Genomic DNA, 72089 nt, shown 5'->3' with positions numbered 1-72089 from the left:
GTTGTCTTGTATAGGTGACTTCCAAGTCAGCCATATTGCATGGGGGACATTGTGCTGGTTGTGTTGTATAGGTGACTTCCAAATCAGCCATATTGCATGGGGGACATTGTGCTGGTTGTATTGTATAGGTGACTTCCAAGTCAGCCATATTGCATGGGGGACATTGTGCTGGTTGTATTGTATAGGTGACTTCCAAGTCAGCCATATTGCATGGGGGACATTGTGCTGGTGGCCATGTCCTATAGGTGACTTCCAAGTCAGCCATATTGCATTTGGGACATTGTGCTGGTTGCCATGTTCTGTAGGTGACTTCCAAGTCAGCCATATTGCTTGGGGGACATTGTGCTGGTGGCCATGTTCTATAGGTGACTTCCAAGTCAGCCATATTGCTTGGGGGACATTGTGCTGGTTACCATGTTGTATAGGTGACTTCCAAGTCAGCCATATTGCATGGGGGACATTGTGCTGGTGGCCATGTTCTATAGGTGACTTCCAAGTCAGCCATATTGCATTTGGGACATTGTGCTGGTTGTCTTGTATAGGTGACTTCCAAGTCAGCCATATTGCTTGGGGGACATTGTGCTGGTTGCCATGTCCTATAGGTGACTTCCAAGTCAGCCATATTGCATGGGGGACATTGTGCTGGTGGCCATGTTGTATAGGTGACTTCCAAGTCAGCCATATTGCATGGGGGACATTGTGCTGGTTGCCATGTTGTATAGGTGACTTCCAAGTCAGCCATCTTGCATGGGGGACATTGTGCTGGTTGCCATGTTGTATAGGTGACTTCCAAGTGAGCCATATTGCATGGGGGACATTGTGCTGGTTGCCATGTTGTATAGGTGACTTCCAAGTCAGCCATATTGCTTGGGGGACATTGTGCTGGTTGCCATGTTGTATAGGTGACTTCCAAGTCAGCCATATTGCCTGGGGGACATTGTGCTGGTTGTATTGTATAGGTGACTTCCAAGTCAGCCATATTGCAAGGGGGACATTGTGCTGGTTGCCATGTTGTATAGGTGACTTCCAAGTCAGCCATATTGCTGCTGGTGGCCATGTTCTATTGGTGACTTCCAAGTCAGCCATATTGCTTGGGGGACATTGTGCTGGTTGTATTGTATAGGTGACTTCCAAGTCAGCCATATTGCATGGGGGACATTGTGCTGGTTGTATTGTATAGGTGACGTCCAAGTCAGCCATATTGCATGGGGGACATTGTGCTGGTTGTATTGTATAGGTGACTTCCAAGTCAGCCATATTGCATGGGGTCATTGTTCTGGTTGCCATGTTCTATAGGTGACTTCCAAGTCAGCCATATTGCATGGGGGACATTGTGCTGGTGGCCATGTTCTATAGGTGACTTCCAAGTGAGCCATATTGCATGGGGGACATTGTGCTGGTTGCCATATTGTATAGGTGACTTCCAAGTCAGCCATATTGCATGGGGGACATTGTGCTGGTTGTGTTGTATAGGTGACTTCCAAGTCAGCCATATTGCATGGGGGACATTGTGCTGGTTGTGTTGTATAGGTAACTTCCAAGTCAGCCATATTGCATGGGGGACATTGTGCTGGTTGTATTGTATAGGTGACTTCCAATTCAGCCATATTGCATGGGGGACATTGTGCTGTTTGTATTGTATAGGTGCCTTCCAAGTGAGCCATATTGCTTGGGGGACATTGTGCTGGTGGCCATGTTCTATAGGTGACTTCCAAGTCAGCCATATTGCATGGGGGACATTGTGCTGGTTGCCATGTCCTATAGGTGACTTCCAAGTCAGCCATATTGCATGGGGGACATTGTGCTGGTTGCCATGTTGTATAGGTGACTTCCAAGTGAGCCATATTGCTTGGGGGACATTGTGCTGGTTGTGTTGTATCGGTGACTTCCAAGTCAGCCATATTGCATGGGGGACATTGTGCTGGTTGTCTTGTATAGGTGACTTCCAAGTCAGCCGGGTTGCATGGGGGACATTGTGCTGGTTGTATTGTATAGGTGACTTCCAAGTCATCCATATTGCATGGGGGACATTGTGCTGGTGGCCATGTTGTAAAGGTGACTTCCAAGTCAGCCATATTGCATGGGGGACATTGTGCTGGTTGCCATGTTGTATAGGTGACTTCCAAGTCAGCCATATTGCATGGGGGACATTGTGCTGGTTGCCATGTTGTATAGGTGTCTTACAAGTCAGCCATATTGCATGGGGGACATTGTGCTGGTTGCCATGTCCTATAGGTGACTTCCAAGTCAGCCATATTGCATGGGGGAAATTGTGCTGGTTGTCTTGTATAGGTGACTTTTAAGTCAGCCATATTGCTTGGGGGACATTGTGCTGGTTGCCATGTTCTATAGGTGACTTCCAAGTCAGCCATATTGCTTGGGGGACATTGTGCTGGTTGCCATGTTGTATAGGTGACTTCCAAGTCAGCCATATTGCATGGGGGACATTGTGCTGGTGGCCATGTTCTATAGGTGACTTCCAAGTCAGCCATATTGCATGGGGGACATTGTGCTGGTTGTCTTGTATAGGTGACTTCCAAGTCAGCCATATTGCATGGGGGACATTGTGCTGGTTGTGTTGTATAGGTGACTTCCAAATCAGCCATATTGCATGGGGGACATTGTGCTGGTTGTATTGTATAGGTGACTTCCAAGTCAGCCATATTGCATGGGGGACATTGTGCTGGTTGTATTGTATAGGTGACTTCCAAGTCAGCCATATTGCATGGGGGACATTGTGCTGGTGGCCATGTCCTATAGGTGACTTCCAAGTCAGCCATATTGCATGGGGGACATTGTGCTGGTTGTGTTGTATAGGTGACTTCCAAGTCAGCCATATTGCTTGGGGGACATTGTGCTGGTTGTCTTGTATAGGTGACTTCCAAGTCAGCCGTGTTGCATGGGGGACATTGTGCTGGTGGCAATGTTCTATAGGTGACTTCCAAGTCAGCCATATTGCATGGGGGACATTGTGCTGGTTGCCATGTTGTATAGGTGACTTCCAAGTCAGCCATATTGCTTGGGGGACATTGTGCTGGTTGCCATGTTCTATAGGTGACTTCCAAGTGAGCCATATTGCTTGGGGGACATTGTGCTGGTTGCAATGTTGTATAGGTGACTTCCAAGTCAGCCATATTGCATGGGGGACATTGTGCTGGTGGCCATGTTCTATAGGTGACTTCCAAGTCAGCCACATTGCATGGGGGACATTGTGCTGGTTTCTTGTATAGGTGACTTCCAAGTCAGCCATATTGCATGGGGGACATTGTGCTGGTTGCCATGTTGTATAGGTGACTTCCAAGTCAGCCATATTGCATGGGGGACATTGTGCTGGTTGCCATGTTGTATAGGTGACTTCCAAGTCAGCCATATTGCATGGGGGACATTGTGCTGGTGGCCATGTTCTATAGGTGACTTCCAAGTCAGCCATATTGCATGGGGGACATTGTGCTGGTTGCCATGTTGTATAGGTGACTTCCATGTCAGCCATATTGCATGGGGGACATTGTGCTGGTGGCCATGTTCTATAGGTGACTTCCAAGTCAGCCATATTGCTTGGGGGACATTGTGCTGGTTGTCTTGTATAGGTGACTTCCAAGTCAGCCGTGTTGCATGGGGGACATTGTGCTGGTGGCCATGTTCTATAGGTGACTTCCAAGTAAGCCATATTGCATGGGGGACATTGTGCTGGTTGCCATGTTGTATAGGTGACTTCCAAGTCAGCCATATTGCTTGGGGGACATTGTGCTGGTTGCCATTTTCTATAGGTGACTTCCAAGTGAGCCATATTGCTTGTGGGACATTGTGCTGGTTGCAATGTTGTATAGGTGACTTCCAAGTCAGCCATATTGCATGGGGGACATTGTGCTGGTGGCCATGTTCTATAGGTGACTTCCAAGACAGCCACATTGCATGGGGGACATTGTGCTAGTTTCTTGTATAGGTGACTTCCAAGTCAGCCATATTGCATGGGGACATTGTGCTGGTTGCCATGTTGTATAGGTGACTTCCAAGTCAGCCATATTGCATGGGGGACATTGTGCTGGTTGCCATGTTGTATAGGTGACTTCCAAGTCAGCCATATTGCATGGGGGACATTGTGCTGGATGCCATGTTGTATAGGTGACTTCCAAGTGAGCCATATTGCATGGGGGACATTGTGCTGGTTGTGTTGTATAGGTGACTTCCAAGTCAGCCATATTGCATGGGGGACATTGTGCTGGTTGTGTTGTATAGGTGACTTCCAAGTCAGCCATATTGCATGGGGGACATTGTGCTGGTTGTATTGTATAGGTGACTTCCAAGTCAGCCATATTGCATGGGGGACATTGTGCTGTTTGTATTGTATAGGTGCCTTCCAAGTGAGCCATATTGCTTGGGGGACATTGTGCTGGTGTCCATGTTCTATAGGTGACTTCCAAGTCAGCCATATTGCATGGGGGACATTGTGCTGGTTGCCATGTTGTATAGGTGACTTCCAAGTCAGCCATATTGCTTGGGGGACATTGTGCTGGTTGCCATGTTCTATAGGTGACTTCCAAGTCAGCCATATTGCTTGGGGGACATTGTGCTGGTTGCCATGTTGTATAGGTGACTTCCAAGTCAGCCATATTGCTTGGGGGACATTGTGCTGGTTTCCATGTTGTATAGGTGACTTCCAAGTCAGCCATATTGCATGGGGGACATTGTGCTGGTGGCCATGTTCTATAGGTGACTTCCAAGTCAGCCATATTGCATGGGGGACATTGTGCTGGTTGTCTTGTATAGGTGACTTTCAAGTCAGCCATATTGCATGGGGGACATTGTGCTGGTTGTGTTGTATAGGTGACTTTCAAATCAGCCATATTGCATGGGGGACATTGTGCTGGTTGTACTGTATAAATGACTTCCAAGTCAGCCATATTGCATGGGGGACATTGTGCTGGTGGCCATGTTCTATAGGTGACTTCCAAGTAAGCCATATTGCATGGGGGACATTGTGCTGGTTGCCATGTTGTATAGGTGACTTCCAAGTCACCCATATTGCATGGGGGACATTGTGCTGGTGGCCATGTTCCATAGGTGACTTCCAAGACAGCCACATTGCATGGGGGACATTGTGCTGGTTTCTTGTATAGGTGACTTCCAAGTCAGCCATATTGCATGGGGGACATTGTGCTGGTTGCCATGTTGTATAGGTGACTTCCAAGTCAGCCATATTGCATGGGGGACATTGTGCTGGTTGCCATGTTGTATAGGTGACTTCCAAGTCAGCCATATTGCATGGGGGACATTGTGCTGGATGCCATGTTGTATAGGTGACTTCCAAGTGAGCCATATTGCATGGGGGACATTGTGCTGGTTGTGTTGTATAGGTGACTTCCAAGTCAGCCATATTGCATGGGGGACATTGTGCTGGTTGTGTTGTATAGGTGACTTCCAAGTCAGCCATATTGCATGGGGGACATTGTGCTGGTTGTATTGTATAGGTGACTTCCAAGTCAGCCATATTGCATGGGGGACATTGTGCTGTTTGTATTGTATAGGTGCCTTCCAAGTGAGCCATATTGCTTGGGGGACATTGTGCTGGTGTCCATGTTCTATAGGTGACTTCCAAGTCAGCCATATTGGATGGGGGACATTGTGCTGGTTGCCATGTTGTATAGGTGACTTCCAAGTCAGCCATATTGCTTGGGGGACATTGTGCTGGTTGCCATGTTCTATAGGTGACTTCCAAGTCAGCCATATTGCTTGGGGGACATTGTGCTGGTTGCCATGTTGTATAGGTGACTTCCAAGTCAGCCATATTGCTTGGGGGACATTGTGCTGGTTGCCATGTTGTATAGGTGACTTCCAAGTCAGCCATATTGCATGGGGGACATTGTGCTGGTGGCCATGTTCTATAGGTGACTTCCAAGTCAGCCATATTGCATGGGGGACATTGTGCTGGTTGTCTTGTATAGGTGACTTCCAAGTCAGCCAAATTGCATGGGGGACATTGTGCTGGTTGTGTTGTATAGGTGACTTCCAAATCAGCCATATTGCATGGGGGACATTGTGCTGGTTGTATTGTATAAATGACTTCCAAGTCAGCCATATTGCATGGGGGACATTGTGCTGGTGGCCATGTCCTATAGGTGACTTCCAAGTCAGCCATATTGCATGGGGGACATTGTGCTGGTTGTCTTGTATAGGTGACTTCCAAGTCAGCCATATTGCTTGGGGGACATTGTGCTGGTTGTATTGTATAGGTGACTTCCAAGTCAGCCATATTGCATGGGGGACATTGTTCTGGTTGCCATGTTGTATAGGTGACTTCCAAGTCAGCCATATTGCATGGGGGACATTGTGCTGGTGGCCATGTTCTATAGGTGACTTCCAAGTCAGCCATATTGCATTTGGGACATTGTGCTGGTTGTCTTGTATAGGTGACTTCCAAGTCAGCCATATTGCATGGGGGACATTGTGCTGGTTGTGTTGTATAGGTGACTTCCAAATCAGCCATATTGCATGGGGGACATTGTGCTGGTTGTATTGTATAGGTGACTTCCAAGTCAGCCATATTGCATGGGGGACATTGTGCTGGTTGTATTGTATAGGTGACTTCCAAGTCAGCCATATTGCATGGGGGACATTGTGCTGGTGGCCATGTCCTATAGGTGACTTAAAAGTCAGCCATATTGCATGGGGGACATTGTGCTGGTTGTCTTGTATAGGTGACTTCCAAGTCAGCCATATTGCTTGGGGGACATTGTGCTGGTTGTATTGTATAGGTGACTTCCAAGTCAGCCATATTGCATGGGGGACATTGTGCTGGTTGCCATGTTGTATAGGTGACTTCCAAGTCAGCCATATTGCATGGGGGACATTGTGCTGGTGGCCATGTTCTATAGGTGACTTCTAAGTCAGCCATATTGCATTTGAGACATTGTGCTGGTTGCCTTGTATAGGTGACTTCCAAGTCAGCCATATTGATTGGGGGACATTGTGCTGGTTGCCATGTCCTATAGGTGACTTCCAAGTCAGCCATATTGCATGGGGGACATTGTGCTGGTTGTCTTGTATAGGTGACTTCCAAGTCAGCCATATTGCATGGGGGACATTGTGCTGGTTGCCATGTTGTATAGGTGACTTCCAAGTCAGCCATATTGCATGGGGGACATTGTGCTGGTTGCCATGTTGTATAGGTGACTTCCAAGTGAGCCATATTGCTTGGGGGACATTGTGCTGGTTGTGTTGTATAGGTGACGTCCAAGTCAGCCATATTGCATGGGGGACATTGTGCTGGTTGTCTTGTATAGGTGACTTCCAAGTCAGCCGTGTTGCATGGGGGACATTGTGCTGGTGGCCATGTTCTATAGGTGACTTCCAAGTCAGCCATATTGCATGGGGGACATTGTGCTGGTTGTCTTGTATAGGTGACTTCCAAGTCAGCCATATTGCTTGGGGGACATTGTGCTGGTTGTGTTGTATAGGTGACTTCCAAATCAGCCATATTGCATGGGGGACATTGTGCTGGTTGTATTGTATAGGTGACTTCCAAGTCAGCCATATTGCATGGGGGACATTGTGCTGGTTGTATTGTATAGGTGACTTCCAAGTCAGCCATATTGCATGGGGGACATTGTGCTGGTGGCCATGTCCTATAGGTGACTTCCAAGTCAGCCATATTGCATGGGGGACATTGTGCTGGTTGTCTTGTATAGGTGACTTCCAAGTCAGCCATATTGCTTGGGGGACATTGTGCTGGTTGTATTGTATAGGTGACTTCCAAGTCAGCCATATTGCATGGGGGACATTGTGCTGGTTGCCATGTTGTATAGGTGACTTCCAAGTCAGCCATATTGCATGGGGGACATTGTGCTGGTGGCCATGTTCTATAGGTGACTTCTAAGTCAGCCATATTGCATTTGGGACATTGTGCTGGTTGCCTTGTATAGGTGACTTCCAAGTCAGCCATATTGATTGGGGGACATTGTGCTGGTTGCCATGTCCTATAGGTGACTTCCAAGTCAGCCATATTGCATGGGGGACATTGTGATGGTTGTCTTGTATAGGTGACTTCCAAGTCAGCCATATTGCATGGGGGACATTGTGCTGGTTGCCATGTTGTATAGGTGACTTCCAAGTCAGCCATATTGCATGGGGGACATTGTGCTGGTTGCCATGTTGTATAGGTGACTTCCAAGTGAGCCATATTGCTTGGGGGACATTGTGCTGGTTGTGTTGTATAGGTGATGTCCAAGTCAGCCATATTGCATGGGGGACATTGTGCTGGTTGTCTTGTATAGGTGACTTCCAAGTCAGCCGTGTTGCATGGGGGACATTGTGCTGGTGGCCATGTTCTATAGGTGACTTCCAAGTCAGCCATATTGCATGGGGGACATTGTGCTGGTTGCCATGTTGTATAGGTGACTTCCAAGTCAGCCATATTGCTTGGGGGACATTGTGCTGGTTGCCATGTTCTATAGGTGACTTCCAAGTGAGCCATATTGCTTGGGGGACATTGTGCTGGTTGCCATGTTGTATAGGTGACTTCCAAGTCAGCCATATTGCATGGGGGACATTGTGCTGGTGGCCATGTTCTATAGGTGACTTTCAAGTCAGCCACATTGCATGGGGACATTGTGCTGGTTTCTTGTATAGGTGACTTCCAAGTCAGCCATATTGCATGGGGGACATTGTGCTGGTTGCCATGTTGTATAGGTGACTTCCAAGTCAGCCATATTGCATAGGGGACATTATGCTGGTTGCCATGTTGTATAGGTGACTTCCAAGTCAGCCATATTGCATGGGGGACATTGTGCTGGATGCCATGTTGTATAGGTGACTTCCAAGTGAGCCATATTGCAGGGGGGACATTGTGCTGGTTGTGTTGTATAGGTGACTTCCAAGTCAGCCATATTGCATGGGGGACATTGTGCTGGTTGTATTGTATAGGTGACTTCCAAGTCAGCCATATTGCATGGGGGACATTGTGCTGTTTGTATTGTATAGGTGCCTTCCAAGTGAGCCATATTGCTTGGGGGACATTGTGCTGGTGGCCATGTTCTATAGGTGACTTCCAAGTCAGCCATATTGCATGGGGGACATTGTGCTGGTTGCCATGTCCTATAGGTGACTTCCAAGTCAGCCATATTGCATGGGGGACATTGTGCTGGTTGCCATGTTGTATAGGTGACTTCCAAGTGAGCCATATTGCTTGGGGGACATTGTGCTGGTTGTGTTGTATATGTGACTTCCAAGTCAGCCATATTGCATGGGGGACATTGTGCTGGTTGTCTTGTATAGGTGACTTCCAAGTCAGCCGTGTTGCATGGGGGACATTGTGCTGGTTGTATTGTATAGGTGACTTCCAAGTCAGCCATATTGCATGGGGGACATTGTGCTGGTGGCCATGTTCTATAGGTGACTTCCAAGTCAGCCATATTGCATTTGGGACATTGTGCTGGTTGTCTTGTATAGGTGACTTCCAAGTCAGCCATATTGCATGGGGGACATTGTGCTGGTTGTGTTGTATAGGTGACTTCCAAATCAGCCATATTGCATGGGGGACATTGTGCTGGTTGTATTGTATAGGTGACTTCCAAGTCAGCCATATTGCATGGGGGACATTGTGCTGGTTGTATTGTATAGGTGACTTCCAAGTCAGCCATATTGCATGGGGGACATTGTGCTGGTGGCCATGTCCTATAGGTGACTTCCAAGTCAGCCATATTGCATGGGGGACATTGTGCTGGTTGTCTTGTATAGGTGACTTCCAAGTCAGCCATATTGCTTGGGGGACATTGTGCTGGTTGTATTGTATAGGTGACTTCCAAGTCAGCCATATTGCATGGGGGACATTGTGCTGGTTGCCATGTTGTATAGGTGACTTCCAAGTCAGCCATATTGCATGGGGGACATTGTGCTGGTGGCCATGTTCTATAGGTGACTTCTAAGTCAGCCATATTGCATTTGGGACATTGTGCAGGTTGCCTTGTATTGGTGACTTCCAAGTCAGCCATATTGATCGCGGGACATTGTGCTGGTTGCCATGTCCTATAGGTGACTTCCAAGTCAGCCATATTGCATGGGGGACATTGTGCTGGTTGTCTTGTATAGGTGACTTCCAAGTCAGCCATATTGCATGGGGGACATTGTGCTGGTTGCCATGTTGTATAGGTGACTTCCAAGTCAGCCATATTGCATGGGGGACATTGTGCTGGTTGCCATGTTGTATAGGTGACTTCCAAGTGAGCCATATTGCTTGGGGGACATTGTGCTGGTTGTGTTGTATAGGTGACGTCCAAGTCAGCCATATTGCATGGGGGACATTGTGCTGGTTGTCTTGTATAGGTGACTTCCAAGTCAGCCGTGTTGCATGGGGGACATTGTGCTGGTGGCCATGTTCTATAGGTGACTTCCAAGTCAGCCATATTGCATGGGGGACATTGTGCTGGTTGCCATGTTGTATAGGTGACTTCCAAGTCAGCCATATTGCTTGGGGGACATTGTGCTGGTTGCCATGTTCTATAGGTGACTTCCAAGTGAGCCATATTGCTTGGGGGACATTGTGCTGGTTGCCATGTTGTATAGGTGACTTCCAAGTCAGCCATATTGCATGGGGGACATTGTGCTGGTGGCCATGTTCTATAGGTGACTTTCAAGTCAGCCACATTGCATGGGGACATTGTGCTGGTTTCTTGTATAGGTGACTTCCAAGTCAGCCATATTGCATGGGGGACATTGTGCTGGTTGCCATGTTGTATAGGTGACTTCCAAGTCAGCCATATTGCATGGAGGACATTATGCTGGTTGCCATGTTGTATAGGTGACTTCCAAGTCAGCCATATTGCATGGGGGACATTGTGCTGGATGCCATGTTGTATAGGTGACTTCCAAGTGAGCCATATTGCAGGGGGGACATTGTGCTGGTTGTGTTGTATAGGTGACTTCCAAGTCAGCCATATTGCATGGGGGACATTGTGCTGGTTGTATTGTATAGGTGACTTCCAAGTCAGCCATATTGCATGGGGGACATTGTGCTGTTTGTATTGTATAGGTGCCTTCCAAGTGAGCCATATTGCTTGGGGGACATTGTGCTGGTGGCCATGTTCTATAGGTGACTTCCAAGTCAGCCATATTGCATGGGGGACATTGTGCTGGTTGCCATGTCCTATAGGTGACTTCCAAGTCAGCCATATTGCATGGGGGACATTGTGCTGGTTGCCATGTTGTATAGGTGACTTCCAAGTGAGCCATATTGCTTGGGGGACATTGTGCTGGTTGTGTTGTATAGTTGACTTCCAAGTCAGCCATATTGCATGGGGGACATTGTGCTGGTTGTCTTGTATAGGTGACTTCCAAGTCAGCCGTGTTGCATGGGGGACATTGTGCTGGTTGTATTGTATAGGTGACTTCCAAGTCAGCCATATTGCATGGGGGACATTGTGCTGGTGGCCATTTTGTAAAGGTGACTTCCAAGTCAGCCATATTGCATGGGGGACATTGTGCTGGTTGCCATGTTGTATAGGTGACTTCCAAGTCAGCCATATTGCATGGGGGACATTGTGCTGGTTGCCATGTTGTATAGGTGACTTACAAGTCAGCCATATTGCATGGGGGACATTGTGCTGGTTGCCATGTCCTATAGGTGACTTCCAAGTCAGCCATATTGCATGGGGGAAATTGTGCTGGGTGTCTTGTATAGGTGACTTTTAAGTCAGCCATATTGCTGGGGGACATTGTGCTGGTTGCCATGTTCTATAGGTGACTTCCAAGTCAGCCATATTGCTTGGGGGACATTGTGCTGGTTGCCATGTTGTATAGGTGACTTCCAAGTCAGCCATATTGCTTGGGGGACATTGTGCTGGTTGCCGTGTTGTGTAGGTGACTTCCAAGTCAGCCATATTGCATGGGGGACATTGTGCTGGTGGCCATGTTCTATAGGTGACTTCCAAGTCAGCCATATTGCATGGGGGACATTGTGCTGGTTGTCTTGTATAGGTGACTTCCAAGTCAGCCATATTGCATGGGGGACATTGTGCTGGTTGTGTTGTATAGGTGACTTCCAAGTCAGCCATATTGCTTGGGGGACATTGTGCTGGTTGCCATGTTGTATAGGTGACTTCCAAGTCAGCCATATTGCTTGGGGGACATTGTGCTGGTTGCCGTGTTGTATAGGTGACTTCCAAGTCAGCCATATTGCATGGGGGACATTGTGCTGGTGGCCATGTTCTATAGGTGACTTCCAAGTCAGCCATATTGCATGGGGGACATTGTGCTGGTTGTCTTGTATAGGTGACTTCCAAGTCAGCCATATTGCATGGGGGACATTGTGCTGGTTGTGTTGTATAGGTGACTTCCAAATCAGCCATATTGCATGGGGGACATTGTGCTGGTTGAATTGTATAGGTGACTTCCAAGTCAGCCATATTGCATGGGGGACATTGTGCTGGTGGCCATGTCCTATAGGTGACTTCCAAGTCAGCCATATTGCATGGGGGACATTGAGCTGGTTGTCTTGTATAGGTGACTTCCAAGTCAGCCATATTGCTTGGGGGACAATGTGCTGGTTGTATTGTATAGGTGACTTCCAAGTCAGCCATATTGCATGGGGGACATTGTGCTGGTGGCCATTTTGTAAAGGTGACTTCCAAGTCAGCCATATTGCATGGGGGACATTGTGCTGGTGGCCATGTTCTATAGGTGACTTCCAAGTCAGCCATATTGCATGGGGGACATTGTGCTGGTTGTCTTGTATAGGTGACTTCCAAGTAAGCCATATTGCATGGGGGACATTGTGCTGGTTGTGTTGTATAGGTGACTTCCAAATCAGCCATATTGCATGGGGGACATTGTGCTGGTTGTATTGTATAGGTGACTTCCAAGTCAGCCATATTGCATGGGGGACATTATGCTGGTGGCCATGTCCTATAGGTGACTTCCAAGTCAGCCATATTGCATGGGGGACATTGTGCTGGTTGTCTTGTATAGGTGACTTCCAAGTCAGCCATATTGCTTGGGGGACATTGTGCTGGTTGTATTGTATAGGTGACTTCCAAGTCAGCCATATTGCATGGGGGACATTGTGCTGGTTGCCATGTTGTATAGGTGACTTAGTCAGCCATATTGCATGGGGGATATTGTGCTGGTTGCCATGTTGTATAGGTGACTTCCAAGTGAGCCATATTGCTTGGGGGACATTGTGCTGGTTGTGTTGTATAGGTGACTTCCAAGTCAGCCATATTGCATGGGGGACATTGTGCAGGTTGTCTTGTATAGGTGACTTCCAAGTCAGCCGTGTTGCATGGGGGACATTGTGCTGGTGGCCATGTTCTATAGGTGACTTCCAAGTCAGCCATATTGCATGGGGGACATTGTGCTGGTTGCCATGTTGTATAGGTGACTTCCAAGTCAGCCATATTGCTTGGGGGACATTGTGCTGGTTGCCATGTTCTATAGGTGACTTCCAAGTCAGCCATATTGCTTGGGGGACATTGTGCTGGTTGCCATGTTGTATAGGTGACTTCCAAGTCAGCCATATTGCGTGGGGGACATTGTGCTGGTTGCCATGTTGTATAGGTGACTTCCAAGTCAGCCATATTGCATGGGGGACATTGTGCTGGTGGCCATGTTCTATAGGTGACTTCCAAGTCAGCCATATTGCATGGGGGACATTGTGCTGGTTGTCTTGTATAGGTGACTTCCAAGGCAGCCATATTGCATGGGGGACATTGTGCTGGTTGTGTTGTATAGGTGACTTCCAAATCAGCCATATTGCATGGGGGACATTGTGCTGGTTGTATTGTATAGGTGACTTCCAAGTCAGCCATATTGCATGGGGGACATTGTGCTGGTGGCCATGTCTATAGGTGACTTCCAAGTCAGCCATATTGCATGGGGGACATTGTGCTGGTTGTCTTGTATAGGTGACTTCCAAGTCAGCCATATTGCTTGGGGGACATTGTGCTGGTTGTATTGTATAGGTGACTTCCAAGTCAGCCATATTGCATGGGGGACATTGTGCTGGTTGCCATGTTGTATAGGTGACTTCCAAGTCAGCCATATTGCATGGGGGAAATTGTGCTGGTGGCCATGTTCTATAGGTGACTTCCAAGTCAGCCATATTGCATTTGGGACATTGTGCTGGTTTTCTTGTATAGGTGACTTCCAAGTCAGCTATATTGCATGGGGGACATTGTGCTGGTTGTGTTGTATAGGTGACTTCCAAATCAGCCATATTGCATGGGGGACATTGTGCTGGTTGTCTTGTATAGGTGACTTCCAAGTCAGCCATATTGCTTGGGGGACATTGTGCTGGTTGTATTGGATAGGTGACTTCCAAGTCAGCCATATTGCATGGGGGACATTGTGCTGGTGGCCATTTTGTAAAGGTGACTTCCAAGTCAGCCATATTGCATGGGGGACATTGTGCTGGTTGCCATGTTGTATAGGTGACTTCCAAGTCAGCCATATTGCATGGGGGACATTGTGCTGGTTGCCATGTTGTATAGGTGACTTACAAGTCAGCCATATTGCATGGGGGACATTGTGCTGGTTGCCATGTCCTATAGGTGACTTCCAAGTCTGCCATATTGCATGGGGGAAATTGTGCTGGTTGTCTTGTATAGGTGACTTTTAAGTCAGCCATATTGCTGGGGGACATTGTGCTGGTTGCCATGTTCTATAGGTGACTTCCAAGTCAGCCATATTGCTTGGGGGACATTGTGCTGGTTGCCATGTTGTATAGGTGACTTCCAAGTCAGCCATATTGCTTGGGGGACATTGTGCTGGTTGCCATGTTGTATAGGTGACTTCCAAGTCAGCCATATTGCATGGGGGACATTGTGCTGGTGGCCATGTTCTATAGGTGACTTCCAAGTCAGCCATATTGCATGGGGGACATTGTGCTGGTTGTCTTGTATAGGTGACTTCCAAGGCAGCCATATTGCATGGGGGACATTGTGCTGGTTGTGTTGTATAGGTGACTTCCAAATCAGCCATATTGCATGGGGGACATTGTGCTGGTTGTATTGTATAGGTGACTTCCAAGTCAGCCATATTGCATGGGGGACATTGTGCTGGTGGCCATGTCTATAGGTGACTTCCAAGTCAGCCATATTGCATGGGGGACATTGTGCTGGTTGTCTTGTATAGGTGACTTCCAAGTCAGCCATATTGCTTGGGGGACATTGTGCTGGTTGTATTGTATAGGTGACTTCCAAGTCAGCCATATTGCATGGGGGACATTGTGCTGGTTGCCATGTTGTATAGGTGACTTCCAAGTCAGCCATATTGCATGGGGGAAATTGTGCTGGTGGCCATGTTCTATAGGTGACTTCCAAGTCAGCCATATTGCATTTGGGACATTGTGCTGGTTGTCTTGTATAGGTGACTTCCAAGTCAGCTATATTGCATGGGGGACATTGTGCTGGTTGTGTTGTATAGGTGACTTCCAAATCAGCCATATTGCATGGGGGACATTGTGCTGGTTGTCTTGTATAGGTGACTTCCAAGTCAGCCATATTGCTTGGGGGACATTGTGCTGGTTGTATTGGATAGGTGACTTCCAAGTCAGCCATATTGCATGGGGGACATTGTGCTGGTGGCCATTTTGTAAAGGTGACTTCCAAGTCAGCCATATTGCATGGGGGACATTGTGCTGGTTGCCATGTTGTATAGGTGACTTCCAAGTCAGCCATATTGCATGGGGGACATTGTGCTGGTTGCCATGTTGTATAGGTGACTTACAAGTCAGCCATATTGCATGGGGGACATTGTGCTGGTTGCCATGTCCTATAGGTGACTTCCAAGTCTGCCATATTGCATGGGGGAAATTGTGCTGGTTGTCTTGTATAGGTGACTTTTAAGTCAGCCATATTGCTGGGGGACATTGTGCTGGTTGCCATGTTCTATAGGTGACTTCCAAGTCAGCCATATTGCTTGGGGGACATTGTGCTGGTTGCCATGTTGTATAGGTGACTTCCAAGTCAGCCATATTGCTTGGGGGACATTGTGCTGGTTGCCGTGTTGTATAGGTGACTTCCAAGTCAGCCATATTCCATGGGGGACATTGTGCTGGTGGCCATGTTCTATAGGTGACTTCCAAGTCATCCATATTGCATGGGGGACATTGTGCTGGTTGTCTTGTATAGGTGACTTCCAAGTCAGCCATATTGCATGGGGGACATTGTGCTGGTTGTGTTGTATAGGTGACTTCCAAATCAGCCATATTGCATAGGGGACATTGTGCTGGTTGTATTGTATAGGTGACTTCCAAGTCAGCCATATTGCATGGGGGACATTGTGCTGGTGGCCATGTCCTATAGGTGACTTCCAAGTCAGCCATATTGCATGGGGGACATTGTGCCGGTTGTCTTGTATAGGTGACTTCCAAGTCAGCCATATTGCTTGGGGGACATTGTGCTGGTTGTATTGTATAGGTGACTTCCAAGTCAGCCATATTGCATGGGGGACATTGTGCTGGTTGCCATGTTGTATAGGTGACTTAGTCAGCCATATTGCATGGGGGACATTGTGCTGGTTGCCATGTTGTATAGGTGACTTCCAAGTTAGCCATATTGCTTGGGGGACATTGTGCTGGTTGTGTTGTATAGGTGACTTCCAAGTCAGCCATATTGCATGGGGGACATTGTGCAGGTTGTCTTGTATAGGTGACTTCCAAGTCAGCCGTGTTGCATGGGGGACATTGTGCTGGTGGCCATGTTCTATAGGTGACTTCCAAGTCAGCCATATTGCATGGGGGACATTGTGCTGGTTGCCATGTTGTATAGGTGACTTCCAAGTCAGCCATATTGCTTGGGGGACATTGTGCTGGTTGCCATGTTCTATAGGTGACTTCCAAGTCAGCCATATTGCTTGGGGGACATTGTGCTGGTTGCCATGTTGTATAGGTGACTTCCAAGTCAGCCATATTGCTTGGGGGACATTGTGCTGGTTGCCATGTTGTATAGGTGACTTCCAAGTCAGCCATATTGCATGGGGGACATTGTGCTGGTGGCCATGTTCTATAGGTGACTTCCAAGTCAGCCATATTGCATGGGGGACATTGTGCTGGTTGTCTTGTATAGGTGACTTCCAAGGCAGCCATATTGCATGGGGGACATTGTGCTGGTTGTGTTGTATAGGTGACTTCCAAATCAGCCATATTGCATGGGGGACATTGTGCTGGTTGTATTGTATAGGTGACTTCCAAGTCAGCCATATTGCATGGGGGACATTGTGCTGGTGGCCATGTCCTATAGGTGACTTCCAAGTCAGCCATATTGCATGGGGGACATTGTGCTGGTTGTCTTGTATAGGTGACTTCCAAGTCAGCCATATTGCTTGGGGGACATTGTGCTGGTTGTATTGTATAGGTGACTTCCAAGTCAGCCATATTGCATGGGGGACATTGTGCTGGTTGCCATGTTGTATAGGTGACTTCCAAGTCAGCCATATTGCATGGGGGACATTGTGCTGGTGGCCATGTTCTATAGGTGACTTCCAAGTCAGCCATATTGCATTTGGGACATTGTGCTGGTTGTCTTGTATAGGTGACTTCCAAGTCAGCCATATTGCATGGGGGACATTGTGTTGGTTGTGTTGTATAGGTGACTTCCAAATCAGCCATATTGCATGGGGGACATTGTGCTGGTTGTATTGTATAGGTGACTTCCAAGTCAGCCATATTGCATGGGGGACATTGTGCTGGTTGTATTGTATAGGTGACTTCCAAGTCAGCCATATTGCATGGGGGACATTGTGCTGGTTGTCATGTTGTATAGGTGACTTCCAAGTCAGCCATATTGCATGGGGGACATTGTGCTGGTGGCCATGTTCTATAGGTGACTTCCAAGTCAGCCATATTGCTTGGGGGACATTGTGCTGGTTGCCATGTTGTATAGGTGACTTCCAAGTCAGCCATATTGCTTGGGGGACATTGTGCTGGGTGCCGTGTTGTATAGGTGACTTCCAAATCAGCCATATTGCATGGGGGACATTGTGCTGGTGGCCATGTTCTATAGGTGACTTCCAAGTCAGCCATATTGCATGGGGGACATTGTGCTGGTTGTCTTGTATAGGTGACTTCCAAGTCAGCCATATTGCATGGGGGACATTGTGCTGGTTGTCTTGTATAGGTGACTTCCAAGTCAGCCATATTGCTTGGGGGACATTGTGCTGGTTGTATTGGATAGGTGACTTCCAAGTCAGCCATATTGCATGGGGGACATTGTGCTGGTGGCCATTTTGTAAAGGTGACTTCCAAGTCAGCCATATTGCATGGGGGACATTGTGCTGGTTGCCATGTTGTATAGGTGACTTCCAAGTCAGCCATATTGCATGGGGGACATTGTGCTGGTTGCCATGTTGTATAGGTGACTTACAAGTCAGCCATATTGCATGGGGGACATTGTGCTGGTTGCCATGTCCTATAGGTGACTTCCAAGTCTGCCATATTGCATGGGGGAAATTGTGCTGGTTGTCTTGTATAGGTGACTTTTAAGTCAGCCATATTGCTGGGGGACATTGTGCTGGTTGCCATGTTCTATAGGTGACTTCCAAGTCAGCCATATTGCTTGGGGGACATTGTGCTGGTTGCCATGTTGTATAGGTGACTTCCAAGTCAGCCATATTGCTTGGGGGACATTGTGCTGGTTGCCATGTTGTATAGGTGACTTCCAAGTCAGCCATATTGCATGGGGGACATTGTGCTGGTGGCCATGTTCTATAGGTGACTTCCAAGTCAGCCATATTGCATGGGGGACATTGTGCTGGTTGTCTTGTATAGGTGACTTCCAAGGCAGCCATATTGCATGGGGGACATTGTGCTGGTTGTGTTGTATAGGTGACTTCCAAATCAGCCATATTGCATGGGGGACATTGTGCTGGTTGTATTGTATAGGTGACTTCCAAGTCAGCCATATTGCATGGGGGACATTGTGCTGGTGGCCATGTCTATAGGTGACTTCCAAGTCAGCCATATTGCATGGGGGACATTGTGCTGGTTGTCTTGTATAGGTGACTTCCAAGTCAGCCATATTGCTTGGGGGACATTGTGCTGGTTGTATTGTATAGGTGACTTCCAAGTCAGCCATATTGCATGGGGGACATTGTGCTGGTTGCCATGTTGTATAGGTGACTTCCAAGTCAGCCATATTGCATGGGGGAAATTGTGCTGGTGGCCATGTTCTATAGGTGACTTCCAAGTCAGCCATATTGCATTTGGGACATTGTGCTGGTTGTCTTGTATAGGTGACTTCCAAGTCAGCTATATTGCATGGGGGACATTGTGCTGGTTGTGTTGTATAGGTGACTTCCAAATCAGCCATATTGCATGGGGGACATTGTGCTGGTTGTCTTGTATAGGTGACTTCCAAGTCAGCCATATTGCTTGGGGGACATTGTGCTGGTTGTATTGGATAGGTGACTTCCAAGTCAGCCATATTGCATGGGGGACATTGTGCTGGTGGCCATTTTGTAAAGGTGACTTCCAAGTCAGCCATATTGCATGGGGGACATTGTGCTGGTTGCCATGTTGTATAGGTGACTTCCAAGTCAGCCATATTGCATGGGGGACATTGTGCTGGTTGCCATGTTGTATAGGTGACTTACAAGTCAGCCATATTGCATGGGGGACATTGTGCTGGTTGCCATGTCCTATAGGTGACTTCCAAGTCTGCCATATTGCATGGGGGAAATTGTGCTGGTTGTCTTGTATAGGTGACTTTTAAGTCAGCCATATTGCTGGGGGACATTGTGCTGGTTGCCATGTTCTATAGGTGACTTCCAAGTCAGCCATATTGCTTGGGGGACATTGTGCTGGTTGCCATGTTGTATAGGTGACTTCCAAGTCAGCCATATTGCTTGGGGGACATTGTGCTGGTTGCCGTGTTGTATAGGTGACTTCCAAGTCAGCCATATTCCATGGGGGACATTGTGCTGGTGGCCATGTTCTATAGGTGACTTCCAAGTCATCCATATTGCATGGGGGACATTGTGCTGGTTGTCTTGTATAGGTGACTTCCAAGTCAGCCATATTGCATGGGGGACATTGTGCTGGTTGTGTTGTATAGGTGACTTCCAAATCAGCCATATTGCATAGGGGACATTGTGCTGGTTGTATTGTATAGGTGACTTCCAAGTCAGCCATATTGCATGGGGGACATTGTGCTGGTGGCCATGTCCTATAGGTGACTTCCAAGTCAGCCATATTGCATGGGGGACATTGTGCCGGTTGTCTTGTATAGGTGACTTCCAAGTCAGCCATATTGCTTGGGGGACATTGTGCTGGTTGTATTGTATAGGTGACTTCCAAGTCAGCCATATTGCATGGGGGACATTGTGCTGGTTGCCATGTTGTATAGGTGACTTAGTCAGCCATATTGCATGGGGGACATTGTGCTGGTTGCCATGTTGTATAGGTGACTTCCAAGTTAGCCATATTGCTTGGGGGACATTGTGCTGGTTGTGTTGTATAGGTGACTTCCAAGTCAGCCATATTGCATGGGGGACATTGTGCAGGTTGTCTTGTATAGGTGACTTCCAAGTCAGCCGTGTTGCATGGGGGACATTGTGCTGGTGGCCATGTTCTATAGGTGACTTCCAAGTCAGCCATATTGCATGGGGGACATTGTGCTGGTTGCCATGTTGTATAGGTGACTTCCAAGTCAGCCATATTGCTTGGGGGACATTGTGCTGGTTGCCATGTTCTATAGGTGACTTCCAAGTCAGCCATATTGCTTGGGGGACATTGTGCTGGTTGCCATGTTGTATAGGTGACTTCCAAGTCAGCCATATTGCTTGGGGGACATTGTGCTGGTTGCCATGTTGTATAGGTGACTTCCAAGTCAGCCATATTGCATGGGGGACATTGTGCTGGTGGCCATGTTCTATAGGTGACTTCCAAGTCAGCCATATTGCATGGGGGACATTGTGCTGGTTGTCTTGTATAGGTGACTTCCAAGGCAGCCATATTGCATGGGGGACATTGTGCTGGTTGTGTTGTATAGGTGACTTCCAAATCAGCCATATTGCATGGGGGACATTGTGCTGGTTGTATTGTATAGGTGACTTCCAAGTCAGCCATATTGCATGGGGGACATTGTGCTGGTGGCCATGTCCTATAGGTGACTTCCAAGTCAGCCATATTGCATGGGGGACATTGTGCTGGTTGTCTTGTATAGGTGACTTCCAAGTCAGCCATATTGCTTGGGGGACATTGTGCTGGTTGTATTGTATAGGTGACTTCCAAGTCAGCCATATTGCATGGGGGACATTGTGCTGGTTGCCATGTTGTATAGGTGACTTCCAAGTCAGCCATATTGCATGGGGGACATTGTGCTGGTGGCCATGTTCTATAGGTGACTTCCAAGTCAGCCATATTGCATTTGGGACATTGTGCTGGTTGTCTTGTATAGGTGACTTCCAAGTCAGCCATATTGCATGGGGGACATTGTGTTGGTTGTGTTGTATAGGTGACTTCCAAATCAGCCATATTGCATGGGGGACATTGTGCTGGTTGTATTGTATAGGTGACTTCCAAGTCAGCCATATTGCATGGGGGACATTGTGCTGGTTGTATTGTATAGGTGACTTCCAAGTCAGCCATATTGCATGGGGGACATTGTGCTGGTTGTCATGTTGTATAGGTGACTTCCAAGTCAGCCATATTGCATGGGGGACATTGTGCTGGTGGCCATGTTCTATAGGTGACTTCCAAGTCAGCCATATTGCTTGGGGGACATTGTGCTGGTTGCCATGTTGTATAGGTGACTTCCAAGTCAGCCATATTGCTTGGGGGAAATTGTGCTGGGTGCCGTGTTGTATAGGTGACTTCCAAATCAGCCATATTGCATGGGGGACATTGTGCTGGTGGCCATGTTCTATAGGTGACTTCCAAGTCAGCCATATTGCATGGGGGACATTGTGCTGGTTGTCTTGTATAGGTGACTTCCAAGTCAGCCATATTGCATGGGGGACATTGTGCTGGTTGTGTTGTATAGGTGACTTCCAAATCAGCCATATTGCATTTGGGACATTGTGCTGGTTGTATTGTATAGGTGACTTCCAAGTCAGCCATATTGCATGGGGGACATTGTGCTGGTGGCCATGTCCTATAGGTGACTTCCAAGTCAGCCATATTGTATGGGGGACATTGTGCTGGTTGTCTTGTATAGGTGACTTCAAAGTCAGCCATATTGCTTGGGGGACATTGTGCTGGTTGTATTGTATAGGTGACTTTCAAGTCAGCCATATTGCATGGGGGACATTGTGCTGGTTGTATTGTATAGGTGACTTCCAAGTCAGCCATATTGCATGGGGGACATTGTGCTGGTTGCCATGTTGTATAGGTGACTTCCAAGTCAGCCATATTGCATGGGGGACATTGTGCTGGTGGCCATGTTCTATAGGTGACTTCCAAGTCAGCCATATTGCTTGGGGGACATTGTGCTGGTTGCCATGTTGTATAGGTGACTTCCAAATCAGCCATATTGCTTGGGGGACATTGTGCTGGGTGCCGTGTTGTATAGGTGACTTCCAAATCAGCCATATTGCATGGGGGACATTGTGCTGGTGGCCATGTTCTATAGGTGACTTCCAAGTCAGCCATATTGCATGGGGGACATTGTGCTGGTTGTATTGTATAGGTGACTTCCAAGTCAGCCATATTGCATGGGGGACATTGTGCTGGTTGTATTGTATAGTTGACTTCCAAGTCAGCCATATTGCATGGGGGACATTGTGCTGGTTGTCTTGTATAGGTGACTTCCAAGTCAGCCGTGTTGCATGGGGGACATTGTGCTGGTTGTATTGTATAGGTGACTTCCAAGTCAGCCATATTGCATGGGGGACATTGTGCTGGTGGCCATTTTGTAAAGGTGACTTCCAAGTCAGCCATATTGCATGGGGGACATTGTGCTGGTTGCCATGTTGTATAGGTGACTTCCAAGTCAGCCATATTGCATGGGGGACATTGTGCTGGTTGCCATGTTGTATAGGTGACTTACAAGTCAGCCATATTGCATGGGGGACATTGTGCTGGTTGCCATGTCCTATAGGTGACTTCCAAGTCAGCCATATTGCATGGGGGAAATTGTGCTGGGTGTCTTGTATAGGTGACTTTTAAGTCAGCCATATTGCTGGGGGACATTGTGCTGGTTGCCATGTTCTATAGGTGACTTCCAAGTCAGCCATATTGCTTGGGGGACATTGTGCTGGTTGCCATGTTGTATAGGTGACTTCCAAGTCAGCCATATTGCTTGGGGGACATTGTGCTGGTTGCCGTGTTGTGTAGGTGACTTCCAAGTCAGCCATATTGCATGGGGGACATTGTGCTGGTGGCCATGTTCTATAGGTGACTTCCAAGTCAGCCATATTGCATGGGGGACATTGTGCTGGTTGTCTTGTATAGGTGACTTCCAAGTCAGCCATATTGCATGGGGGACATTGTGCTGGTTGTGTTGTATAGGTGACTTCCAAGTCAGCCATATTGCTTGGGGGACATTGTGCTGGTTGCCATGTTGTATAGGTGACTTCCAAGTCAGCCATATTGCTTGGGGGACATTGTGCTGGTTGCCGTGTTGTATAGGTGACTTCCAAGTCAGCCATATTGCATGGGGGACATTGTGCTGGTGGCCATGTTCTATAGGTGACTTCCAAGTCAGCCATATTGCATGGGGGACATTGTGCTGGTTGTCTTGTATAGGTGACTTCCAAGTCAGCCATATTGCATGGGGGACATTGTGCTGGTTGTGTTGTATAGGTGACTTCCAAATCAGCCATATTGCATGGGGGACATTGTGCTGGTTGAATTGTATAGGTGACTTCCAAGTCAGCCATATTGCATGGGGGACATTGTGCTGGTGGCCATGTCCTATAGGTGACTTCCAAGTCAGCCATATTGCATGGGGGACATTGAGCTGGTTGTCTTGTATAGGTGACTTCCAAGTCAGCCATATTGCTTGGGGGACAATGTGCTGGTTGTATTGTATAGGTGACTTCCAAGTCAGCCATATTGCATGGGGGACATTGTGCTGGTGGCCATTTTGTAAAGGTGACTTCCAAGTCAGCCATATTGCATGGGGGACATTGTGCTGGTGGCCATGTTCTATAGGTGACTTCCAAGTCAGCCATATTGCATGGGGGACATTGTGCTGGTTGTCTTGTATAGGTGACTTCCAAGTAAGCCATATTGCATGGGGGACATTGTGCTGGTTGTGTTGTATAGGTGACTTCCAAATCAGCCATATTGCATGGGGGACATTGTGCTGGTTGTATTGTATAGGTGACTTCCAAGTCAGCCATATTGCATGGGGGACATTATGCTGGTGGCCATGTCCTATAGGTGACTTCCAAGTCAGCCATATTGCATGGGGGACATTGTGCTGGTTGTCTTGTATAGGTGACTTCCAAGTCAGCCATATTGCTTGGGGGACATTGTGCTGGTTGTATTGTATAGGTGACTTCCAAGTCAGCCATATTGCATGGGGGACATTGTGCTGGTTGCCATGTTGTATAGGTGACTTAGTCAGCCATATTGCATGGGGGATATTGTGCTGGTTGCCATGTTGTATAGGTGACTTCCAAGTGAGCCATATTGCTTGGGGGACATTGTGCTGGTTGTGTTGTATAGGTGACTTCCAAGTCAGCCATATTGCATGGGGGACATTGTGCAGGTTGTCTTGTATAGGTGACTTCCAAGTCAGCCGTGTTGCATGGGGGACATTGTGCTGGTGGCCATGTTCTATAGGTGACTTCCAAGTCAGCCATATTGCATGGGGGACATTGTGCTGGTTGCCATGTTGTATAGGTGACTTCCAAGTCAGCCATATTGCTTGGGGGACATTGTGCTGGTTGCCATGTTCTATAGGTGACTTCCAAGTCAGCCATATTGCTTGGGGGACATTGTGCTGGTTGCCATGTTGTATAGGTGACTTCCAAGTCAGCCATATTGCGTGGGGGACATTGTGCTGGTTGCCATGTTGTATAGGTGACTTCCAAGTCAGCCATATTGCATGGGGGACATTGTGCTGGTGGCCATGTTCTATAGGTGACTTCCAAGTCAGCCATATTGCATGGGGGACATTGTGCTGGTTGTCTTGTATAGGTGACTTCCAAGGCAGCCATATTGCATGGGGGACATTGTGCTGGTTGTGTTGTATAGGTGACTTCCAAATCAGCCATATTGCATGGGGGACATTGTGCTGGTTGTATTGTATAGGTGACTTCCAAGTCAGCCATATTGCATGGGGGACATTGTGCTGGTGGCCATGTCTATAGGTGACTTCCAAGTCAGCCATATTGCATGGGGGACATTGTGCTGGTTGTCTTGTATAGGTGACTTCCAAGTCAGCCATATTGCTTGGGGGACATTGTGCTGGTTGTATTGTATAGGTGACTTCCAAGTCAGCCATATTGCATGGGGGACATTGTGCTGGTTGCCATGTTGTATAGGTGACTTCCAAGTCAGCCATATTGCATGGGGGAAATTGTGCTGGTGGCCATGTTCTATAGGTGACTTCCAAGTCAGCCATATTGCATTTGGGACATTGTGCTGGTTTTCTTGTATAGGTGACTTCCAAGTCAGCTATATTGCATGGGGGACATTGTGCTGGTTGTGTTGTATAGGTGACTTCCAAATCAGCCATATTGCATGGGGGACATTGTGCTGGTTGTCTTGTATAGGTGACTTCCAAGTCAGCCATATTGCTTGGGGGACATTGTGCTGGTTGTATTGGATAGGTGACTTCCAAGTCAGCCATATTGCATGGGGGACATTGTGCTGGTGGCCATTTTGTAAAGGTGACTTCCAAGTCAGCCATATTGCATGGGGGACATTGTGCTGGTTGCCATGTTGTATAGGTGACTTCCAAGTCAGCCATATTGCATGGGGGACATTGTGCTGGTTGCCATGTTGTATAGGTGACTTACAAGTCAGCCATATTGCATGGGGGACATTGTGCTGGTTGCCATGTCCTATAGGTGACTTCCAAGTCTGCCATATTGCATGGGGGAAATTGTGCTGGTTGTCTTGTATAGGTGACTTTTAAGTCAGCCATATTGCTGGGGGACATTGTGCTGGTTGCCATGTTCTATAGGTGACTTCCAAGTCAGCCATATTGCTTGGGGGACATTGTGCTGGTTGCCATGTTGTATAGGTGACTTCCAAGTCAGCCATATTGCTTGGGGGACATTGTGCTGGTTGCCATGTTGTATAGGTGACTTCCAAGTCAGCCATATTGCATGGGGGACATTGTGCTGGTGGCCATGTTCTATAGGTGACTTCCAAGTCAGCCATATTGCATGGGGGACATTGTGCTGGTTGTCTTGTATAGGTGACTTCCAAGGCAGCCATATTGCATGGGGGACATTGTGCTGGTTGTGTTGTATAGGTGACTTCCAAATCAGCCATATTGCATGGGGGACATTGTGCTGGTTGTATTGTATAGGTGACTTCCAAGTCAGCCATATTGCATGGGGGACATTGTGCTGGTGGCCATGTCTATAGGTGACTTCCAAGTCAGCCATATTGCATGGGGGACATTGTGCTGGTTGTCTTGTATAGGTGACTTCCAAGTCAGCCATATTGCTTGGGGGACATTGTGCTGGTTGTATTGTATAGGTGACTTCCAAGTCAGCCATATTGCATGGGGGACATTGTGCTGGTTGCCATGTTGTATAGGTGACTTCCAAGTCAGCCATATTGCATGGGGGAAATTGTGCTGGGTGCCGTGTTGTATAGGTGACTTCCAAATCAGCCATATTGCATGGGGGACATTGTGCTGGTGGCCATGTTCTATAGGTGACTTCCAAGTCAGCCATATTGCATGGGGGACATTGTGCTGGTTGTCTTGTATAGGTGACTTCCAAGTCAGCCATATTGCATGGGGGACATTGTGCTGGTTGTGTTGTATAGGTGACTTCCAAATCAGCCATATTGCATTTGGGACATTGTGCTGGTTGTATTGTATAGGTGACTTCCAAGTCAGCCATATTGCATGGGGGACATTGTGCTGGTGGCCATGTCCTATAGGTGACTTCCAAGTCAGCCATATTGTATGGGGGACATTGTGCTGGTTGTCTTGTATAGGTGACTTCAAAGTCAGCCATATTGCTTGGGGGACATTGTGCTGGTTGTATTGTATAGGTGACTTTCAAGTCAGCCATATTGCATGGGGGACATTGTGCTGGTTGTATTGTATAGGTGACTTCCAAGTCAGCCATATTGCATGGGGGACATTGTGCTGGTTGCCATGTTGTATAGGTGACTTCCAAGTCAGCCATATTGCATGGGGGACATTGTGCTGGTGGCCATGTTCTATAGGTGACTTCCAAGTCAGCCATATTGCTTGGGGGACATTGTGCTGGTTGCCATGTTGTATAGGTGACTTCCAAATCAGCCATATTGCTTGGGGGACATTGTGCTGGGTGCCGTGTTGTATAGGTGACTTCCAAATCAGCCATATTGCATGGGGGACATTGTGCTGGTGGCCATGTTCTATAGGTGACTTCCAAGTCAGCCATATTGCATGGGGGACATTGTTCTGGTTGTATTGTATAGGTGACTTCCAAGTCAGCCATATTGCATGGGGGACATTGTGCTGGTTGTATTGTATAGTTGACTTCCAAGTCAGCCATATTGCATGGGGGACATTGTGCTGGTTGTCTTGTATAGGTGACTTCCAAGTCAGCCGTGTTGCATGGGGGACATTGTGCTGGTTGTATTGTATAGGTGACTTCCAAGTCAGCCATATTGCATGGGGGACATTGTGCTGGTGGCCATTTTGTAAAGGTGACTTCCAAGTCAGCCATATTGCATGGGGGACATTGTGCTGGTTGCCATGTTGTATAGGTGACTTCCAAGTCAGCCATATTGCATGGGGGACATTGTGCTGGTTGCCATGTTGTATAGGTGACTTACAAGTCAGCCATATTGCATGGGGGACATTGTGCTGGTTGCCATGTCCTATAGGTGACTTCCAAGTCAGCCATATTGCATGGGGGAAATTGTGCTGGGTGTCTTGTATAGGTGACTTTTAAGTCAGCCATATTGCTGGGGGACATTGTGCTGGTTGCCATGTTCTATAGGTGACTTCCAAGTCAGCCATATTGCTTGGGGGACATTGTGCTGGTTGCCATGTTGTATAGGTGACTTCCAAGTCAGCCATATTGCTTGGGGGACATTGTGCTGGTTGCCGTGTTGTGTAGGTGACTTCCAAGTCAGCCATATTGCATGGGGGACATTGTGCTGGTGGCCATGTTCTATAGGTGACTTCCAAGTCAGCCATATTGCATGGGGGACATTGTGCTGGTTGTCTTGTATAGGTGACTTCCAAGTCAGCCATATTGCATGGGGGACATTGTGCTGGTTGTGTTGTATAGGTGACTTCCAAGTCAGCCATATTGCTTGGGGGACATTGTGCTGGTTGCCATGTTGTATAGGTGACTTCCAAGTCAGCCATATTGCTTGGGGGACATTGTGCTGGTTGCCGTGTTGTATAGGTGACTTCCAAGTCAGCCATATTGCATGGGGGACATTGTGCTGGTGGCCATGTTCTATAGGTGACTTCCAAGTCAGCCATATTGCATGGGGGACATTGTGCTGGTTGTCTTGTATAGGTGACTTCCAAGTCAGCCATATTGCATGGGGGACATTGTGCTGGTTGTGTTGTATAGGTGACTTCCAAATCAGCCATATTGCATGGGGGACATTGTGCTGGTTGAATTGTATAGGTGACTTCCAAGTCAGCCATATTGCATGGGGGACATTGTGCTGGTGGCCATGTCCTATAGGTGACTTCCAAGTCAGCCATATTGCATGGGGGACATTGAGCTGGTTGTCTTGTATAGGTGACTTCCAAGTCAGCCATATTGCTTGGGGGACAATGTGCTGGTTGTATTGTATAGGTGACTTCCAAGTCAGCCATATTGCATGGGGGACATTGTGCTGGTGGCCATTTTGTAAAGGTGACTTCCAAGTCAGCCATATTGCATGGGGGACATTGTGCTGGTGGCCATGTTCTATAGGTGACTTCCAAGTCAGCCATATTGCATGGGGGACATTGTGCTGGTTGTCTTGTATAGGTGACTTCCAAGTAAGCCATATTGCATGGGGGACATTGTGCTGGTTGTGTTGTATAGGTGACTTCCAAATCAGCCATATTGCATGGGGGACATTGTGCTGGTTGTATTGTATAGGTGACTTCCAAGTCAGCCATATTGCATGGGGGACATTATGCTGGTGGCCATGTCCTATAGGTGACTTCCAAGTCAGCCATATTGCATGGGGGACATTGTGCTGGTTGTCTTGTATAGGTGACTTCCAAGTCAGCCATATTGCTTGGGGGACATTGTGCTGGTTGTATTGTATAGGTGACTTCCAAGTCAGCCATATTGCATGGGGGACATTGTGCTGGTTGCCATGTTGTATAGGTGACTTAGTCAGCCATATTGCATGGGGGATATTGTGCTGGTTGCCATGTTGTATAGGTGACTTCCAAGTGAGCCATATTGCTTGGGGGACATTGTGCTGGTTGTGTTGTATAGGTGACTTCCAAGTCAGCCATATTGCATGGGGGACATTGTGCAGGTTGTCTTGTATAGGTGACTTCCAAGTCAGCCGTGTTGCATGGGGGACATTGTGCTGGTGGCCATGTTCTATAGGTGACTTCCAAGTCAGCCATATTGCATGGGGGACATTGTGCTGGTTGCCATGTTGTATAGGTGACTTCCAAGTCAGCCATATTGCTTGGGGGACATTGTGCTGGTTGCCATGTTCTATAGGTGACTTCCAAGTCAGCCATATTGCTTGGGGGACATTGTGCTGGTTGCCATGTTGTATAGGTGACTTCCAAGTCAGCCATATTGCGTGGGGGACATTGTGCTGGTTGCCATGTTGTATAGGTGACTTCCAAGTCAGCCATATTGCATGGGGGACATTGTGCTGGTGGCCATGTTCTATAGGTGACTTCCAAGTCAGCCATATTGCATGGGGGACATTGTGCTGGTTGTCTTGTATAGGTGACTTCCAAGGCAGCCATATTGCATGGGGGACATTGTGCTGGTTGTGTTGTATAGGTGACTTCCAAATCAGCCATATTGCATGGGGGACATTGTGCTGGTTGTATTGTATAGGTGACTTCCAAGTCAGCCATATTGCATGGGGGACATTGTGCTGGTGGCCATGTCTATAGGTGACTTCCAAGTCAGCCATATTGCATGGGGGACATTGTGCTGGTTGTCTTGTATAGGTGACTTCCAAGTCAGCCATATTGCTTGGGGGACATTGTGCTGGTTGTATTGTATAGGTGACTTCCAAGTCAGCCATATTGCATGGGGGACATTGTGCTGGTTGCCATGTTGTATAGGTGACTTCCAAGTCAGCCATATTGCATGGGGGAAATTGTGCTGGTGGCCATGTTCTATAGGTGACTTCCAAGTCAGCCATATTGCATTTGGGACATTGTGCTGGTTTTCTTGTATAGGTGACTTCCAAGTCAGCTATATTGCATGGGGGACATTGTGCTGGTTGTGTTGTATAGGTGACTTCCAAATCAGCCATATTGCATGGGGGACATTGTGCTGGTTGTCTTGTATAGGTGACTTCCAAGTCAGCCATATTGCTTGGGGGACATTGTGCTGGTTGTATTGGATAGGTGACTTCCAAGTCAGCCATATTGCATGGGGGACATTGTGCTGGTGGCCATTTTGTAAAGGTGACTTCCAAGTCAGCCATATTGCATGGGGGACATTGTGCTGGTTGCCATGTTGTATAGGTGACTTCCAAGTCAGCCATATTGCATGGGGGACATTGTGCTGGTTGCCATGTTGTATAGGTGACTTACAAGTCAGCCATATTGCATGGGGGACATTGTGCTGGTTGCCATGTCCTATAGGTGACTTCCAAGTCTGCCATATTGCATGGGGGAAATTGTGCTGGTTGTCTTGTATAGGTGACTTTTAAGTCAGCCATATTGCTGGGGGACATTGTGCTGGTTGCCATGTTCTATAGGTGACTTCCAAGTCAGCCATATTGCTTGGGGGACATTGTGCTGGTTGCCATGTTGTATAGGTGACTTCCAAGTCAGCCATATTGCTTGGGGGACATTGTGCTGGTTGCCATGTTGTATAGGTGACTTCCAAGTCAGCCATATTGCATGGGGGACATTGTGCTGGTGGCCATGTTCTATAGGTGACTTCCAAGTCAGCCATATTGCATGGGGGACATTGTGCTGGTTGTCTTGTATAGGTGACTTCCAAGGCAGCCATATTGCATGGGGGACATTGTGCTGGTTGTGTTGTATAGGTGACTTCCAAATCAGCCATATTGCATGGGGGACATTGTGCTGGTTGTATTGTATAGGTGACTTCCAAGTCAGCCATATTGCATGGGGGACATTGTGCTGGTGGCCATGTCTATAGGTGACTTCCAAGTCAGCCATATTGCATGGGGGACATTGTGCTGGTTGTCTTGTATAGGTGACTTCCAAGTCAGCCATATTGCTTGGGGGACATTGTGCTGGTTGTATTGTATAGGTGACTTCCAAGTCAGCCATATTGCATGGGGGACATTGTGCTGGTTGCCATGTTGTATAGGTGACTTCCAAGTCAGCCATATTGCATGGGGGAAATTGTGCTGGTGGCCATGTTCTATAGGTGACTTCCAAGTCAGCCATATTGCATTTGGGACATTGTGCTGGTTGTCTTGTATAGGTGACTTCCAAGTCAGCTATATTGCATGGGGGACATTGTGCTGGTTGTGTTGTATAGGTGACTTCCAAATCAGCCATATTGCATGGGGGACATTGTGCTGGTTGTCTTGTATAGGTGACTTCCAAGTCAGCCATATTGCTTGGGGGACATTGTGCTGGTTGTATTGGATAGGTGACTTCCAAGTCAGCCATATTGCATGGGGGACATTGTGCTGGTGGCCATTTTGTAAAGGTGACTTCCAAGTCAGCCATATTGCATGGGGGACATTGTGCTGGTTGCCATGTTGTATAGGTGACTTCCAAGTCAGCCATATTGCATGGGGGACATTGTGCTGGTTGCCATGTTGTATAGGTGACTTACAAGTCAGCCATATTGCATGGGGGACATTGTGCTGGTTGCCATGTCCTATAGGTGACTTCCAAGTCTGCCATATTGCATGGGGGAAATTGTGCTGGTTGTCTTGTATAGGTGACTTTTAAGTCAGCCATATTGCTGGGGGACATTGTGCTGGTTGCCATGTTCTATAGGTGACTTCCAAGTCAGCCATATTGCTTGGGGGACATTGTGCTGGTTGCCATGTTGTATAGGTGACTTCCAAGTCAGCCATATTGCTTGGGGGACATTGTGCTGGTTGCCGTGTTGTATAGGTGACTTCCAAGTCAGCCATATTCCATGGGGGACATTGTGCTGGTGGCCATGTTCTATAGGTGACTTCCAAGTCATCCATATTGCATGGGGGACATTGTGCTGGTTGTCTTGTATAGGTGACTTCCAAGTCAGCCATATTGCATGGGGGACATTGTGCTGGTTGTGTTGTATAGGTGACTTCCAAATCAGCCATATTGCATAGGGGACATTGTGCTGGTTGTATTGTATAGGTGACTTCCAAGTCAGCCATATTGCATGGGGGACATTGTGCTGGTGGCCATGTCCTATAGGTGACTTCCAAGTCAGCCATATTGCATGGGGGACATTGTGCCGGTTGTCTTGTATAGGTGACTTCCAAGTCAGCCATATTGCTTGGGGGACATTGTGCTGGTTGTATTGTATAGGTGACTTCCAAGTCAGCCATATTGCATGGGGGACATTGTGCTGGTTGCCATGTTGTATAGGTGACTTAGTCAGCCATATTGCATGGGGGACATTGTGCTGGTTGCCATGTTGTATAGGTGACTTCCAAGTTAGCCATATTGCTTGGGGGACATTGTGCTGGTTGTGTTGTATAGGTGACTTCCAAGTCAGCCATATTGCATGGGGGACATTGTGCAGGTTGTCTTGTATAGGTGACTTCCAAGTCAGCCGTGTTGCATGGGGGACATTGTGCTGGTGGCCATGTTCTATAGGTGACTTCCAAGTCAGCCATATTGCATGGGGGACATTGTGCTGGTTGCCATGTTGTATAGGTGACTTCCAAGTCAGCCATATTGCTTGGGGGACATTGTGCTGGTTGCCATGTTCTATAGGTGACTTCCAAGTCAGCCATATTGCTTGGGGGACATTGTGCTGGTTGCCATGTTGTATAGGTGACTTCCAAGTCAGCCATATTGCTTGGGGGACATTGTGCTGGTTGCCATGTTGTATAGGTGACTTCCAAGTCAGCCATATTGCATGGGGGACATTGTGCTGGTGGCCATGTTCTATAGGTGACTTCCAAGTCAGCCATATTGCATGGGGGACATTGTGCTGGTTGTCTTGTATAGGTGACTTCCAAGGCAGCCATATTGCATGGGGGACATTGTGCTGGTTGTGTTGTATAGGTGACTTCCAAATCAGCCATATTGCATGGGGGACATTGTGCTGGTTGTATTGTATAGGTGACTTCCAAGTCAGCCATATTGCATGGGGGACATTGTGCTGGTGGCCATGTCCTATAGGTGACTTCCAAGTCAGCCATATTGCATGGGGGACATTGTGCTGGTTGTCTTGTATAGGTGACTTCCAAGTCAGCCATATTGCTTGGGGGACATTGTGCTGGTTGTATTGTATAGGTGACTTCCAAGTCAGCCATATTGCATGGGGGACATTGTGCTGGTTGCCATGTTGTATAGGTGACTTCCAAGTCAGCCATATTGCATGGGGGACATTGTGCTGGTGGCCATGTTCTATAGGTGACTTCCAAGTCAGCCATATTGCATTTGGGACATTGTGCTGGTTGTCTTGTATAGGTGACTTCCAAGTCAGCCATATTGCATGGGGGACATTGTGTTGGTTGTGTTGTATAGGTGACTTCCAAATCAGCCATATTGCATGGGGGACATTGTGCTGGTTGTATTGTATAGGTGACTTCCAAGTCAGCCATATTGCATGGGGGACATTGTGCTGGTTGTATTGTATAGGTGACTTCCAAGTCAGCCATATTGCATGGGGGACATTGTGCTGGTTGTCATGTTGTATAGGTGACTTCCAAGTCAGCCATATTGCATGGGGGACATTGTGCTGGTGGCCATGTTCTATAGGTGACTTCCAAGTCAGCCATATTGCTTGGGGGACATTGTGCTGGTTGCCATGTTGTATAGGTGACTTCCAAGTCAGCCATATTGCTTGGGGGACATTGTGCTGGGTGCCGTGTTGTATAGGTGACTTCCAAATCAGCCATATTGCATGGGGGACATTGTGCTGGTGGCCATGTTCTATAGGTGACTTCCAAGTCAGCCATATTGCATGGGGGACATTGTGCTGGTTGTCTTGTATAGGTGACTTCCAAGTCAGCCATATTGCATGGGGGACATTGTGCTGGTTGTGTTGTATAGGTGACTTCCAAATCAGCCATATTGCATTTGGGACATTGTGCTGGTTGTATTGTATAGGTGACTTCCAAGTCAGCCATATTGCATGGGGGACATTGTGCTGGTGGCCATGTCCTATAGGTGACTTCCAAGTCAGCCATATTGTATGGGGGACATTGTGCTGGTTGTCTTGTATAGGTGACTTCAAAGTCAGCCATATTGCTTGGGGGACATTGTGCTGGTTGTATTGTATAGGTGACTTTCAAGTCAGCCATATTGCATGGGGGACATTGTGCTGGTTGTATTGTATAGGTGACTTCCAAGTCAGCCATATTGCATGGGGGACATTGTGCTGGTTGCCATGTTGTATAGGTGACTTCCAAGTCAGCCATATTGCATGGGGGACATTGTGCTGGTGGCCATGTTCTATAGGTGACTTCCAAGTCAGCCATATTGCTTGGGGGACATTGTGCTGGTTGCCATGTTGTATAGGTGACTTCCAAATCAGCCATATTGCTTGGGGGACATTGTGCTGGGTGCCGTGTTGTATAGGTGACTTCCAAATCAGCCATATTGCATGGGGGACATTGTGCTGGTGGCCATGTTCTATAGGTGACTTCCAAGTCAGCCATATTGCATGGGGGACATTGTGCTGGTTGTATTGTATAGGTGACTTCCAAGTCAGCCATATTGCATGGGGGACATTGTGCTGGTTGTATTGTATAGGTGACTTCCAAGTCAGCCATATTGCATGGGGGACATTGTGCTGGTGGCCATGTCCTATAGGTGACTTCCAAGTCAGCCATATTGCATGGGGGACATTGTGCTGGTTGTCTTGTATAGGTGACTTCCAAGTCAGCCATATTGCTTGGGGGACATTGTGCTGGTTGTATTGTATAGGTGACTTCCAAGTCAACCATATTGCATGGGGGACATTGTGCTGGTTGCCATGTTGTATAGGTGACTTCCAAGTCAGCCATATTGCATGGGGGACATTGTGCTGGTGGCCATGTTCTATAGGTGACTTCCAAGTCAGCCATATTGCATTTGGGACATTGTGCTGGTTGCCTTGTATAGGTGACTTCCAAGTCAGCCATATTGCTTGGGGGACATTCTGCTGGTTGCCATGTCCTATAGGTGACTTCCAAGTCAGCCATATTGCATGGGGGACATTGTGCTGGTTGTCTTGTATAGGTGACTTCCAAGTCAGCCATATTGCATGGGGGACATTGTGCTGGTTGCCATGTTGTATAGGTGACTTCCAAGTCAGCCATATTGCATGGGGGACATTGTGCTGGTTGTCTTGTATAGGTGACTTCCAAGTCAGCCATATTGCTTGGGGGACATTGTGCTGGTTGTATTGTATAGGTGACTTCCAAGTCAGCCATATTGCATGGGGGACATTGTGCTGGTTGCCATGTTGTATAGGTGACTTCCAAGTCAGCCATATTGCATGGGGGACATTGTGCTGGTGGCCATGTTCTATAGGTGACTTCCAAGTCAGCCATATTGCATTTGGGACATTGTGCTAGTTGTCTTGTATAGGTGACTTCCAAGTCAGCCATATTGCATGGGGGACATTGTGCTGGTTGTGTTGTATAGGTGACTTCCAAATCAGCCATATTGCATGGGGGACATTGTGCTGGTTGTATTGTATAGGTGACTTCCAAGTCAGCCATATTGCATGGGGGACATTGTGCTGGTTGTATTGTATAGGTGACTTCCAAGTCAGCCATATTGCATGGGGGACATTGTGCTGGTGGCCATGTCCTATAGGTGACTTCCAAGTCAGCCATATTGCTTGGGGGACATTGTGCTGGTTGTCTTGTATAGGTGACTTCCAAGTCAGCCATATTGCTTGGGGGACATTGTGCTGGTTGTATTGTATAGGTGACTTCCAAGTCAGCCATATTGCATGGGGGACATTGTGCTGGTTGCCATGTTGTATAGGTGACTTCCAAGTCAGCCATATTGCATGGGGGACATTGTGCTGGTGGCCATGTTCTATAGGTGACTTCCAAGTCAGCCATATTGCTTGGGGGACATTGTGCTGGTTGCCATGTTGTATAGGTGACTTCCAAGTCAGCCATATTGCTTGGGGGACATTGTGCTGGTTGCCGTGTTGTATAGGTGACTTCCAAATCAGCCATATTGCATGGGGGACATTGTGCTGGTGGCCATGTTCTATAGGTGACTTCCAAGTCAGCCATATTGCATGGGGGACATTGTGCTGGTTGTCTTGTATAGGTGCCTTCCAAGTCAGCCATATTGCATGGGGGACATTGTGCTGGTTGTGTTGTATAGGTGAATTCCAAATCAGCCATATTGCATGGGGGACATTGTTCTGGTTGTATTGTATAGGTGACTTCCAAGTCAGCCATATTGCATGGGGGACATTGTGCTGGTGGCCATGTCCTATAGGTGACTTCCAAGTCAGCCATATTGCTTGGGGGACATTGTGCTGGTTGTCTTGTATAGGTGACTTCAAAGTCAGCCATATTGCTTGGGGGACATTGTGCTGGTTGTATTGTATAGGTGACTTCCAAGTCAGGCATATTGCATGGGGGACATTGTGCTGGTTGTCTTGTATAGGTGACTTCCAAGTCAGCCGTCTTGCATGGGGGACATTGTGCTGGTGGCCATGTTCTATAGGTGACTTCCAAGTCAGCCATATTGCATGGGGGACATTGTGCTGGTTGCCATGTTGTATAGGTGTCTTCCAAGTCAGCCATATTGCTTGGGGGACATTGTGCTGGTGGCCATGTTCTATAGGTGACTTCCAAGTCAGCCATATTGCATGGGGGACATTGTGCTGGTTGTATTGTATAGGTGACTTCCAAGTCAGCCATATTGCATGGGGGACATTGTGCTGGTTGTATTGTATAGGTGACTTCCAAGTCAGCCATATTGCATGGGGGACATTGTGCTGGTGGCCATGTCCTATAGGTGACTTCCAAGTCAGCCATATTGCATGGGGGACATTGTGCTGGTTGTCTTGTATAGGTGACTTCCAAGTCAGCCATATTGCTTGGGGGACATTGTGCTGGTTGTATTGTATAGGTGACTTCCAAGTCAACCATATTGCATGGGGGACATTGTGCTGGTTGCCATGTTGTATAGGTGACTTCCAAGTCAGCCATATTGCATGGGGGACATTGTGCTGGTGGCCATGTTCTATAGGTGACTTCCAAGTCAGCCATATTGCATTTGGGACATTGTGCTGGTTGCCTTGTATAGGTGACTTCCAAGTCAGCCATATTGCTTGGGGGACATTCTGCTGGTTGCCATGTCCTATAGGTGACTTCCAAGTCAGCCATATTGCATGGGGGACATTGTGCTGGTTGTCTTGTATAGGTGACTTCCAAGTCAGCCATATTGCATGGGGGACATTGTGCTGGTTGCCATGTTGTATAGGTGACTTCCAAGTCAGCCATATTGCATGGGGGACATTGTGCTGGTTGCCATGTTGTATAGGTGACTTCCAAGTGAGCCATATTGCTTGGGGGACATTGTGCTGGTTGTGTTGTATAGGTGACTTCCAAGTCAGCCATATTGCATGGGGGACATTGTGCTGGTTGTCTTGTATAGGTGACTTCCAAGTCAGCCGTGTTGCATGGGGGACATTGTGCTGGTGGCCATGTTCTATAGGTGACTTCCAAGTCAGCCATATTGCTTGGGGGACATTGTGCTGGTTGCCATGTTGTATAGGTGACTTCCAAGTCAGCCATATTGCTTGGGGGACATTGTGCTGGTTGCCATGTTGTATAGGTGACTTCCAAGTCAGCCATATTGCATGGGGGACATTGTGCTGGTGGCCATGTTCTATAGGTGACTTCCAAGTCAGCCATATTGCATGGGGGACATTGTGCTGGTTGTCTTGTATAGGTGACTTCCAAGGCAGCCATATTGCATGGGGGACATTGTGCTGGTTGTGTTGTATAGGTGACTTCCAAATCAGCCATATTGCATGGGGGACATTGTGCTGGTTGTATTGTATAGGTGACTTCCAAGTCAGCCATGTTGCATGGGGGACATTGTGCTGGTGGCCATGTCCTATAGGTGACTTCCAAGTCAGCCATATTGCATGGGGGACATTGTGCTGGTTGTCTTGTATAGGTGACTTCCAAGTCAGCCATATTGCTTGGGGGACATTGTGCTGGTTGTATTGTATAGGTGACTTCCAAGTCAGCCATATTGCATGGGGGACATTGTGCTGGTTGCCATGTTGTATAGGTGACTTCCAAGTCAGCCATATTGCATGGGGGACATTGTGCTGGTGGCCATGTTCTATAGGTGACTTCCAAGTCAGCCATATTGCATTTGGGACATTGTGCTGGTTGTCTTGTATAGGTGACTTCCAAGTCAGCCATATTGCATGGGGGACATTGTGCTGGTTGTGTTGTATAGGTGACTTCCAAATCAGCCATATTGCATGGGGGACATTGTGCTGGTTGTATTGTATAGCTGACTTCCAAGTCAGCCATATTGCATGGGGGACATTTTGCTGGTTGTATTGTATAGGTGACTTCCAAGTCAGCCATATTGCATGGGGGACATTGTGCTGGTGGCCATGTCCTATAGGTGACTTCCAAGTCAGCCATATTGCATGGGGGACATTGTGCTGGTTGTCTTGTATAGGTGACTTCCAAGTCAGCCATATTGCTTGGGGGACATTGTGCTGGTTGTATTGTATAGGTGACTTCCAAGTCAAAAATATTGCATGGGGGACATTGTGCTGGTTGCCATGTTGTATAGGTGACTTCCAAGTCAGCCATATTGCATGGGGGACATTGTGCTGGTGGCCATGTTCTATAGGTGACTTCCAAGTCAGCCATATTGCATTTGGGACATTGTGCTGGTTGCCTTGTGTAGGTGACTTCCAAGTCAGCCATATTGCTTGGGGGACATTGTGCTGGTTGCCATGTCCTATAGGTGACTTCCAAGTCAGCCATATTGCATGGGGGACATTGTGCTGGTTGTCTTGTATAGGTGACTTCCAAGTCAGCCATATTGCATGGGGGACATTGTGCTGGTTGCCATGTTGTATAGGTGACTTCCAAGTCAGCCATATTGCATGGGGGACATTGTGCTGGTTGCCATGTTGTATAGGTGACTTCCAAGTGAGCCATATTGCTTGGGGGACATTGTGCTGGTTGTGTTGTATAGGTGACTTCCAAGTCAGCCATATTGCATGGGGGACATTGTGCTGGTTGTCTTGTATAGGTGACTTCCAAGTCAGCCGTGTTGCATGGGGGACATTGTGCTGGTGGCCATGTTCTATAGGTGACTTCCAAGTCAGCCATATTGCATGGGGGACATTGTGCTGGTTGCCATGTTGTATAGGTGACTTCCAAGTCAGCCATATTGCTTAGGGGACATTGTGCTGGTTGCCATGTTCTATAGGTGACTTCCAAGTGAGCCATATTGCTTGGGGGACATTGTGCTGGTTGCCATGTTGTATAGGTGACTTCCAAGTCAGCCATATTGCATGGGGGACATTGTGCTGGTGGCCATGTTCTATAGGTGACTTTCAAGTCAGCCACATTGCATGGGGGACATTGTGCTGGTTTCTTGTATAGGTGACTTCCAAGTCAGCCATATTGCATGGGGGACATTGTGCTGGTTGCCATGTTGTATAGGTGACTTCCAAGTCAGCCATATTGCATGGGGGACATTATGCTGGTTGCCATGTTGTATAGGTGACTTCCAAGTCAGCCAGATTGCTTGGGGGACATTGTGCTGGATGCCATGTTGTATAGGTGACTTCCAAGTGAGCCATATTGCAGGGGGGACATTGTGCTGGTTGTGTTGTATAGGTGACTTCCAAGTCAGCCATTTTGCATGGGGGACATTGTGCTGGTTGTGTTGTATAGGTGACTTCCAAGTCAGCCATATTGCATGGGGGACATTGTGCTGGTTGTATTGTATAGGTGACTTCCAAGTCAGCCATATTGCATGGGGGACATTGTGCTGTTTGTATTGTATAGGTGCCTTCCAAGTGAGCCATATTGCTTGGGGGACATTGTGCTGGTGGCCATGTTCTATAGGTGACTTCCAAGTCAGCCATATTGCATGGGGGACATTGTGCTGGTTGCCATGTCCTATAGGTGACTTCCAAGTCAGCCATATTGCATGGGGGACATTGTGCTGGTTGCCATGTTGTATAGGTGACTTCCAAGTGAGCCATATTGCTTGGGGGACATTGTGCTGGTTGTGTTGTATAGGTGACTTCCAAGTCAGCCATATTGCATGGGGGACATTGTGCTGGTTGTCTTGTATAGGTGACTTCCAAGTCAGCCGTGTTGCATGGGGGACATTGTGCTGGTTGTATTGTATAGGTGACTTCCAAGTCAGCCATATTGCATGGGGGTCATTGTGCTGGTGGCCATTTTGTAAAGGTGACTTCCAAGTCAGCCATATTGCATGGGGGACATTGTGCTGGTTGCCATGTTGTATAGGTGACTTCCAAGTCAGCCATATTGCATGGGGGACATTGTGCTGGTTGCCATGTTGTATAGGTGACTTACAAGTCAGCCATATTGCATGGGGGACATTGTGCTGGTTGCCATGTCCTATAGGTGACTTCCAAGTCAGCCATATTGCATGGGGGAAATTGTGCTGGTTGTCTTGTATAGGTGACTTTTAAGTCAGCCATATTGCTGGGGGACATTGTGCTGGTTGCCATGTTCTATAGGTGACTTCCAAGTCAGCCATATTGCTTGGGGGACATTGTGCTGGTTGCCATGTTGTATAGGTGACTTCCAAGTCAGCCATATTGCTTGGGGGACATTGTGCTGGTTGCCATGTTGTATAGGTGACTTCCAAGTCAGCCATATTGCATGGGGGACATTGTGCTGGTGGCCATGTTCTATAGGTGACTTCCAAGTCAGCCATATTGCATGGGGGACATTGTGCTGGTTGTCTTGTATAGGTGACTTCCAAGTCAGCCATATTGCATGGGGGACATTGTGCTGGTTGTGTTGTATAGGTGACTTCCAAATCAGCCATATTGCATGGGGGACATTGTGCTGGTTGTATTGTATAGGTGACTTCTAAGTCAGCCATATTGCATGGGGGACATTGTGCTGGTGGCCATGTCCTATAGGTGACTTCCAAGTCAGCCATATTGCATGGGGGACATTGTGCTGGTTGTCTTGTATAGGTGAATTCCAAGTCAGCCATATTGCTTGGGGGACATTGTGCTGGTTGTATTGTATAGGTGACTTCCAAGTCAGCCATATTGCATGGGGGACATTGTGCTGGTTGCCATGTTGTATAGGTGACTTCCAAGTCAGCCATATTGCATGGGGGACATTGTGCTGGTGGCCATGTTCTATAGGTAACTTCCAAGTCAGCCATATTGCATTTGGGACATTGTGCTGGTTGTCTTGTATAGGTGACTTCCAAGTCAGCCATATTGCATGGGGGACATTGTGCTGGTTGTGTTGTATAGGTGACTTCCAAATCAGCCATATTGCATGGGGGACATTGTGCTGGTTGTATTGTATAGGTGACTTCCAAGTCAGCCATATTGCATGGGGGACATTGTGCTGGTTGTATTGTATAGGTGACTTCCAAGTCAGCCATATTGCATGGGGGACATTGTGCTGGTGGCCATGTTCTATAGGTGACTTCCAAGTCAGCCATATTGCATGGGGGACATTGTGCTGGTTGTCTTGTATAGGTGACTTCCAAGTCAGCCATATTGCATGGGGGACATTGTGCTGGTTGCCATGTTGTATAGGTGACTTCCAAGTCAGCCATATTGCATGGGGGACATTGTGCTGGTTGCCATGTTGTATAGGTGACTTCCAAGTGAGCCATATTGCTTGGGGGACATTGTGCTGGTTGTGTTGTATAGGTGACTTCCAAGTCAGCCATATTGCATGGGGGACATTGTGCTGGTTGCCATGTTGTATAGGTGAATTCCAAGTCAGCCATATTGCTTGGGGGACATTGTGCTGGTTGTATTGTATAGGTGACTTCCAAGTCAGCCATATTGCATGGGGGACATTGTGCTGGTTGCCATGTTGTATAGGTGACTTCCAAGTCAGCCATATTGCATGGGGGACATTGTGCTGGTGGCCATGTTCTATAGGTAACTTCCAAGTCAGCCATATTGCATTTGGGACATTGTGCTGGTTGTCTTGTATAGGTGACTTCCAAGTCAGCCATATTGCATGGGGGACATTGTGCTGGTTGTGTTGTATAGGTGACTTCCAAATCAGCCATATTGCATGGGGGACATTGTGCTGGTTGTATTGTATAGGTGACTTCCAAGTCAGCCATATTGCATGGGGGACATTGTGCTGGTTGTATTGTATAGGTGACTTCCAAGTCAGCCATATTGCATGGGGGACATTGTGCTGGTGGCCATGTTCTATAGGTGACTTCCAAGTCAGCCATATTGCATGGGGGACATTGTGCTGGTTGTCTTGTATAGGTGACTTCCAAGTCAGCCATATTGCATGGGGGACATTGTGCTGGTTGCCATGTTGTATAGGTGACTTCCAAGTCAGCCATATTGCATGGGGGACATTGTGCTGGTTGCCATGTTGTATAGGTGACTTCCAAGTGAGCCATATTGCTTGGGGGACATTGTGCTGGTTGTGTTGTATAGGTGACTTCCAAGTCAGCCATATTGCATGGGGGACATTGTGCTGGTTGCCATGTTGTATAGGTGAATTCCAAGTCAGCCATATTGCTTGGGGGACATTGTGCTGGTTGTATTGTATAGGTGACTTCCAAGTCAGCCATATTGCATGGGGGACATTGTGCTGGTTGCCATGTTGTATAGGTGACTTCCAAGTCAGCCATATTGCATGGGGGACATTGTGCTGGTGGCCATGTTCTATAGGTAACTTCCAAGTCAGCCATATTGCATTTGGGACATTGTGCTGGTTGTCTTGTATAGGTGACTTCCAAGTCAGCCATATTGCATGGGGGACATTGTGCTGGTTGTGTTGTATAGGTGACTTCCAAATCAGCCATATTGCATGGGGGACATTGTGCTGGTTGTATTGTATAGGTGACTTCCAAGTCAGCCATATTGCATGGGGGACATTGTGCTGGTTGTATTGTATAGGTGACTTCCAAGTCAGCCATATTGCATGGGGGACATTGTGCTGGTGGCCATGTCCTATAGGTGACTTCCAAGTCAGCCATATTGCATGGGGGACATTGTGCTGGTTGTCTTGTATAGGTGACTTCCAAGTCAGCCATATTGCTTGGGGGACATTGTGCTGGTTGTATTGTATAGGTGACTTCCAAGTCAGCCATATTGCATGGGGGACATTGTGCTGGTTGCCATGTTGTATAGGTGACTTCCAAGTCAGCCATATTGCATGGGCGACATTGTGCTGGTGGCCATGTTCTATAGGTGACTTCCAAGTCAGCCATATTGCATGGGGGACATTGTGCTGGTTGTCTTGTATAGGTGACTTCCAAGTCAGCCATATTGCATGGGGGACATTGTGCTGGTTGCCATGTTGTATAGGTGACTTCCAAGTCAGCCATATTGCATGGGGGACATTGTGCTGGTTGCCATGTTGTATAGGTGACTTCCAAGTGAGCCATATTGCTTGGGGGACATTGTGCTGGTTGTGTTGTATAGGTGACTTCCAAGTCAGCCATATTGCATGGGGGACATTGTGCTGGTTTCTTGTATAGGTGACTTCCAAGTCAGCCATATTGCATGGGGTACATTGTGCTGGTTGCCATGTTGTATAGGTGACTTCCAAGTCAGCCATATTGCATGGGGGACATTGTGCTGGTTGCCATGTTGTATAGGTGACTTCCAAGTCAGCCATATTACATAGGGGACATTGTGCTGGATGCCATGTTGTATAGGTGACTTCCAAGTGAGCCATATTGCATGGGGGACATTGTGCTGGTTGTGTTGTATAGGTGACTTCCAAGTCAGCCATATTGCATGGGGGACATTGTGCTGGTTGTGTTGTATAGGTGACTTCCAAGTCAGCCATATTGCATGGGGGACATTGTGCTGGTTGTATTGTATAGGTGACTTCCAAGTCAGCCATATTGCATGGGGGACATTGTGCTGTTTGTATTGTATAGGTGCCTTCCAAGTGAGCCATATTGCTTGGGGGACATTGTGCTGGTGGCCATGTTCTATAGGTGACTTCCAAGTCAGCCATATTGCATGGGGGACATTGTGCTGGTTGCCATGTCCTATAGGTGACTTCCAAGTCAGCCATATTGCATGGGGGACATTGTGCTGGTTGCCATGTTGTATAGGTGACTTCCAAGTCAGCCATATTGCTTGGGGGACATTGTGCTGGTTGTGTTGTATAGGTGACTTCCAAGTCAGCCATATTGCATGGGGGACATTGTGCTGGTTGTCTTGTATAGGTGACTTCCAAGTCAGCCATATTGCATGGGGGACATTGTGCTGGTGGCCATGTTGTAAAGGTGACTTCCAAGTCAGCCATATTGCATGGGGGACATTGTGCTGGTTGCCATGTTGTATAGGTGACTTCCAAGTCAGCCATATTGCATGGGGGACCTTGTGCTGGTTGCCATGTTGTATAGGTGACTTATAAGTCAGCCATATTGCATGGGGGACATTGTGCTGGTTGCCATGTCCTATAGGTGACTTCCAAGTCAGCCATATTGCATGGGGGAAATTGTGCTGGTTGTCTTGTATAGGTGACTTCCAAGTCAGCCATATTGCTTGGGGGACATTGTGCTGGTTGCCATGTTGTATAGGTTACTTCCAAGTCAGCCATATTGCATGGGGGATATTGTGCTGGTTGCCATGTTGTATAGGTGACTTCCAAGTCAGCCATATTGCATGGGGGACATTGTGCTGGTGGCCATGTTCTATAGGTGACTTCCAAGTCAGCCATATTGCATTTGGGACATTGTGCTGGTTGTCTTGTATAGGTGACTTCCAAGTCAGCCATATTGCTTGGGGGACATTGTGCTGGTTGCCATGTCCTATAGGTGACTTCCAAGTCAGCCATATTGCATGGGGGACATTGTGCTGGTTGTCTTGTATAGGTGACTTCCAAGTCAGCCATATTGCATGGGGGACATTGTGCTGGTTGCCATGTTGTATAGGTGACTTCCAAGTGAGCCATATTGCTTAGGGGACATTGTGCTGGTTGTGTTGTATAGGTGACTTCCAAGTCAGCCATATTGCATGGGGGACATTGTGCTGGTTTCTTGTATAGGTGACTTCCAAGTCAGCCATATTGCATGGGGTACATTGTGCTGGTTGCCATGTTGTATAGGTGACTTCCAAGTCAGCCATATTGCATGGGGGACATTGTGCTGGTTGCCATGTTGTATAGGTGACTTCCAAGTGAGCCATATTGCATGGGGGACATTGTGCTGGTTGCCATGTTGTATAGGTGACTTCCAAGTCAGCCATATTGCATGGGGGACATTGTGCTGGTTGCCATGTTGTATAGGTGACTTCCAAGTGAGCCATATTGCTTGGGGGACATTGTGCTGGTTGTGTTGTATAGGTGACTTCCAAGTCAGCCATATTGCATGGGGGACATTGTGCTGGTTTCTTGTATAGGTGACTTCCAAGTCAGCCATATTGCATGGGGTACATTGTGCTGGTTGCCATGTTGTATAGGTGACTTCCAAGTCAGCCATATTGCATGGGGGACATTGTGCTGGTTGCCATGTTGTATAGGTGACTTCCAAGTCAGCCATATTACATAGGGGACATTGTGCTGGATGCCATGTTGTATAGGTGACTTCCAAGTGAGCCATATTGCATGGGGGACATTGTGCTGGTTGTGTTGTATAGGTGACTTCCAAGTCAGCCATATTGCATGGGGGACATTGTGCTGGTTGTGTTGTATAGGTGACTTCCAAGTCAGCCATATTGCATGGGGGACATTGTGCTGGTTGTATTGTATAGGTGACTTCCAAGTCAGCCATATTGCATGGGGGACATTGTGCTGTTTGTATTGTATAGGTGCCTTCCAAGTGAGCCATATTGCTTGGGGGACATTGTGCTGGTGGCCATGTTCTATAGGTGACTTCCAAGTCAGCCATATTGCATGGGGGACATTGTGCTGGTTGCCATGTCCTATAGGTGACTTCCAAGTCAGCCATATTGCATGGGGGACATTGTGCCGGTTGCCATGTTGTATAGGTGACTTCCAAGTCAGCCATATTGCTTGGGGGACATTGTGCTGGTTGTGTTGTATAGGTGACTTCCAAGTCAGCCATATTGCATGGGGGACATTGTGCTGGTTGTCTTGTATAGGTGACTTCCAAGTCAGCCATATTGCATGGGGGACATTGTGCTGGTGGCCATGTTGTAAAGGTGACTTCCAAGTCAGCATATTGCATGGGGGACATTGTGCTGGTTGCCATGTTGTATAGGTGACTTCCAAGTCAGCCATATTGCATGGGGGACCTTGTGCTGGTTGCCATGTTGTATAGGTGACTTATAAGTCAGCCATATTGCATGGGGGACATTGTGCTGGTTGCCATGTCCTATAGGTGACTTCCAAGTCAGCCATATTGCATGGGGGAAATTGTGCTGGTTGTCTTGTATAGGTGACTTCCAAGTCAGCCATATTGCTTGGGGGACATTGTGCTGGTTGCCATGTTGTATAGGTTACTTCCAAGTCAGCCATATTGCATGGGGGATATTGTGCTGGTTGCCATGTTGTATAGGTGACTTCCAAGTCAGCCATATTGCATGGGGGACATTGTGCTGGTGGCCATGTTCTATAGGTGACTTCCAAGTCAGCCATATTGCATTTGGGACATTGTGCTGGTTGTCTTGTATAGGTGACTTCCAAGTCAGCCATATTGCTTGGGGGACATTGTGCTGGTTGCCATGTCCTATAGGTGACTTCCAAGTCAGCCATATTGCATGGGGGACATTGTGCTGGTTGTCTTGTATAGGTGACTTCCAAGTCAGCCATATTGCATGGGGGACATTGTGCTGGTTGCCATGTTGTATAGGTGACTTCCAAGTGAGCCATATTGCTTAGGGGACATTGTGCTGGTTGTGTTGTATAGGTGACTTCCAAGTCAGCCATATTGCATGGGGGACATTGTGCTGGTTTCTTGTATAGGTGACTTCCAAGTCAGCCATATTGCATGGGGTACATTGTGCTGGTTGCCATGTTGTATAGGTGACTTCCAAGTCAGCCATATTGCATGGGGGACATTGTGCTGGTTGCCATGTTGTATAGGTGACTTCCAAGTGAGCCATATTGCATGGGGGACATTGTGCTGGATGTGTTGTATAGGTGACTTCCAAGTCAGCCATATTGCATGGGGGACATTGTGCTGGTTGTGTTGTATAGGTGACTTCCAAGTCAGCCATATTGCATGGGGGACATTGTGCTGGTTGTATTGTATAGGTGACTTCCAAGTCAGCCATATTGCATGGGGGACATTGTGCTGTTTGTATTGTATAGGTGCCTTCCAAGTGAGCCATATTGCTTGGGGGACATTGTGCTGGTGGCCATGTTCTATAGGTGACTTCCAAGTCAGCCATATTGCATGGGGGACATTGTGCTGGTTGCCATGTCCTATAGGTGACTTCCAAGTCAGCCATATTGCATGGGGGACATTGTGCTGGTTGCCATGTTGTATAGGTGACTTCCAAGTCAGCCATATTGCTTGGGGGACATTGTGCTGCTTGTGTTGTATAGGTGACTTCCAAGTCTGCCATATTGCATGGGGGACATTGTGCTGGTTGTCTTGTATAGGTGACTTCCAAGTCAGCCATATTGCATGGGGGACATTGTGCTGGTGGCCATGTTGTAAAGGTGACTTCCAAGTCAGCCATATTGCATGGGGGACATTGTGCTGGTTGCCATGTTGTATAGGTGACTTCCAAGTCAGCCATATTGCATGGGGGACATTGTGCTGGTTGCCATGTTGTATAGGTGACTTCCAAGTCAGCCATATTGCATGGGGGACATTGTGCTGGTTGCCATGTTGTATAGTTGACTTACAAGTCAGCCATATTGCATGGGGGACATTGTGCTGGTTGCCATGTCCTATAGGTGACTTCCAAGTCAGCCATATTGCATGGGGGAAATTGTGCTGGTTGTCTTGTATTGGTGACTTTTAAGTCAGCCATATTGCATGGGGGACATTGTGCTGGTTGTATTGTATAGGTGACTTCCAAGTCAGCCATATTGCATGGGGGACATTGTGCTGGTTGTATTGTATAGGTGACTTCCAAGTCAGCCATATTGCATGGGGGACATTGTGCTGGTGGCCATGTCCTATAGGTGACTTCCAAGTCAGCCATATTGCATGGGGGACATTGTGCTGGTTGTGTTGTAAAGGTGACTTCCAAGTCAGCCGTGTTGCATGGGGGACATTGGGCTGGTGGCCATGTTCTATAGGTGACTTCCAAGTCAGCCATATTGCATGGGGGACATTGTGCTGGTTGCCATGTTGTATAGGTGACTTCCAAGTCAGCCATATTGCTTGGGGGACATTGTGCTGGTTGCCATGTTGTATAGGTGACTTACAAGTCAGCCATATTGCATGGGGGACATTGTGCTGGTTGCCATGTCCTATAGGTGACTTCCAAGTCAGCCATATTGTATGGGGGAAATTGTGCTGGTTGTCTTGTATAGGTGACTTTTAAGTCAGCCATATTGCTTGGGGGACATTGTGCTGGTTGCCATGTTCTATAGGTGACTTCCAAGTCAGCCATATTGCTTGGGGGACATTGTGCTGGTTGCCATGTTGTATAGGTGACTTCCCAGTCAGCCATATTGCTTGGGGGACATTGTGCTGGTTGCCATGTTGTATAGGTGACTTTCAAGTCAGCCATATTGCATGGGGGACATTGTGCTGGTGGCCATGTTCTATAGGTGACTTCCAAGTCAGCCATATTGCATGGGGGACATTGTGCTGGTTGTCTTGTATAGGTGACTTCCAAGTCAGCCATATTGCATGGTGGACATTGTGCTGGTTGTGTTGTATAGGTGACTTCCAAATCAGCCATATTGCATGGGGGACATTGTGCTGGTTGTATTGTATAGGTGACTTCCAAGTCAGCTATATTGCATGGGGGACATTGTGCTGGTGGCCATGTCCTATAGGTGACTTCCAAGTCAGCCATATTGCATGGGGGACATTGTGCTGGTTGTCTTGTATATGTGACTTCCAAGTCAGCCATATTGCTTGGGGGACATTGTGCTGGTTGTATTGTATAGGTGACTTCCAAGTCAGCCATATTGCATGGGGGACATTGTGCTGGTTGCCATGTTGTATAGGTGACTTCCAAGTCAGCCATATTGCATGGGGGACATTGTGCTGGTGGCCATGTTCTATAGGTGACTTCCAAGTCAGCCATATTGCATTTGGGACATTGTGCTGGTTGTCTTGTATAGGTGACTTTTAAGTCAGCCATATTGCTTGGGGGACATTGTGCTGGTTGCCATGTTCTATAGGTGACTTCCAAGTCAGCCATATTGCATGGGGGACATTGTGCTGGTTGCCATGTTGTATAGGTGACTTCCAAGTCAGCCATATTGCTTGGGGAACATTGTGCTGGTTGCCATGTTGTATAGGTGACTTCCAAATCAGCCATATTGCATGGGGGACATTGTGCTGGTTGTATTGTATAGGTGACTTCCAAGTCAGCTATATTGCATGGGGGACATTGTGCTGGTGGCCATGTCCTATAGGTGACTTCCAAGTCAGCCATATTGCATGGGGGACATTGTGCTGGTTGTCTTGTATAGGTGACTTCCAAGTCAGCCATATTGCTTAGGGGACATTGTGCTGGTTGTATTGTATAGGTGACTTCCAAGTCAGCCATATTACATGGGGGACATTGTGCTGGTTGCCATGTTGTATAGGTGACTTCCAAGTCAGCCATATTGCATGGGGGACATTGTGCTGGTGGCCATGTTCTATAGATGACTTCCAAGTCAGCCATATTGCATTTGGGACATTGTGCTGGTTGTCTTGTATAGGTGACTTCCAAGTCAGCGATATTGCATGGGGGACATTGTGCTGGTTGTGTTGTATAGGTGACTTCCAAATCAGCCATATTGCATGGGGGACATTGTGCTGGTTGCCATGTCCTATAGGTGACTTCGAAGTGAGCCATATTGCATGGGTGAAATTGTGCTGGTTGTCTTGTATAGGTGACTTTTAAGTCAGCCATATTGCTTGGGGACATTGTGCTGGTTGCCATGTTGTAAAGGTGACTTCCAAGTCAGCCATATTGCATGGGGGACATTGTGCTGGTGGCCATGTTCTATAGGTGACTTCCAATTCAGCCATATTGCATGGGGGAAATTGTGCTGGTTGTCTTGTATAGGTGACTTCCAAGTCAGCCATATTGCTTGGGGGACATTGTGCTGGTTGCCATGTTGTATAGGTTACTTCCAAGTCAGCCATATTGCATGGGGGATATTGTGCTGGTTGCCATGTTGTATAGGTGACTTCCAAGTCAGCCATATTGCATGGGGGACATTGTGCTGGTGGCCATGTTCTATAGGTGACTTCCAAGTCAGCCATATTGCATTTGGGACATTGTGCTGGTTGTCTTGTATAGGTGACTTCCAAGTCAGCCATATTGCTTGGGGGACATTGTGCTGGTTGCCATGTCCTATAGGTGACTTCCAAGTCAGCCATATTGCATGGGGGACATTGTGCTGGTTGTCTTGTATAGGTGACTTCCAAGTCAGCCATATTGCATGGGGGACATTGTGCTGGTTGCCATGTTGTATAGGTGACTTCCAAGTGAGCCATATTGCTTGGGGGACATTGTGCTGGTTGTGTTGTATAGGTGACTTCCAAGTCAGCCATATTGCATGGGGGACATTGTGCTGGTTTCTTGTATAGGTGACTTCCAAGTCAGCCATATTGCATGGGGTACATTGTGCTGGTTGCCATGTTGTATAGGTGACTTCCAAGTCAGCCATATTGCATGGGGGACATTGTGCTGGTTGCCATGTTGTATAGGTGACTTCCAAGTGAGCCATATTGCATGGGGGACATTGTGCTGGATGTGTTGTATAGGTGACTTCCAAGTCAGCCATATTGCATGGGGGACATTGTGCTGGTTGTGTTGTATAGGTGACTTCCAAGTCAGCCATATTGCATGGGGGACATTGTGCTGGTTGTATTGTATAGGTGACTTCCAAGTCAGCCATATTGCATGGGGGACATTGTGCTGTTTGTATTGTATAGGTGCCTTCCAAGTGAGCCATATTGCTTGGGGGACATTGTGCTGGTGGCCATGTTCTATAGGTGACTTCCAAGTCAGCCATATTGCATGGGGGACATTGTGCTGGTTGCCATGTCCTATAGGTGACTTCCAAGTCAGCCATATTGCATGGGGGACAATGTGCTGGTTGCCATGTTGTATAGGTGACTTCCAAGTCAGCCATATTGCTTGGGGGACATTGTGCTGCTTGTGTTGTATAGGTGACTTCCAAGTCAGCCATATTGCATGGGGGACATTGTGCTGGTTGTCTTGTATAGGTGACTTCCAAGTCAGCCATATTGCATGGGGGACATTGTGCTGGTGGCCATGTTGTAAAGGTGACTTCCAAGTCAGCCATATTGCATGGGGGACATTGTGCTGGTTGCCATGTTGTATAGGTGACTTCCAAGTCAGCCATATTGCATGGGGGACATTGTGCTGGTTGCCATGTTGTATAGTTGACTTACAAGTCAGCCATATTGCATGGGGGACATTGTGCTGGTTGCCATGTCCTATAGGTGACTTCCAAGTCAGCCATATTGCATGGGGGAAATTGTGCTGGTTGTCTTGTATTGGTGACTTTTAAGTCAGCCATATTGCATGGGGGACATTGTGCTGGTTGTATTGTATAGGTGACTTCCAAGTCAGCCATATTGCATGGGGGACATTGTGCTGGTTGTATTGTATAGGTGACTTCCAAGTCAGCCATATTGCATGGGGGACATTGTGCTGGTGGCCATGTCCTATAGGTGACTTCCAAGTCAGCCATATTGCATGGGGGACATTGTGCTGGTTGTGTTGTAAAGGTGACTTCCAAGTCAGCCGTGTTGCATGGGGGACATTGGGCTGGTGGCCATGTTCTATAGGTGACTTCCAAGTCAGCCATATTGCATGGGGGACATTGTGCTGGTTGCCATGTTGTATAGGTGACTTCCAAGTCAGCCATATTGCTTGGGGGACATTGTGCTGGTTGCCATGTTGTATAGGTGACTTACAAGTCAGCCATATTGCATGGGGGACATTGTGCTGGTTGCCATGTCCTATAGGTGACTTCCAAGTCAGCCATATTGTATGGGGGAAATTGTGCTGGTTGTCTTGTATAGGTGACTTTTAAGTCAGCCATATTGCTTGGGGGACATTGTGCTGGTTGCCATGTTCTATAGGTGACTTCCAAGTCAGCCATATTGCTTGGGGGACATTGTGCTGGTTGCCATGTTGTATAGGTGACTTCCAAGTCAGCCATATTGCTTGGGGGACATTGTGCTGGTTGCCATGTTGTATAGGTGACTTTCAAGTCAGCCATATTGCATGGGGGACATTGTGCTGGTGGCCATGTTCTATAGGTGACTTCCAAGTCAGCCATATTGCATGGGGGACATTGTGCTGGTTGTCTTGTATAGGTGACTTCCAAGTCAGCCATATTGCATGGTGGACATTGTGCTGGTTGTGTTGTATAGGTGACTTCCAAATCAGCCATATTGCATGGGGGACATTGTGCTGGTTGTATTGTATAGGTGACTTCCAAGTCAGCTATATTGCATGGGGGACATTGTGCTGGTGGCCATGTCCTATAGGTGACTTCCAAGTCAGCCATATTGCATGGGGGACATTGTGCTGGTTGTCTTGTATATGTGACTTCCAAGTCAGCCATATTGCTTGGGGGACATTGTGCTGGTTGTATTGTATAGGTGACTTCCAAGTCAGCCATATTGCATGGGGGACATTGTGCTGGTTGCCATGTTGTATAGGTGACTTCCAAGTCAGCCATATTGCATGGGGGACATTGTGCTGGTGGCCATGTTCTATAGGTGACTTCCAAGTCAGCCATATTGCATTTGGGACATTGTGCTGGTTGTCTTGTATAGGTGACTTCCAAGTCAGCCATATTGCATGGGGGACATTGTGCTGGTTGTGTTGTATAGGTGACTTCCAAATCAGCCATATTGCATGGGGGACATTGTGCTGGTTGCCATGTCCTATAGGTGACTTCCAAGTCAGCCATATTGCATGGGGGAAATTGTGCTGGTTGTCTTGTATAGGTGACTTTTAAGTCAGCCATATTGCTTGGGGGACATTGTGCTGGTTGCCATGTTCTATAGGTGACTTCCAAGTCAGCCATATTGCATGGGGGACATTGTGCTGGTTGCCATGTTGTATAGGTGACTTCCAAGTCAGCCATATTGCTTGGGGAACATTGTGCTGGTTGCCATGTTGTATAGGTGACTTCCAAGTCAGCCATATTGCATGGGGGACATTGTGCTGGTGGCCATGTCCTATAGGTGACTTCCAAGTCAGCCATATTGCATGGGGGACATTGTGCTGGTTGTCTTGTATAGGTGACTTCCAAGTCAGCCGTGTTGCATGGGGGACATTGGGCTGGTGGCCATGTTCTATAGGTGACTTCCAAGTCAGCCATATTGCATGGGGGACATTGTGCTGGTTGCCATGTTGTATAGGTGACTTCCAAGTCAGCCATATTGCTTGGGGGACATTGTGCTGGTTGCCATGTTGTATAGGTGACTTACAAGTCAGCCATATTGCATGGGGGACATTGTGCTGGATGCCATGTCCTATAGGTGACTTCCAAGTCAGCCATATTGCATGGGGGAAATTGTGCTGGTTGTCTTGTATAGGTGACTTTTAAGTCAGCCATATTGCTTGGGGGACATTGTGCTGGTTGCCATGTTCTATAGGTGACTTCCAAGTCAGCCATATTGCTTGGGGGACATTGTGCTGGTTGCCATGTTGTATAGGTGACTTCCAAGTCAGCCATATTGCATGGGGGACATTGTGCTGGTGGCCATGTTCTATAGGTGACTTCCAAGTCAGCCATATTGCATGGGGGACATTGTGCTGGTTGTCTTGTATAGGTGACTTCCAAGTCAGCCATATTGCATGGGGGACATTGTGCTGGTTGTGTTGTATAGGTGACTTCCAAATCAGCCATATTGCATGGGGGACATTGTGCTGGTTGTATTGTATAGGTGACTTCCAAGTCAGCTATATTGCATGGGGGACATTGTGCTGGTGGCCATGTCCTATAGGTGACTTCCAAGTCAGCCATATTGCATGGGGGACATTGTGCTGGTTGTCTTGTATAGGTGACTTCCAAGTCAGCCATATTGCTTAGGGGACATTGTGCTGGTTGTATTGTATAGGTGACTTCCAAGTCAGCCATATTGCATGGGGGACATTGTGCTGGTTGCCATGTTGTATAGGTGACTTCCAAGTCAGCCATATTGCATGGGGGACATTGTGCTGGTGGCCATGTTCTATAGATGACTTCCAAGTCAGCCATATTGCATTTGGGACATTGTACTGGTTGTCTTGTATAGGTGACTTCCAAGTCAGCGATATTGCATGGGGGACATTGTGCTGGTTGTGTTGTATAGGTGACTTCCAAATCAGCCATATTGCATGGGGGACATTGTGCTGGTTGCCATGTCCTATAGGTGACTTCGAAGTGAGCCATATTGCATGGGTGAAATTGTGCTGGTTGTCTTGTATAGGTGACTTTTAAGTCAGCCATATTGCTTGGGGACATTGTGCTGGTTGCCATGTTGTAAAGGTGACTTCCAAGTCAGCCATATTGCATGGGGGACATTGTGCTGGTGGCCATGTTCTATAGGTGACTTCCAATTCAGCCATATTGCATGGGGGAAATTGTGCTGTTTGTCTTGTATAGGTGACTTCCAAGTCAGCCATATTGCTTGGGGGACATTGTGCTGGTTGCCATGTTGTATAGGTTACTTCCAAGTCAGCCATATTGCATGGGGGATATTGTGCTGGTTGCCATGTTGTATAGGTGACTTCCAAGTCAGCCATATTGCATGGGGGACATTGTGCTGGTGGCCATGTTCTATAGGTGACTTCCAAGTCAGCCATATTGCATTTGGGACATTGTGCTGGTTGTCTTGTATAGGTGACTTCCAAGTCAGCCATATTGCTTGGGGGACATTGTGCTGGTTGCCATGTCCTATAGGTGACTTCCAAGTCAGCCATATTGCATGGGGGACATTGTGCTGGTTGTCTTGTATAGGTGACTTCCAAGTCAGCCATATTGCATGGGGGACATTGTGCTGGTTGCCATGTTGTATAGGTGACTTCCAAGTGAGCCATATTGCTTGGGGGACATTGTGCTGGTTGTGTTGTATAGGTGACTTCCAAGTCAGCCATATTGCATGGGGGACATTGTGCTGGTTTCTTGTATAGGTGACTTCCAAGTCAGCCATATTGCATGGGGTACATTGTGCTGGTTGCCATGTTGTATAGGTGACTTCCAAGTCAGCCATATTGCATGGGGGACATTGTGCTGGTTGCCATGTTGTATAGGTGACTTCCAAGTGAGCCATATTGCATGGGGGACATTGTGCTGGATGTGTTGTATAGGTGACTTCCAAGTCAGCCATATTGCATGGGGGACATTGTGCTGGTTGTGTTGTATAGGTGACTTCCAAGTCAGCCATATTGCATGGGGGACATTGTGCTGGTTGTATTGTATAGGTGACTTCCAAGTCAGCCATATTGCATGGGGGACATTGTGCTGTTTGTATTGTATAGGTGCCTTCCAAGTGAGCCATATTGCTTGGGGGACATTGTGCTGGTGGCCATGTTCTATAGGTGACTTCCAAGTCAGCCATATTGCATGGGGGACATTGTGCTGGTTGCCATGTCCTATAGGTGACTTCCAAGTCAGCCATATTGCATGGGGGACAATGTGCTGGTTGCCATGTTGTATAGGTGACTTCCAAGTCAGCCATATTGCTTGGGGGACATTGTGCTGCTTGTGTTGTATAGGTGACTTCCAAGTCAGCCATATTGCATGGGGGACATTGTGCTGGTTGTCTTGTATAGGTGACTTCCAAGTCAGCCATATTGCATGGGGGACATTGTGCTGGTGGCCATGTTGTAAAGGTGACTTCCACGTCAGCCATATTGCATGGGGGACATTGTGCTGGTTGCCATGTTGTATAGGTGACTTCCAAGTCAGCCATATTGCATGGGGGACATTGTGCTGGTTGCCATGTTGTATAGTTGACTTACAACTCAGCCATATTGCATGGGGGACATTGTGCTGGTTGCCATGTCCTATAGGTGACTTCCAAGTCAGCCATATTGCATGGAGGAAATTGTGCTGGTTGTCTTGTATTGGTGACTTTTAAGTCAGCCATATTGCTTGGGGGACATTGTGCTGGTTGCCATGTTCTATAGGTGACTTCCAAGTCAGCCATATTGCTTGGGGGACATTGTGCTGGTTACCATGTTGTATAGGTGACTTCCAAGTCAGCCATATTGCTTGGGGGACATTGTGCTGGTTGCCATGTTGTATAGTTGACTTCCAACTCAGCCATATTGCATGGGGGACATTGTGCTGGTGGCCATGTTCTATAGGTGACTTCCAAGTCAGCCATTATGCATGGGGGACATTGTGCTGGTTGTCTTGTATAGGTGACTTCCAAGTCAGCCATATTGCATGGGGGACATTGTGCTGGTTGTGTTGTATAGGTGACTTCCAAATCAGCCATATTGCATGGGGGACATTGTGCTGGTTGTATTGTATAGGTGACTTCCAAGTCAGCCATATTGCATGGGGGACATTGTGCTGGTTGTATTGTATAGGTGACTTCCAAGTCAGCCATATTGCATGGGGGACATTGTGCTGGTGGCCATGTCCTATAGGTGACTTCCAAGTCAGCCATATTGCATGGGGGACATTGTGCTGGTTGTGTTGTATAGGTGACTTCCAAGTCAGCCGTGTTGCATGGGGGACATTGGGCTGGTGGCCAAGTTCTATAGGTGACTTCCAAGTCAGCCATATTGCATGGGGCACATTGTGCTGGTTGCCATGTTGTATAGGTGACTTCCAAGTCAGCCATATTGCTTGGGGGACATTGTGCTGGTTGCCATGTTGTATAGGTGACTTCCAAGTCAGCCATATTGCTTGGGGGACATTGTGCTGGTTGCTATGTTGTATAGGTGACTTCCAAGTCAGCCATATTGCATGGGGGACATTGTGCTGGTGGCCATGTTCTATAGGTGACTTCCAAGTCAGCCATATTGCATGGGGGACATTGTGCTGGTTGTCTTGTATAGGTGACTTCCAAGTCAGCCATATTGCATGGTGGACATTGTGCTGGTTGTGTTGTATAGGTGACTTCCAAATCAGCCATATTGCATGGGGGACATTGTGCTGGTTGTATTGTATAGGTGACTTCCAAGTCAGCTATATTGCATGGGGGACATTGTGCTGGTTGTCTTGTATATGTGACTTCTAAGTCAGCCATATTGCTTGGGGGACATTGTGCTGGTTGTATTGTATAGGTGACTTCCAAGTCAGCCATATTGCATGGGGGACATTGTGCTGGTTGCCATGTTGTATAGGTGACTTCCAAGTCAGCCATATTGCATGGGGGACATTGTGCTGGTTGCCATGTTGTATAGTTGACTTCCAACTCAGCCATATTGCATGGGGGACATTGTGCTGGTGGCCATGTTCTATAGGTGACTTCCAAGTCAGCCATTATGCATGGGGGACATTGTGCTGGTTGTCTTGTATAGGTGACTTCCAAGTCAGCCATATTGCATGGGGGACATTGTGCTGGTTGTGTTGTATAGGTGACTTCCAAATCAGCCATATTGCATGGGGGACATTGTGCTGGTTGTATTGTATAGGTGACTTCCAAGTCAGCCATATTGCATGGGGGACATTGTGCTGGTTGTATTGTATAGGTGACTTCCAAGTCAGCCATATTGCATGGGGGACATTGTGCTGGTGGCCATGTCCTATAGGTGACTTCCAAGTCAGCCATATTGCATGGGGGACATTGTGCTGGTTGTGTTGTATAGGTGACTTCCAAGTCAGCCGTGTTGCATGGGGGACATTGGGCTGGTGGCCATGTTCTATAGGTGACTTCCAAGTCAGCCATATTGCATGGGGGACATTGTGCTGGTTGCCATGTTGTATAGGTGACTTCCAAGTCAGCCATATTGCTTGGGGGACATTGTGCTGGTTGCCATGTTGTATAGGTGACTTACAAGTCAGCCATATTGCATGGGGGACATTGTGCTGGTTGCCATGTCCTATAGGTGACTTCCAAGTCAGCCATATTGCATGGGGGAAATTGTGCTGGTTGTCTTGTATAGGTGACTTTTAAGTCAGCCATATTGCTTGGGGGACATTGTGCTGGTTGCCATGTTCTATAGGTGACTTCCAAGTCAGCCATATTGCTTGGGGGACATTGTGCTGGTTGCCATGTTGTATAGGTGACTTCCAAGTCAGCCATATTGCTTGGGGGACATTGTGCTGGTTGCTATGTTGTATAGGTGACTTCCAAGTCAGCCATATTGCATGGGGGACATTGTGCTGGTGGCCATGTTCTATAGGTGACTTCCAAGTCAGCCATATTGCATGGGGGACATTGTGCTGGTTGTCTTGTATAGGTGACTTCCAAGTCAGCCATATTGCATGGTGGACATTGTGCTGGTTGTGTTGTATAGGTGACTTCCAAATCAGCCATATTGCATGGGGGACATTGTGCTGGTTGTATTGTATAGGTGACTTCCAAGTCAGCTATATTGCATGGGGGACATTGTGCTGGTTGTCTTGTATATGTGACTTCCAAGTCAGCCATATTGCTTGGGGGACATTGTGCTGGTTGTATTGTATAGGTGACTTCCAAGTCAGCCATATTGCATGGGGGACATTGTGCTGGTTGCCATGTTGTATAGGTGACTTCCAAGTCAGCCATATTGCATGGGGGACATTGTGCTGGTGGCCATGTTCTATAGGTGACTTCCAAGTCAGCCATATTGCATTTGGGACATTGTGCTGGTTGTCTTGTATAGGTGACTTCCAAGTCAGCCATATTGCATGGGGGACATTGTGCTGGTTGTGTTGTATAGGTGACTTCCAAATCAGCCATATTGCATGGGGGACATTGTGCTGGTTGCCATGTCCTATAAGTGACTTCCAAGTCAGCCATATTGCATGGGGGAAATTGTGCTGGTTGTCTTGTATAGGTGACTTTTAAGTCAGCCATATTGCTTGGGGGACATTGTGCTGGTTGCCATGTTCTATAGGTGACTTCCAAGTCAGCCATATTGCATGGGGGACATTGTGCTGGTTGCCATGTTGTATAGGTGACTTCCAAGTCAGCCATATTGCTTGGGGGACATTGTGCTGGTTGCCATGTTGTATAGGTGACTTCCAAGTCAGCCATATTGCATGGGGGACATTGTGCTGGTGGCCATGTCCTATAGGTGACTTCCAAGTCAGCCATATTGCATGGGGGACATTGTGCTGGTTGTCTTGTATAGGTGACTTCCAAGTCAGCCGTGTTGCATGGGGGACATTGGGCTGGTGGCCATGTTCTATAGGTGACTTCCAAGTCAGCCATATTGCATGGGGGACATTGTGCTGGTTGCCATGTTGTATAGGTGACTTCCAAGTCAGCCATATTGCTTGGGGGACATTGTGCTGGTTGCCATGTTGTATAGGTGACTTACAAGTCAGCCATATTGCATGGGGGACATTGTGCTGGATGCCATGTCCTATAAGTGACTTCCAAGTCAGCCATATTGCATGGGGGAAATTGTGCTGGTTGTCTTGTATAGGTGACTTTTAAGTCAGCCATATTGCTTGGGGGACATTGTGCTGGTTGCCATGTTCTATAGGTGACTTCCAAGTCAGCCATATTGCTTGGGGGACATTGTGCTGGTTGCCATGTTGTATAGGTGACTTCCAAGTCAGCCATATTGCATGGGGGACATTGTGCTGGTGGCCATGTTCTATAGGTGACTTCCAAGTCAGCCATATTGCATGGGGGACATTGTGCTGGTTGTCTTGTATAGGTGACTTCCAAGTCAGCCATATTGCATGGGGGACATTGTGCTGGTTGTGTTGTATAGGTGACTTCCAAATCAGCCATATTGCATGGGGGACATTGTGCTGGTTGTATTGTATAGGTGACTTCCAAGTCAGCTATATTGCATGGGGGACATTGTGCTGGTGGCCATGTCCTATAGGTGACTTCCAAGTCAGCCATATTGCATGGGGGACATTGTGCTGGTTGTCTTGTATAGGTGACTTCCAAGTCAGCCATATTGCTTGGGGGACATTGTGCTGGTTGTATTGTATAGGTGACTTCCAAGTCAGCCATATTGCATGGGGGACATTGTGCTGGTTGCCATGTTGTATAGGTGACTTCCAAGTCAGCCATATTGCATGGGGGACATTGTGCTGGTGGCCATGTTCTATAGATGACTTCCAAGTCAGCCATATTGCATTTGGGACATTGTGCTGGTTGTCTTGTATAGGTGACTTCCAAGTCAGCGATATTGCATGGGGGACATTGTGCTGGTTGTGTTGTATAGGTGACTTCCAAATCAGCCATATTGCATGGGGGACATTGTGCTGGTTGCCATGTCCTATAGGTGACTTCGAAGTGAGCCATATTGCATGGGGGAAATTGTGCTGGTTGTCTTGTATAGGTGACTTTTAAGTCAGCCATATTGCTTGGGGACATTGTGCTGGTTGCCATGTTGTAAAGGTGACTTCCAAGTCAGCCATATTGCATGGGGGACATTGTGCTGGTGGCCATGTTCTATAGGTGACTTCCAAGTCAGCCATATTGCATGGGGGACATTGTGCTGGTTGTCTTGTATAGGTGACTTCCAAGTCAGCCATATTGCATGGGGGACATTGTGCTGGTTGTATTGTATAGGTGACTTCCAAGTCAGCCATATTGCATGGGGGACATTGTGCTGGTGGCCATGTCCTATAGGTGACTTCCAAGTCAGCCATATTGCATGGGGGACATTGCGCTGGTTGTCTTGTATAGGTGACTTCCAAGTCAGCCATATTGCTTGGGAGACATTGTGCTGGTTGTATTGTATAGGTGACTTCCAAGTCAGCCATATTGCATGGGGGACATTGTGCTGGTTGCCATGTTGTATAGGTGACTTCCAAGTCAGCCATATTGCATGGGGGACATTGTGCTGGTGGCCATGTTCTATAGGTGACTTCCAAGTCAGCCATATTGCATTTGGGACATTGTGCTGGTTGTCTTGTATAGGTGACTTCCAAGTCAGCCATATTGCATGGGTGACATTGTGCTGGTTGTGTTGTATAGGTGACTTCCAACTCAGCCATATTGCATAGGGGACATTGTGCTGGTTGTATTGTATAGGTGACTTCCAAGTCAGCCATATTGCATGGGGGACATTGTGCTGGTTGTATTGTATAGGTGACTTCCAAGTCAGCCATATTGCATGGGGGACATTGTGCTGGTGGCCATGTCCTATAGGTGACTTCCAAGTCAGCCATATTGCATGGGGGACATTGTGCTGGTTGTCTTGTATAGGTGACTTCCAAGTCAGCCATATTGCTTGGGGGACATTGTGCTGGTTGTATTGTATAGGTGACTTCCAAGTCAGCCATATTGCATGGGGGACATTGTGCTGGTTGCCATTTTGTATAGGTGACTTCCAAGTCAGCCATATTGCATGGGGGACATTGTGCTGGTTGTGTTGTATAGGTGACTTCCAAATCAGCCATATTGCATGGGGGACATTGTGCTGGTTGTATTGTATAGGTGACTTCCAAGTCAGCCATATTGCATGGGGGACATTGTGCTGGTGGCCATGTCCTATAGGTGACTTCCAAGTCAGCCATATTGCATGGGGGACATTGTGCTGGTTGTCTTGTATAGGTGACTTCCAAGTCAGCCATATTGCTTGGGAGACATTGTGCTGGTTGTATTGTATAGGTGACTTCCAAGTCAGCCATATTGCATGGGGGACATTGTGCTGGTTGCCATGTTGTATAGGTGACTTCCAAGTCAGCCATATTGCATGGGGGACATTGTGCTGGTGGCCATGTTCTATAGGTGACTTCCAAGTCAGCCATATTGCATTTGGGACATTGTGCTGGTTGTCTTGTATAGGTGACTTCCAAGTCAGCCATATTGCATGGGGGACATTGTGCTGGTTGTGTTGTATAGGTGACTTCCAACTCAGCCATATTGCATAGGGGACATTGTGCTGGTTGTATTGTATAGGTGACTTCCAAGTCAGCCATATTGCATGGGGGACATTGTGCTGGTTGTATTGTATAGGTGACTTCCAAGTCAGCCATATTGCATGGGGGACATTGTGCTGGTGGCCATGTCCTATAGGTGACTTCCAAGTCAGCCATATTGAATGGGGGACATTGTGCTGGTTGTCTTGTATAGGTGACTTCCAAGTCAGCCATATTGCTTGGGGGACATTGTGCTGGTTGTATTGTATAGGTGACTTCCAAGTCAGCCATATTGCATGGGGGACATTGTGCTGGTTGCCATTTTGTATAGGTGACTTCCAAGTCAGCCATATTGCATGGGGGACATTGTGCTGGTGGCCATGTTCTATAGGTGACTTCCAAGTCAGCCATATTGCATTTTGGACATTGTGCTGGTTGTCTTGTATAGGTGACTTCCAAGTCAGCCATATTGCTTGGGGGACATTGTGCTGGTTGCCATGTCCTATAGGTGACTTCCAAGTCAGCCATATTGCATGGGGGACATTGTGCTGGTTGTCTTGTATAGGTGACTTCCAAGTCAGCCATATTGCATGGGGGAAATTGTGCTGGTTGCCATGTTGTATAGGTGACTTCCAAGTCAGCCATATTGCATGGGGGACATTGTGCTGGTTGCCATGTTGTATAGGTGACTTCCAAGTGAGCCATATTGCTTGGGGGACATTGTGCTGGTTGTGTTGTATAGGTGACTTCCAAGTCAGCCATATTGCATTGGGGACATTGTGCTGGTTGTCTTGTATAGGTGACTTCCAAGTCAGCCGTGTTGCATGGGGGACATTGTGCTGGTGGCCATGTTCTATAGGTGACTTCCAAGTCAGCCATATTGCATGGGGGACATTGTGTTGGTTGTCTTGTATAGGTGACTTCCAAGTCAGCCATATTGCATGGGGGAAATTGTGCTGGTTGCCATGTTGTATAGGTGACTTCCAAGTCAGCCATATTGCATGGGGGGCATTGTGCTGGTTGCCATGTTGTATAGGTGACTTCCAAGTGAGCCATATTGCTTGGGGGACATTGTGCTGGTTGTGTTGTATAGGTGACTTCCAAGTCAGCCATATTGCATTGGGGACATTGTGCTGGTTGTCTTGTATAGGTGACTTCCAAGTCAGCCGTGTTGCATGGGGGACATTGTGCTGGTGGCCATGTTCTATAGGTGACTTCCAAGTCAGCCATATTGCATGGGGGACATTGTGCTGGTTGCCATGTTGTATAGGTGACTTCCAAGTCAGCCATATTGCTTGGGGGACATTGTGCTGGTTGCCATGTTCTATAGGTGACTTCCAAGTGAGCCATATTGCTTGGCGGACATTGTGCTGGTTGCAATGTTGTATAGGTGACTTCCAAGTCAGCCATATTGCATGGGGGACATTGTGCTGGTGGCCATGTTCTATAGGTGACTTCCAAGTCAGCCACATTGCATGGGGGACATTGTGCTAGTTTCTTGTATAGGTGACTTCCAAGTCAGCCATATTGCATGGGGGACATTGTGCTGGTTGCCATGTTGTATAGGTGACTTCCAAGTCAGCCATATTGCATGGGGGACATTGTGCTGGTTGCCATGTTGTATAGGTGACTTCCAAGTCAGCCATATTGCATGGGGGACATTGTGCTGGATGCCATGTTGTATAGGTGACTTCCAAGTGAGCCATATTGCATAGGGGACATTGTGCTGGTTGTGTTGTATAGGTGACTTCCAAGTCAGCCATATTGCATGGGGGACATTGTGCTGGTTGTGTTGTATAGGTGACTTCCAAGTCAGCCATATTGCATGGGGGACATTGTGCTGGTTGTATTGTATAGGTGACTTCCAATTCAGCCATATTGCATGGGGGACATTGTGCTGTTTGTATTGTATAGGTGCCTTCCAAGTGAGCCATATTGCTTGGGGGACATTCTGCTGGTGGCCATGTTCTATAGGTGACTTCCAAGTCAGCCATATTGCATGGGGGACATTGTGCTGGTTGCCATGTCCTATAGGTGACTTCCAAGTCAGCCATATTGCATGGGGGACATTGTGCTGGTTGCCATGTTGTATAGGTGACTTCCAAGTGAGCCATATTGCTTGGGGGACATTGTGCTGGTTGTGTTGTATAGGTGACTTCCAAGTCAGCCATATTGCATGGGGGACATTGTGCTGGTTGTCTTGTATAGGTGACTTCCAAGTCAGCCGGGTTGCATGGGGGACATTGTGCTGGTTGTATTGTATAGGTGACTTCCAAGTCAGCCATATTGCATCGGGGACATTGTGCTGGTGGCCATGTTGTAAAGGTGACTTCCAAGTCAGCCATATTGCATGGGGGACATTGTGCTGGTTGCCATGTTGTATAGGTGACTTCCAAGTCAGCCATAATGCATGGGGGACATTGTCCTGGTTGCCATGTTGTATAGGTGACTTACAAGTCAGCCATATTGCATGGGGGACATTGTGCTGGTTGCCATGTCCTATAGGTGACTTCCAAGTCAGCCATATTGCATGGGGGAAATTGTGCTGGTTGTCTTGTATAGGTGACTTTTAAGTCAGCCATATTGCTTGGGGGACATTGTGCTGGTTGCCATGTTCTATAGGTGACTTCCAAGTCAGCCATATTGCTTGGGGGACATTGTACTGGTTGCCATGTTGTATAGGTGACTTCCAAGTCAGCCATATTGCTTGGGGGACATTGTGCTGGTTGCCATGTTGTATAGGTGACTTCCAAGTCAGCCATATTGCATGGGGGACATTGTGCTGGTGGCCATGTTCTATAGGTGACTTCCAAGTCAGCCATATTGCATGAGGGACATTGTGCTGGTTGTCTTGTATAGGTGACTTCCAAGTCAGCCATATTGCATGGGGGACATTGTGCTGGTTGTGTTGTATAGGTGACTTCCAAATCAGCCATATTGCATGGGGGACATTGTGCTGTTTGCATTGTATAGGTGACTTCCAAGTCAGCCATATTGCATGGGGGACATTGTGCTGGTTGTATTGTATAGGTGACTTCCAAGTCAGCCATATTGCATGGGGGACATTGTGCTGGTGGCCATGTCCTATAGGTGACTTCCAAGTCAGCCATATTGCATGGGGGACATTGTGCTGGTTGTGTTGTATAGGTGACTTCCAAGTCAGCCATATTGCTTGGGGGACATTGTGCTGGTTGTCTTGTATAGGTGACTTCCAAGTCAGCCGTGTTGCATGGGGGACATTGTGCTGGTGGCCATGTTCTATAGGTGACTTCCAAGTCAGCCATATTGCATGGGGGACATTGTGCTGGTTGCCATGTTGTATAGGTGACTTCCAAGTCAGCCATATTGCTTGGGGGACATTGTGCTGGATGCCATGTTCTATAGGTGACCTCCAAGTGAGCCATATTGCTTGGGGGACATTGTGCTGGTTGCAATGTTGAATAGGTGACTTCCAAGTCAGCCATATTGCATGGGGGACATTGTGCTGGTGGCCATGTTCTATAGGTGACTTCCAAGTCAGCCACATTGCATGGGGGACATTGTGCTGGTTTCTTGTATAGGTGACTTCCAAGTCAGCCATATTGCATGGGGGACATTGTGCTGGTTGCCATGTTGTATAGGTGACTTCCAAGTCAGCCATATTGCATGGGGGACATTGTGCTGGTTGCCATGTTGTATAGGTGACTTCCAAGTGAGCCATATTGCTTGGGGGACATTGTGCTGGTGGCCATGTTCTATAGGTGACTTCCAAGTCAGCCATATTGCATGGGGGACATTATGCTGGTTGTGTTGTATAGGTGACTTCCAAGTCAGCCATATTGCATGGGGGACATTGTGCTGGTTGTATTGTATAGGTGACTTCCAAGTCAGCCATATTGCATGGGGGACAATGTGCTGTTTGTATTGTATAGGTGCCTTCCAAGTGAGCCATATTGCTTGGGGGACATTGTGCTGGTGGCCATGTTCTATAGGTGACTTCCAAGTCAGCCATATTGCATGGGGGACATTGTGCTGGTTGCCATGTCCTATAGGTGACTTCCAAGTCAGCCATATTGCATTGGGGACATTGTGCTGGTTGCCATGTTTTATAGGTGACTTCCAAGTGAGCCATATTGCTTGGGGGACATTGTGCTGGTTGTGTTGTATAGGTGACTTCCAAGTCAGCCATATTGCATGGGGGACATTGTGCTGGTTGTCTTGTATAGGTGACTTCCAAGTCAGCCGTGTTGCATGGGGGACATTGTGCTGGTTGTATTGTATAGGTGACTTCCAAGTCAGCCATATTGCATGGGGGACATTGTGCTGGTGGCCATGTTGTAAAGGTGACTTCCAAGTCAGCCATATTGCATGGGGGACATTGTGCTGGTTGCCATCTTGTATAGGTGACTTCCAAGTCAGCCATATTGCATGGGGGACATTGTGCTGGTTGCCATGTTGTATAGGTGACTTACAAGTCAGCCATATTTCATGGGGGACATTGTGCTGGTTGCCATGTCCTATAGGTGACTTCCAAGTCAGCCATATTGCATGGGGGAAATTGTGCTGGTTGTCTTGTATAGGTGACTTTTAAGTCAGCCATATTGCTTGTGGGACATTGTGCTGGTTGCCATGTTCTATAGGTGACTTCCAAGTCAGCCATATTGCTTGGGGGACATTGTGCTGGTTGCCATGTTGTATAGGTGACTTCCAAGTCAGCCATATTGCTTGGGGGACATTGTGCTGGTTGCCATGTTGTATAGGTGACTTCCAATTCAGCCATATTGCATGGGGGACATTGTGCTGGTGGCCATGTTCTATAGGTGACTTCCAAGTCAGCCATATTGCATGGGGGACATTGTGCTGGTTGTCTTGTATAGGTGACTTCCAAGTCAGCCATATTGCATGGGGGACATTGTGCTGGTTGTGTTGTATAGGTGACTTCCAAATCAGCCATATTGCATGGGGGACATTGTGCTGGTTGTATTGTATAGGTGACTTCCAAGTCAGCCATATTGCATGGGGGACATTGTGCTGGTTGTATTGTATAGGTGACTTCCAAGTCAGCCATATTGCATGGGGGACATTGTGCTGGTGGCCATGTCCTATAGGTGACTTCCAAGTCAGCCATATTGCATGGGGGACATTGTGCTGGTTGTCTTGTATAGGTGACTTCCAAGTCAGCCATATTGCTTGGGGGACATTGTGCTGGTTGTATTGTATAGGTGACTTCCAAGTCAGCCATATTGCATGGGGGACATTGTGCTGGTTGCCATGTTGTATAGGTGACTTCCAAGTCAGCCATATTGCATGGGGGACATTGTGCTGGTGGCCATGTTCTATAGGTGACTTCCAAGTCAGCCATATTGCATTTGGGACATTGTGCTGGTTGTCTTGTATAGGTGACTTCCAAGTCAGCCATATTGCATGGGGGACATTGTGCTGGTTGTGTTATATAGGTGACTTCCAAATCAGCCATATTGCATGGGGGACATTGTGCTGGTTGTATTGTATAGGTGACTTCCAAGTCAGCCATATTGCATGGGGGACATTGTGCATTTGTCTTGTATAGGTGACTTCCAAGTCAGCCATATTGCTTGGGGGACATTGTGCTGGTGGCCATGTTCTATAGGTGACTTTCAAGTCAGCCATATTGCATGGGGGACATTATGCTGGTTGTGTTGTATAGGTGACTTCCAAGTCAGCCATATTGCATGGGGGAAAATTGTGCTGGTGGCCATGTTCTATAGGTGACTTCCAAGTAAGCCATATTGCATGGGGGACATTGTGCTGGTTGCCATGTCCTATAGGTGACTTCCAAGTCAGCCATATTGCATTGGGGACATTGTGCTGGTTGCCATGTTGTATAGGTGACTTCCAAGTGAGCCATATTGCTTGGGGGACATTGTGCTGGTTGTGTTGTATAGGTGACTTCCAAGTCAGCCATATTGCATGGGGGACATTGTGCTGGTTGTCTTGTATAGGTGACTTCCAAGTCAGCCGTGTTGCATGGGGGACATTGTGCTGGTTGTATTGTATAGGTGACTTCCAAGTCAGCCATATTGCATGGGGGACATTGTGCTGGTGGCCATGTTGTAAAGGTGACTTCCAAGTCAGCCATATTGCATGGGGGACATTGTGCTGGTTGCCATCTTGTATAGGTGACTTCCAAGTCAGCCATATTGCATGGGGGACATTGTGCTGGTTGCCATGTTGTATAGGTGACTTACAAGTCAGCCATATTTCATGGGGGACATTGTGCTGGTTGCCATGTCCTATAGGTGACTTCCAAGTCAGCCATATTGCATGGGGGAAATTGTGCTGGTTGTCTTGTATAGGTGACTTTTAAGTCAGCCATATTGCTTGTGGGACATTGTGCTGGTTGCCATGTTCTATAGGTGACTTCCAAGTCAGCCATATTGCTTGGGGGACATTGTGCTGGTTGCCATGTTGTATAGGTGACTTCCAAGTCAGCCATATTGCTTGGGGGACATTGTGCTGGTTGCCATGTTGTATAGGTGACTTCCAATTCAGCCATATTGCATGGGGGACATTGTGCTGGTGGCCATGTTCTATAGGTGACTTCCAAGTCAGCCATATTGCATGGGGGACATTGTGCTGGTTGTCTTGTATAGGTGACTTCCAAGTCAGCCATATTGCATGGGGGACATTGTGCTGGTTGTGTTGTATAGGTGACTTCCAAATCAGCCATATTGCATGGGGGACATTGTGCTGGTTGTATTGTATAGGTGACTTCCAAGTCAGCCATATTGCATGGGGGACATTGTGCTGGTTGTATTGTATAGGTGACTTCCAAGTCAGCCATATTGCATGGGGGACATTGTGCTGGTGGCCATGTCCTATAGGTGACTTCCAAGTCAGCCATATTGCATGGGGGACATTGTGCTGGTTGTCTTGTATAGGTGACTTCCAAGTCAGCCATATTGCTTGGGGGACATTGTGCCGGTTGTATTGTATAGGTGACTTCCAAGTCAGCCATATTGCATGGGGGACATTGTGCTGGTTGCCATGTTGTATAGGTGACTTCCAAGTCAGCCATATTGCATGGGGGACATTGTGCTGGTGGCCATGTTCTATAGGTGACTTCCAAGTCAGCCATATTGCATTTGGGACATTGTGCTGGTTGTCTTGTATAGGTGACTTCCAAGTCAGCCATATTGCATGGGGGACATTGTGCTGGTTGTGTTATATAGGTGACTTCCAAATCAGCCATATTGCATGGGGGACATTGTGCTGGTTGTATTGTATAGGTGACTTCCAAGTCAGCCATATTGCATGGGGGACATTGTGCAGGTTGTCTTGTATAGGTGACTTCCAAGTCAGCCATATTGCTTGGGGGACATTGTGCTGGTTGCATTGTATAGGTGACTTCCAAGTCAGCCATATTGCATGGGGGACATTGTGCCGGTTGCCATGTTGTATAGGTGACTTCCAAGTCAGCCATATTGCATGGGGGACATTGTGCTGGTGGCCATGTTCTATAGGTGACTTCCAAGTCAGCCATATTGCATTTGGGACATTGTGCTGGTTGTATTGTATAGGTGACTTCCAAGTCAGCCATATTGCATGGGGGACATTGTGCTGGTTGTATTGTATAGGTGCCTTCCAAGTGAGCCATATTGCTTGGGGGACATTGTGCTGGTGGCCATGTTCTATAGGTGACTTCCAAGTCAGCCATATTGCATGGGGGACATTGTGCTGGTTGCCATGTCCTATAGGTGACTTCCAAGTCAGCCATATTGCATTGGGGACATTGTGCTGGTTGCCATGTTGTATAGGTGACTTCCAAGTGAGCCATATTGCTTGGGGGACATTGTGCTGGTTGTGTTGTATAGGTGACTTCCAAGTCAGCCATATTGCATGGGGGACATTGTGCTGGTTGTCTTGTATAGGTGACTTCCAAGTCAGCCGTGTTGCATGGGGGACATTGTGCTGGTTGTATTGTATAGGTGACTTCCAAGTCAGCCATATTGCATGGGGGACATTGTGCTGGTGGCCATGTTGTAAAGGTGACTTCCAAGTCAGCCATATTGCATGGGGGACATTGTGCTGGTTGCCATGTTGTATAGGTGACTTCCAAGTCAGCCATATTGCATGGGGGACATTGTGCTGGTTGCCATGTTTTATAGGTGACTTACAAGTCAGCCATATTGCATGGGGGACATTGTGCTGGTTGCCATGTCCTATAGGTGACTTCCAAGTCAGCCATATTGCATGGGGGAAATTGTGCTGGTTGTCTTGTATAGGTGACTTTTAAGTCAGCCATATTGCTTGGGGGACATTGTGCTGGTTGCCATGTTCTATAGGTGACTTCCAAGTCAGCCATATTGCTTGGGGGACATTGTGCTGGTTGCCATGTTGTATAGGTGACTTCCAAGTCAGCCATATTGCTTGGGGGACATTGTGCTGGTTGCCATGTTGTATAGGTGACTTCCAATTCAGCCATATTGCATGGGGGACATTGTGCTGGTGGCCATGTTCTATAGGTGACTTCCAAGTCAGCCATATTGCATGGGGGACATTGTGCTGGTTGTCTTGTATAGGTGACTTCCAAGTCAGCCATATTGCATGGGGGACATTGTGCTGGTTGTGTTGTATAGGTGACTTCCATATCAGCCATATTGCATGGGGGACATTGTACTGGTTGTATTGTATAGGTGACTTCCAAGTCAGCCATATTGCATGGGGGACATTGTGCTGGTTGTATTGTATAGGTGACTTCCAAGTCAGCCATATTGCATGGGGGACATTGTGCTGGTGGCCATGTCCTATAGGTGACTTCCAAGTCAGCCATATTGCATGGGGGACATTGTGCTGGTTGTCTTGTATAGGTGACTTCCAAGTCAGCCATATTGCTTTGGGGACATTGTGCTGGTTGTATTGTATAGGTGACTTCCAAGTCAGCCATATTGCATGGGGGACATTGTGCTGGTTGCCATGTTGTATAGGTGACTTCCAAGTCAGCCATATTGCATGGGGGACATTGTGCTGGTGGCCATGTTCTATAGGTGACTTCCAAGTCAGCCATATTGCATTTGGGACATTGTGCTGGTTGTCTTGTATAGGTGACTTCCAAGTCAGCCATATTGCATGGAGGACATTGTGCTGGTTGTGTTGTATAGGTGACTTCCAAATCAGCCATATTGCATGGGGGACATTGTGCTGGTTGTATTGTATAGGTGACTTCCAAGTCAGCCATATTGCATGGGGGACATTGTGCAGGTTGTCTTGTATAGGTGACTTCCAAGTCAGCCATATTGCTTGGGGGACATTGTGCTGGTTGTATTGTATAGGTGACTTCCAAGTCAGCCATATTGCATGGGGGACATTGTGCTGGTTGCCATGTTGTATAGGTGACTTCCAAGTCAGCCATATTGCATGGGGGACATTGTGCTGGTGGCCATGTTCTATAGGTGACTTCCAAGTCAGCCATATTGCATTTGGGACATTGTGCTGGTTGTATTGTATAGGTGACTTCCAA

The sequence above is a fragment of the Petromyzon marinus genome, unplaced genomic scaffold, assembly GCF_048934315.1.
Source record: "Petromyzon marinus isolate PM22_M1 ecotype Great Lakes invasive population unplaced genomic scaffold, UKy_Petmar_22M1.pri1.0 PM_G_Scaffold_1, whole genome shotgun sequence".
Taxonomy (NCBI): domain Eukaryota; kingdom Metazoa; phylum Chordata; class Hyperoartia; order Petromyzontiformes; family Petromyzontidae; genus Petromyzon; species Petromyzon marinus.
The sequence above is the reverse complement of the archived record's forward strand: the minus strand, read 5'-3'. Positions refer to the sequence as shown.